General features: G+C 43.6%; 1 protein-coding gene and 1 non-coding gene across 2 annotated transcripts; both read right to left on the reverse strand.

The window, feature by feature from the left end:
* Positions 1-30,642: 30,642 nt before the first annotated feature.
* On the reverse strand, positions 30,643-30,716 carry TRNAI-AAU. Its single transcript has one exon. It is a non-coding gene; the product is annotated as a tRNA-Ile (tRNA).
* A 1,187-nt stretch (positions 30,717-31,903) lies between these two features.
* Positions 31,904-43,857, reverse strand: LOC125546368. Its single transcript, XM_048710616.1, has 18 exons — positions 43,440-43,857; positions 41,511-41,590; positions 41,135-41,185; positions 40,516-41,043; positions 40,059-40,310; positions 39,658-39,723; positions 38,870-39,046; positions 38,167-38,218; positions 37,807-38,094; positions 37,498-37,608; positions 36,278-36,466; positions 35,230-35,505; positions 34,074-34,682; positions 33,233-33,741; positions 33,082-33,142; positions 32,935-33,003; positions 32,484-32,681; positions 31,904-32,374 (listed from the first exon to the last, which is right to left on the reverse strand). The coding sequence occupies exons 1-17, from the start codon at positions 43,683-43,685 to the stop codon at positions 32,598-32,600; spliced, it is 3,648 nt and encodes a 1,215-aa protein (XP_048566573.1). The 5' UTR covers positions 43,686-43,857; the 3' UTR covers positions 31,904-32,374; positions 32,484-32,597.
* Between the last annotated feature and the right edge of the window lie 28,232 nt (positions 43,858-72,089).

A 72,089-nucleotide genomic window follows, 5' to 3' on the forward strand; every position in this document is an offset into this window, starting at 1 on the left:
CCGCAATTAACACAAATTGAGTTGATTTGTGATATGTGTTAAAAGCCTAGTGTGTGATCTATTTGTTAACATATTTTCTTATTTGGCCGCACATGGCATGAAAAAACATAAATTTCTACAAGCGTGCATAATACTCAATCAAGTATATTAGGATTTGTTTTGAGTCTTCCAAACCATGACAAATAAAGGAGAAAAAAATCCAGCGAGGCTAATGAGCCCGAGGTCAGCTAGAATCCTATATACCTAAATAGTTGATCTCTACTATCTCAATTGTCTTAACATGCACACATGCCACATCATCATCCCACTATTATTTATGTTAACATGCATGAGAAATGATATTTATATTCTCTATCAACATGCGCACATCTCAACTCTCCACACATGCTACCTCTCCTCAATCATAGTAATTATATTTCTCTCAACATGCATGGGAAATAGTACTTATCTCTGTATATATTCACAACTATATAATAATCAAATAAAACGTGTCATATCAATTTTAAATTTCATCAAAAAAGTATTGCAAGAATTCTCCGCAGAACCGCACGGGGAATCATCTAGTTTATCAGTACCAAAGGCTTAATCTATCTAGGAAAAACAATGTCCGGACTCCCAAACAATCATGACGTCTTTGGTTCAAAGGAATCGTACAGAACTCTTGTAGGGTTCTGTTTGCCAGAAATTTTCCTATGTGACTTGTTTGACCCTAGAAACAATCATGACTCAAAAGAAAATTTCCATTGAATTAAACATTGTCGTTCATTTGTTCAATGACAACTTGGTGCTTACACCTAATGCTTAAGAAAATTCTTGTATTTTTCTGTGGTGCAACAAAGCAACATCTATAGATTACATGTTCCTATATTTTTCGATTCTCATAGGATTAAACACACCATGACATCAAATTCCTACGCCAAGTTTTCCGGTTTCTTTGCCTTTGAAACCCCATAATCGAAAGAGGCCCAAATTATCCAAATATAGTGGAAGTGTGACAGATACTGAAATACCTATAGAATAGAGATGAAACTGTTTGTAAATTCAGCATGTAACACTTAAACAACAAAAGAGTTTCTAGACCTATTCTATACCAAGAGGTACCAAGACTTGCAGTGACCTCAGTGTGAGCGGAAGACACTTTTTTCCTCCCAAAAATCGAAAAGGCCAAGGGTTAACGGCCTATGTGCATAATAGAGTTATTTAATATTTGGTAAGGTTTAGGGACTGATGTCTACTATACAACCTTCTTCTTGTAGACGTTGTTGGGCCTCCAAGTGCAGAGGTTTGTAGGACAGTAGCAAATTTCCCTCAAGTGGATGACCTAAGGTTTATCAATCCGTGGGAGGTGTAGGATGAAGATGGTCTCTCTCAAGCAACCCTGCAACCAAATAACAAAGAGTCTCTTGTGTTCCCAACACACCCAATACAATGGTAAATTGTATAGGTGCACTAGTTCGGCGAAGAGATGGTGATACAAGTGCAATATGGAAGGTAGATAATGGTTTTTGTGATCTGAAAATATAAAAACAGCAAGGTAACTAATGGTAAGAGTGAGCACAAACGGTATTGCAATGTGTTGAAACAAGGCCCAGGGTTCATACTTTCACTAGTGCAAGTTCTCTTAACAATAATAACATAATTGGATCATATAACTATCCCTCAACATGAAACAAAGAGTCACTCCAAAGTCACTAATAGCGGAGAACAAACAAAGAGATTATGTGTAACGCCCTCGATGCGGCTATATCTCCCATGTGTCGAAGCACGACTTAGAGGCATAACCGCATTGAAGGCAATATCGCAAGTGAGGTAATCTTCACACAACCCATGTAATACATAAAGGAAAGAGATACATAGTTGGCTTACACTCGCCACTTCACACAATTACATGAATAAAGCATTACATCGTCCAGATACAATCAAGGTCCGACTACGGAACCAAAATAAAAGAAGACTACCCCAAAAGCTACACAGATCCCCGATCGACCCCAACTGGGCCCCACTACTGATCGACTAGAACGAAACAACATAAAGGACAAGATCTTCATCGAGCTCCTCCTTGAGCTCGGTTGCGTCACCTGGAATGGCATCATTAGCACCTGCAAGCTGGTTTTGGAAGTATCTGTGAGTCACGGGGACTCAGCAATCTCACACCCTCGCGATCAAGACTATTTAAGCTTATGGGTAAGGTAAAAGGTATAAGGTGGAGCTGTAGCAAGCGACTAGCATATATGGTGACTAACATACGCAAAAGAGAGCGAGAAGAGAAGGCAAAAGCACGATCGAGAAACTATGATCAAGAAGTGATCCTAGAACAACCTACGTCAAGCATAACTCCAACACCGTGTTCACTTCCCGGACTCCGCCGGAAAGAGACCATCACGGTTACACACGCGGTTGATGCATTTTAATTAAGGTCAACTTCAGGTTTTCTACAACCGGACATTAACAAATTCCCATCTGCCCATAACCGCGGGCACGGCTTTCGAAAGTTCAAATCCCTGCAGGGGTGTCCCAACTTAGCCCATGACAAGCTCTCACGGTCAACGAAGGATATTCCTTCTAGCGGGAAGACCCGATCAGACTCGGAATCCCGGTTACAAGACATTTCGACAGGGTAAAACAAATCCAGCAACACTGCCCGATACGCCGACAAATCCCGATAGGAGCTGCACATATCTCGTTCTCAGGGCACACCGGATAGGTCAAGCTACGAGTAAAACCAACCATCGAGTTACCCCGAGGTGGCCCCGCAGGATGCCCGTTTCGGACCAACACTCAGAGGAGCACTGGCCCGGGGGGGTTAAAATAAAGATGACCCTTGAGTCTGCAGAACCCGAGGGAAGGTGGTAGGTTGTTAGTGCAAATGGTAAAACCAAGGTTGGGCATTGCTGGAGGAGTTTTATTCAAGGTGAACTGTCAAGGGGTTCCCATTATTACCCAACCGCGTAAGGAACGCACAATCCAGGAACATAACACCGATATGACGGAAACTAGGGCGGCAAGAGTGGAACAAAACACCAGGCATAAGGCCGAGCCTTCCACCCTTTACCAAGTATATAGATGCATTAATTAAATAAGATATATTGTGATATCCCAACAAGTAAACATGTTCCAACAAGAAACAACATCTCCATGTTCCAACAAGGAACAAACTTCAATCTTCACCTGCAACTAACAACGCTATAAGAGGGGCTGAGCAAAGCGGTAACATAGCCAAACAATGGTTTGCTAGGACAAGGTGGGTTAGAGGCTTGGTTCAACAATATGGGAGGCATGATAAGCAAGTGGTAGGTATCGCAGCATAGGCATAGCAAAAGAGCGAGCATCTAACAAGCAAAGATAGAAGTGATTTCGAGGGTATGGTCATCTTGCCTGAGATCCCGCAAGGAAGAAGAACGAGTCCATGAAGAAGACAAACGAACGTAGACGAACGGGTCCTCACAAACGCGACGTTATCGGAACCAACCCGAAGAAGCAAACACCGGAAAGAAGCACACAACATAGTAAACAACCAACACATGAACATGGTATGATATGCGGGATGCGGTATGTGATGCATATGCATGATTTGACGAGGAATGATTGAACCTAGCCTCAACTTGGAAATCCAAGAGTGCCACTATAAAGATGAGGTGATTTTGGTTGAAATCGATATAAAGATCACCGGAATCGGATGGACAGTTTGGAAATGGCAAGCAAAACAAATATGGCACCGGTCTGCGATAAACAGCAAGTAGCCACCTAAATGCATCAAGATAATTATGCTACAACACTCAAACATGGCAACAAAATACATGGCAGGGATCCATTCATGAAGCTTAACAAAATATGAACACTGAGCTACGGCCAATTCATCCATTAACAGGTTCATACAAGCATGGCAAAAGTGCAAACGGTAAACAGATTTCAGACTTAGTGAAATTAACACTAGTCTGCAATTTCAGATCAGGTAGCACACTTTGGAGCACGAAAACTATATGCTACAGTGCCTGAACATGGCAAAGCAAAGCATGGCATGGGGATACTCAAAGAGCTTAACAAAAGTCCCTTAGTGACCTTGAGCCAAAAGGGATCAGAAAATACAATTACAAGCATGTGAACATGGCAAAAACATAATCAGATCACAGACTTAGTGAAAAACTGGAGCATGTGAATATGATAGCAAGTAGGCATATTTACGAGCTCAATGCACTCACTACAGAGCAAGGCATGACAATCTAAGCATACACCCATCAAGAATACACATTATGAAAGCTAGACATGGCAAGAACAACAATATAGCATACAGGGATCAACTACAACATCCTCGGCAAAATCGCTAACAAGTAGACAATCTGCCCAAATTCACGAAATAGCAAAAGTAGAGCTCGACTGACTCAAGCTAGGGTGCTCCATAATTGCAAACAAAGACATGGATGGATAGAGCACCACAAGATTAACAAATCACCCTTATTGATCATCCTCAAAAGAGGCACGGATCACTAGGAAACAACATGAACATATGGCATATTGATAAAAGCAGGTCAAGGACTTAGTGGAATTGCTAAGTCCGTGAAATCAGCATTAACGAATGCACCACTTTGCAAGCTTGTGCTAGTCACCACACATGTCACAAAAATACATGGATGGCACCTTTGGAAAGATGACAAAACATATAACAAAACTCATGAAAAGCTCAGGGGCATATCATGCACACAAAAATCATGGCAAAAATGACAAATAGCTAACTGGAGCAGCAGATCTGGCAATTATCTCAAATAGCACTCTTCCAACAGCATTTCGGGCATCAAGATGAGCTCAAATGAAAATGATGCAAAGAGATAAAATGATGTTCTCGCTGAGACGAACATTTTGATATGCTACACGCCCAAATCGGATCTACGGATGCAAAGTTCCGATGCGATGAACATGGCCATATGAGTCTGGTAATTTCGGAGACTTAGTAGAAATTCAGTGAGCGTCAAATAGTAAAAAATCGCGCGGGGCGGAAGATGGCTGGACTGCTCACCACTGGGCTCGGCCCACGGGAAGAGGAGAAGGCAGGCCGGTGGGCCGGCTGGAGCTGGGCCTGGGAGGCCAAGGCCCACGCGGCCACGCATGGTCAACGGGGAGGAGATCGGGCTCCTCCCGATCCAGTTTGGCCGACGAGCGGCGGCGCTCTCTGGCGAGGGCGGCGCGGCGCCGATGGTGGATGGAGCCGGGGCTGAAGGCGCGGGGCTGAGGCCGGCAGATCTGCAGCTGCGAGACCCATTCCCGGGGCCAGTGGGACTCGACGACGCCAGTGACGAGGAGATCGGGAGCTCGGGCTCCATGGCCGTCCATGGCGCGACGAAGGCGGAACCGAGGCGGCGGCGAGGTGCGGAAGCCGAGGTGGCGGCGAGGCTTGCCGGCGACGCGGGCAGAGGCGCGAGGAGGCGGGCGCAGAGGGCGGCGCACGCGGCGCGGTGCGGGATCTGGGATGGCCATGTGGTGGCGGGGCGCTCCGGCGACCCGGCCGGCGAAGTCCGATGAGTGGGCACGGTCGGCGGTGCGCACAGGCGGCGGCAGGCAGATCCGGGCTCGCGCGGGCCCAAACTGGGCTCCGCGGGCCGCCGCGGCGGAGGGAGCTGAGGTGGCGGCCTCTCATTGGTGCGGCCGGCGACGATGCTAACGTGGCAGCCCGCGATTGGCCGGGGCGACGTGGAGGAGAGCGACGGACATGTCCGGCGCGGCACAGATGCGTCCGGACGCGCGGAAGAGGAGTGGATCTAGGTTTAGACCCGGATTTCGGGGGAGATGCACATATTTATAGGTAGAGGGAGCTAGGAGAGTCCAAATGAGGTGCGGTTTTCGGCCATGCGATCGTGATCGAACGACCGAGATGATGGAGGAGGTTTTGGTGGGTTTGGGGCCAAATTGGAGGGGTGTTGGGCTGCAACACACACGAGGCCTTTTCGGTCCCTCGGTTAACCGTTGGAGTATCAAACGAAGTCCAAATGGCACGAAACTTGACAGGCGGTCTACCGGTAGTAAACCAAGGCCGCTTGGCAAGTCTCAGTCCAATCTGAAAATGTTTAATCCCCACACACAAAAGAAAGGTAGAAAGGACCACCGGAGGAGATAGGAGCGCCGGAATGCAAAACGGACAACGTGGAAAATGCTCGGATGCTTAAGACGAACATGTATGCAAATGAAATGCACATGATGACATGATATGCAATGCATGACACGCAAGAAATGACAAGGCAACAACAGCGAATAAACTGGAGGACACCTGGCACATCGGTCTCGGGGCGTTACAACACTCCACCACTACAAGAGGATCTCGTCCCGAGATTTAGAATGGCACCGGAGGGACAATGGAAGAGAAAGAGAAGAGGTAAAACTAAGTTGCTCCTTTGACAAACGAGTGAAACCACGAACCTTGAAGAGGTTAAGCCATTCCGAGAAAAGAATACAACGGAGATAAATGAAGTTGAAGACACTCCGTTAGCAAAGAGGAACAAGGAAGAACAACTTTGAGCAGCACTCCGATTGAAAGAGATGCAAGAAAAGATAAGTAGAAAGAACTTTAAAAGGGGCATGACACTCCGGTTAAACGGATAAGCAAGGAAAAGAACATAATCTTTGACAAAACAAGATGATGGGTTTAAAAGAGCAACATGACAATGCGTCCGGAAGAGAGAAATAGAAGATAGATCATTGAGAAAAAAGAATGGAGAAGAAAATGCCAAGTTCTGTCACAAAAGAGCTTGACAAGGCATCTTTAGGAGAAGGGTCAAATGGAGTTGTTGGAAAAGCCAACAACGAAAAGAATAAGCTTGATATGGTCTTATGGAATACATCTCAAATTATGAGGTGACAACCTGCCACTCACGGGAAAAGAATTGTATTGGTAAGAACAAGGAGGCGAGAAAGTTATTTCACCGAGAGGATAATGAAGAACTTGGGTCAATTATAAGCACCATAATTAGCAACAATCCTTAGGGAAAGTTTTAGGTGAAATATAACCCAAGATAACTCCAATGAAGAGATTGATGGATTTTTAAATAACTCATTCTTAACAACATGTGAATCATGAGACATGAACTCAAATTATCCAGAATGACATAACACCACCTCAAATGATACGGTAGAAGGAATTGCACTCCGGATTACAATATGAAGAAGGCTTGAGCTTCTTAGAAAAGAATGTCGATGAAAAACTTGGAGAAGGAATTAAATCCTTTATGAACCATCATGTAGAACCTCCATGAAGAACTCCGGTAACAAAAGGATAACGAGAAGAAAAGGGAAGTTGAAAACACAAGGTGAAACCTTGTAATGCTTTAGGTGTATCTCCATGAAGATACAATTGCGAGAGCTAGGAACTCCGGAAAAGAAATATAAACAAATGAGATCAAGAATTTTGATGAGCCTCTAGAATAGGGAATTAATCACTTGAGTGAGGCAAAAGTAAGAATTGTGTTATGCGTACCCTTCATCAATTAAATTGATGACAAACAATGGATTTGGCATACTACTTACTCTCTTAGAAAGGATTAAGATAGATATTGCGGAAACTTGAAGAGGCCTTCAATGATCCACCGATAGAATTGGAACATCGAATTAAATTGTTACGATAACAAAGGAAGAGAAAATCTTGAATGAACCACCGTAAGAATTAAAAATGAACAAAGAAAAGATAAGGAAGACACCGGGAAGAATTATAAAAAGAATGAAGATACTTGAGAGGATTTAGATACATGAGAACGAAGAGATCACGAGCCGATTAAAGATCACTTGAACGAAGCACCGGTAAAATTAGGAGAACGATAACTGAAAGCTGAGAATGAATAAACCTGAATTGATGGACTCTAGATAATCAAACTGAACAGAATCTTGAATTGCTCCGGATGGGTCAAAAGAATTCTCACAAACGAAAACAATTATGAGAGGATGGCATAACGCTAGAACCACGAATCTTGAAGAGAATGGAGCAAGATTGAGAGAAAAATCTTCTTTGGTCTTCCAAAATGCGAATGACAACGAGAAATACCATCATGACTTATTTAGGCACTCCAGAAGAATCAAAACGACGAGGTTGAGCCAATGATGAAAAGAATTTGAAAGATCTTGGAGAAAAACATTTGACTAATGACAATTCATTCTTACGCCAATCGTTGAAAAGAATATTTGAGGATAGCTCCGGGAGAATTAGAAGAGTCAGGTAAGATCCTGGGAAAAGACCTGTGGGTTAGGGCCCACTCAAAAGAAACACCGTTGAATGATTAAAAAGAGAGATTGCACCGGTTGAATTAAAAGGCTTGAATGAGATAACATCCTCAAAATAGCTTGAACGGATTAAAAATGGAAACACGAATCTCGAGATATCTTCAGCACTCCAAAACAATTGAATAGCGAGAGGTGAATGATTAAGAATTGCACCGGCATGAGAAAGCATTGAAATACAGAAAAGAATATGATCAACACCGAAAGCTTAAATTGGTTCCACCGGAGAAGAAAAAAAATGAAGGATGATGAACTTGAGGCCCGTTAGAATCTTCATGAGAATCACCAGATGCGAACATTGAAAGAAAATAATGGAGAGACTCCCATCGATAACATGGATACTTGATAAAGAAATCTGGTTCCTTAAAAAAAAAGGGGGGGGGGGGGGGGAAAAAACAAAGGCAACTTGGAGACAGATGAAACAAACACCGTTGAGAAGGACTGATACTAGATCTTGCGGATGTTGAAAATGGACGGATCCACTTGAAGAGAAAACACGCCGGTTGAAAAGGATTGACATGACAAACTCGATGATCGAGAAGGATTAGTATTCACATAGAAATATGAGAACACCGCTTAGGAAAAGTATGTAATCAACACTTGACTTCAAAGCAACTCGAATACCACAACTCAAAACAAAACAAGGATTGGCTTGCAGAATAAGCCGGAACAAACATATGATAGAGATTTCGTCCGAAGTTTTCGTGGTGGGGCCTACACGGGCTCGATCATACACCACCATCATGTACAAGGCAGTGCACATGACATACGAAGCGTCCCCGAGTCGGCATAGCCAAGGACTCTTTAAGACACAACGAGGCCACTATAAAACCAACCGTGAATAGGCGGACCACTAAACGTCGAACCCCAATTTCATATCATACATCCGTCGGAAAGATATCCTAAGAGCTACTTGAATTCCCACTTATAAACTCCCGAAATTTTCCGGTTATGCAATCAGGTGTTGGGGATACAGGGGAGGCATAATATCTCACCCAAACTAGCAAATCCTACATCCAGCTGTATCCATCCTTCAACACATAACCAAGAAAAACTTCGGAAATCATCTACCTCAACCTTCAAAAAGCATCCGTTATACAAGTTATGGCAATACTCCCGAACTCCCGCCCCAGTACTGGGTGGCGTCGAGGTTATCTCACCAACAACTGCATAAAAGAGATTTTCGATGTCGGCGAAACTAAACTCAGGTATTCCAGAACTGCAACGATAAAATTGTGACGACAACACCTCGGAGCTCAACTCCCCGGGACACTGCCACAACCCCTAAATGACAGGAGGCACCAAGAACAATGTTCTCGTCACAAAACCATTGGAACGATTCCAAGATACCCGCGTGATCCTAATTTTTTTAGTGAAATTTAAGAAGAGAAGAGTCAAAACTCTACGCCAGGATGCCTTACCAGAGCGATGAAGGGACTGGGGAGTAAAAAGAATTCCTAACTCTCCGATATATAATTCCTAATTGACTCAAAACATTTTTTCTAGACTCAACAACGGCTGCTAAAAAACGATCAAGCAGTGGGGGCTCCTAAGGTCGGGGAAGGCTTTGATACCAACTTGTAACGCCCTCGATGTGGCTATATCTCCCATGTCTCGAAGCATGACTTAGAGGCATAACCGCATTGAAAGCTCAATCCGATAAGATAACTTCAAAGGGAAAACTCAATCCATTACAAAAGAGTAGAGGGGGGAGAAACATCATAAGATCCAACTATAATAGCAAAGCTCGCGATACATCAAGATCTTACCACCTCAAGAACACGAGAGAGAGAGAGAGAGATCAAACACATAGCTACTGGTACATACCATCAACCCCGAGGGAGAACTACTCCCTCCTCGTCATGGAGAGCACTGGGATGATGAAGATGGCCACCGGAGAGGGACTCCCCCCCTCCGGCAGGGTGCCGGAACGGGCCTAGATTGGTTTTCGATGGCTATGGAGGCTTATGGCAGCGGAACTCCTGATCTATTCTGCTCCCCGAAGTTTTTAGGGTATATGGACATATATAGGTGAAATAAGTCGGTCAGGGGATCTCCGGGCTGTCCACAAGGCAGGGGGCGCGCCCAGGGGGGTGGGCGCGCCCCCACCCTCGTGGGCAGCCCGGGACTCTTCTGGTCCAACTCCGATGCTCCGTGGGCTTCTTCTGGTCCAAAAATAAGTTCCGTGAAGTTTCAGGTCAATTGGACTCCGTTTGATTTTCCTTTTCTGTGATACTCTAAAACAAGGAAAAAATAAAAACTGGCACTGGGCTCTAGGTTAATAGGTTAGTCCGAAAAATCATATAAAATAGCATATAAATGCATATAAAACATCCAAAGTTGATAATATAATAGCATGGAACAATCAAAAATTATAGATACGTTGGAGACGTATCAGCATCCCCAAGCTTAATTCCTGCTCGTCCTCGAGTAGGTAAATGATAAAAACATAATTTTTGATGTGGAATGCTACCTAACATATTTATCCATGTAATTCTCTTTATTGTGGCAAGAATATTTAGATCCATAAGATTCAAGACAAAAGTTTAATATTGACATAAAAATAATAATACTTCAAGCATACTAACAAAGCAATCATGTCTTCTCAAAATAACATGGCCAAAGAAAGCTATCCCTACAAAATCATATAGTCTGGCTATGCTCTATCTTCATCACACAAAATATTTAAATCATGCACAACCCCGATGACAAGCCAAGCAATTGTTTCATACTTTTGATGTTCTCAAACTTTTTCAAACTTCACGCAATACATGAGCGTGAGCCATGGACATAGCACTATAGGTGGAATAGAATGGTGGTTGTGGAGAAGACAAAAAGGAAAAGATAATCTCACATCAACTAGGCATATCAACGGGCTATGGAGATGCCCGTCAATAGATATCAATGTGAGTGAGTAGGGATTGCCATGCAACGGATGCACTAGAGCTATAAGTGTATGAAAGCTCAAACAGAAACTAAGTGGGTGTGCATCCAACTCGCTTGCTCACGAAGACCTAGGGCATTTTGAGGAAGCCCATCATTGGAATATACAAGCCAAGTTCTATAATGAAAATTTCCCACTAGTATATGAAAGTGACAACATAAGAGACTCTCTATCATGAAGATCTTGGTGCTACTTTGAAGCACAAGTGTGGTAAAAGGATAGTAACATTGTCCCTTCTCTCTTTTTCTCTCATATTTTTTTGGGCCTTCTCTTTTTTTTGGCCTTTTTTCGTCCGGAGTCTCATCCCGACTTGTGGGGGAATCATAGTCTCCATCATCCTTTCCTCACTGGGACAATGTTCTAATAATGATGATCATCACACTTTTATTTACTTACAACTCGATGCTTAGAACAAAATATGACTCTATATGAATGCCTCCGGCGGTGTACCGGGATGTGCAATGACTCATGAGTGACATGTATGAAAGAATTATGAATGATGGCTTTGCCACAAATACGATGTCAACTACATGATCATGCAAAGCAATATGACAATGATGAAGTGTGTCATAGCAAACTGAATGGTGGAAAGTTGCATGGCAATATATCTTGGAATGGCTATGAAAATGCCATAATAGGTAGATATGGTGGCTATTTTGAGGAAGGTAATGGTGGGTGATATGGTACCGGCGAAAATTGCACGGCACAAGAGAGGCTAGCAATGGTGGAAGGGTGAGAGTGCATATAATCCATGGACTCAGCATTAGTCATAAAGAACTCACATACTTATTGCAAAAATCTATTAGTTATCAAAACAAAGTACTACGCGCATGCTCCTAGGGGGATAGATTGGTAGGAAAAGACCATCGCTCATCCCCGACCGCCACTCATAAGGAAGACAATCAATAAATAAATCATGCTCCGACTTCATCACATAACGGTTCACCATACGTGCATGCTACGGGAATCACAAACTTTAACACAAGTATCTCTCAAATTCACAACTACTCAACTAGCATGACTCTAATATCACCATCTTCATATCTCAAAACAATCATCAAGTATCAAACTTCTCATAGTATTCAATGCACTTTATATGAAAGTTTTTATTATACCCATCTTGGATGCCCATCATATTAGGACTAGTTTCATAACTAAAGCAACTTACCATGCTGTTTAGGACTCTCAAAATAATATAAGTGAAGCATGAGAGTTCATCTATTTCTTCAAAATAAAACCACTGTCGTGCTCTAAAAGGGTATAAGTGAAGCACTAGAGCAAATGACAAACTACTCCGAAAGATATAAGTGAAGATCCATGAGTAGTCGTATAATTATGCAACTATATGAAGACTCTCTAACATTTAAGAATTTCATATCTTGGTATTTTATTCAAACAGCAAGCAAAACTAAAGAAAATAAAATGATGCTCCAAGCAAAACATATATCATGTGGTAAATAAAAATATAGCTCCAAGTAAAGTTACCGATGAACGAAGACGAAAGAGGGGATGCCTTCCGGGGCATCCCCAAGCTTAGGCTTTTGGTTGTCCTTGAATATTACCTTGGGGTGCCTTGGGAATCCCCAAGCTTAGGCTCTTTCCACTCCTTATTCCATAGTCCATCGAATCTTTACCCAAAACTTGAAAACTTCACAACACAAAACTTAACAGAAAACTCGTAAGCTCCGTTAGTATAAGAAAATAAATCACCACTTAGGTACTGTTGTGAACTCATTCTAAATTCATATTGGTGTAATATCTACTATATTCCAACTTCTCTATGGTTCATACCCTCTGATACTACTCATAGATTCATCAAAATAAGCAAACAACACATAGAAAACAGAATCTGTCAAAAACAGAATAGTCTGTAGTAATCTGTAGGATTCGAATACTTCTGTAACTCCAAAAATCCCGAGAAATTAGGAAGTACTAGGAAATTTTTTTATTAATCTACTTCAAGTGGAATTGGTATTTTATCGCTCTCTGGTAAGAAATGAAAATTATTCTCGTGAGCGCATACTTTCTGTTTTTTACAGCAAGATCAAATAACAATCACCCAAGAAGGTCCTAAAGGATTTACTTGGCACAAACACTAATTAAAACATAAAACCACATCTAAAAAGAGGCTAGTTGAATTATTTATTACTAAACAGGAACAAAAAATCAAGGAACAAGAATAAAATTGGGTTGCCTCCCAACAAGCGCTATCGTTTAACGCCCCTAGCTAGGCATGATGATTTCAATGATGCTCACATAAAAAATAAGAATTGTAACATAAAGAGAGCATCATGAAGAATATGACTAGCACATTTAAGTCTAACCCTCTTCCTATGCATAGGGATTTTGTGAGCAAACAACTTATGGGAACAATAATCAACTAGCATAGGAGGGCAAAACAAGCATAACTTCAAAAATTTAAGCACATAGAAAGGAAACTTGATATTATTGCAATTCCTACAAGCATATAGTCCTCCCTCATAATAAATTTCAGTAGCATCATGAATGAATTCAACAATATAACTATCACATAAAGCATTGTTTTCATGATCTACAAGCATAGAAAATTTATTACTCTCCACATAAGCAAATTTCTTCTCATTCGGGATAGTGGGAGTATCATAAGAGACTTGAATACTATAAATTGTTTCCACATTAAAAGAGTAAAGTTTAGAGAAAGGGTAATCATAATCATGACAAGTTTTATAAATATAATCATCACTACTTTTCATAGTATAAGTTTCATCACAATAATCATCATAAGTAGCAACTTTGTTCTCATTGTAATCGATTGAAACCTCTTCCTGTTGGAAATATGCCCTAGAGGCAATAATAAATTGGTTATTATTATATTTCCTTGTTCATGATAATTGTTTATTATCCATGCTAGAATTGTATTGATAGGAAACTCAGATACATGTGTGGATACATAGACAACACCATGTCCCTAGTAAGCCTCTAGTTGACTAGCTCGTTGATCAATAGATGGTTACGGTTTCCTGACCATGGACATTGGATGTCGTTGATAACAGGATCACATCATTAGGAGAATGATGTGATGGACGAGACCCAATCCTAAGCCTAGCACAACGATCATGTAGTTCGTATGCTAAAGCTTTTCTAATGTCAAGTATCATTTCCTTAGACCATGAGATTGTGCAACTCCCGGATACCGTAGGAGTGCTTTTAGTGTGCCAAACGTCACAACGTAACTGGGTGGCTATAAAGGTTCACTACAGGTATCTCCGAAAGTGTCTGTTGGGTTGGCACGAATCGAGACTGGGATTTGTCACTCCGTGTAACGGAGAGGTATCTCTGGGCCCACTCGGTAGGACATCATCATAATGTGCACAATGTGACCAAGGAGTTCATCACGGGATGATGTGTTACGGAACGAGTAAAGAGACTTGCCGGTAACGAGATTGAACAAGGTATCGGGATACCGACGATCGAATCTCGGGCAAGTATCGTACCGATAGACAAAGGGAATTGTATACGTGATTGATTGAGTCCTTGACATCGTGGTTCATCCGATGAGATCATCGTGGAGCATGTGGGAGCCAACATGGGTATCCAGATCCCGCTGTTGGTTATTGACCGGAGAGTTGTCTCGGCCATGTCTGCATGACTCCCGAGCCCGTAGGGTCTACACACTTAAGGTTCGATGACGCTAGGGTTATAGGGAAAGTATGTATGCGATTACCGAATATTGTTCGGAGTCCCGGATGAGATCCCGGACGTCACGAGGAGTTCCGGAATGGTCCGGAGGTAAATATTGATATATAGGAAGTATGGTTTTGGCCACCGGAAGTGTTCCGGGCATCACTGGTAGTGTACCGGGACCACCGGAGGGGTCCGGGGTCCACCAGGTGGGGCCACCAGCCCCGGAGGCCTACATGGGCCAATAGTGGGAAGGGACAAGCCCCTAGGTGGGCTAGGGAGCCTCCCACCAAGGCCCAAGGCGCAAGGGAGAGTGGGAGGGGACAAACCCTAGGTCCAGATGGGCCTTAAGGCCCACCCTAGGTGCGCCCCCTCTCTCCCCCCTTGGCCGCAACCCTAGATGGGTTTTGGGGCTGCCGCCACCCCTAGGGAGGGAACCCTAGATGGGGGCGCAGCCCCTCCCCTTCCCCTATATATACTTGAGGTATTGGGGGCTGCAAGATACACGAGATCATCTCCCTCTTGGCGCAGCCCTACCTCTCTCCCTCTTCGTCTCTCGTAGTGCTTGGCGAAGCCCTGCTGGAGTTCCGTGCTCCTCCACCACCACCACGCCGTCGTGCTGCTGCTGGACGGAGTCTTCCCCAACCTCTCCTTCTCCCCTTGCTGGATCAAGGCGTCGGAGACGTCACCGGGCTGCACGTGTGTTGAACGCGATCTGAATCGCTACGAGTACGACTCCTTCATCCGCATTCTTGCAACGCTTCCGCTTAGCGATCTACAAGGGTATGTAGATGCACTCTCCTTCCCCTCGTTGCTAGATTACTCCATAGATTGATCTTGGTGATGCGTAGAAAATTTTAAATTTTTGCTATGATCCCCAACAGTGGTATCAGAGCTAGGTCTATGCGTAGTTTCTATGCACGAGTAGAACACAAAGCAGTTGTGGGCGTCGATATTGTCAATTTACTTGCCGTTACTAGTCTTATCTTGATTCGGCGGCATCGTGGGATGAAGCGGCCCAGACCGACCTTACACGTACGCTTACGTGAGACTGGTTCCACCGACTGACATGCACTAGTTGCATAAGGTGGCTAGCGGGTGTCTGTCTCTCCCACTTTAGTCAGATCGGATTTGCTGAAAAGGGTCCTTATGAAGGGTAAATAGAAATTGGCATATCACGTTGTGGTTTTCGTGTAGGTAAGAAACGTTCTTGCTAGAAACCTATAGCAGCCACGTAAAAACTTGCAACAACAATTAGAGGACGTCTAACTTGTTTTTGCAGCATATGCCTTGTGATGTGATATGGCCAAAAGGATGTGATGAATGATATATGTGATGTATGAGATTGATCATGTTCTTGTAATAGGAATCACAACTTGCATGTCGATGAGTATGACAACCGGCAGGAGCCATAGGAGTTGTCTTAATTTATTTATGACCTGCGTGTCGACATAAACATCATGTAATTACTTTACTTTATTGCTAAAGCGTTAGCCATAGTAGTAGAAGTAATATATGACGAGACAACTTCAAGAAGACACGATGATGGAGATCATGGTGTCATGCCGGTGACAACGATGATCATGGAGCCCCGAAGATGGAGATCAAAAGGAGCAAAATGATATTGGCCATATCATGTCACTATTTGATTGCATGTGATGTTTATCATGTTTTACATCTTATTAGCTTAGAACGACGGTAGCCTAAATAAGATGATCCCTCACTAAAATTTCAAGAAAAGTGTTCCCCCTAACTGTGCACCGTTGCGAAGGTTCGTTGTTTCGAAGCACCACGTGATGATCAGGTGTGATAGATTCTAACGTTCGAATACAACGGGTGTTGACGAGCCTAGCATGTACAGACATGGCCTCGGGACACATGCGAAACACTTAGGTTGACTTGACGAGCCTAGCATGTACAGACATGGCCTCGGAACATGGAAGACCGAAAGGTCGAACATGAGTCGTATAGAAGATACGATCAACATGAGATGTTCACCGTTGATGACTAGTCCGTCTCACGTGATGATCGTACACGGCCTAGTCGATTCGGATCATGTTTCACTTAGATGACTAGAGGGATGTCTATCTGAGTGGGAGTTCATTAAATAATTTGAATAGATGAACTCAATTGTCATGAACATAGTCTTTGCAAATATGTTGTAGATAAATAGCTCACGTTGTAGCTCCCTGTTTCAATACGTTCCTAGAGAAAGATTAAGTTGAAAGATATTGTAAGCAATGATGCGGACTAGGTCCGTAGTCCAAGGAGTGTCCTCACTGCTACACAGAAGGCTTACGTCTTTGATGCACCGCTCGATGTGCAAACCCCTACAACGTCGTCTGTGGATGTTGTGAACACCTGACAGACACATCCTGATGACTACTTGATAGTTTAGTGCACCATACTTTACGGCTTAGAATCGGGATTCCAATGACGTTTTGAACGCCATAGAACATATGAGATGTTCCAAGAGCTGAAATTGGGATTTCAGGCTCATGCCCGTGTTGAGAGGACCTCTGACAAGTTCTTTTGCCAACAAGATGGAGGAGAATAGCTCAGCTAGTGAGCATGTGCTCAGAATGTCTGGGTGCTACAATCACTTAAATCAAGTGGGAGTTAAACTTCCAGATAAGATAGTGATTGATAGAGTTCTCTAGCCACTATCACTAAGCTACTAGATCTTCGTGATGAACTATGACATGCAAGGGATGGAGTTGATCCCGGAGCTGTTCACGATGCTTAAGACCGCAAAAGGTAGAAATCAAGAAGGAGCATCAAGTGTTGATGGTTTAACAAGACCACTGGTTTCAAGAAGGGCAAGGGCTAGAAGGGAAACTTCATGGATGGCAAACTAGTTGCCGCTCCAGTGAAGGAACCCAAGGTTGAAACCAAACCCGAGACTAAGTGTTTCTATTGTAAGGGGAATGGTCACTGGTAGCGGTATTACCCCAAATGCATGGTAGATAAGAAGGCTGGCAACTTCAAAGTATATACGTGTTATTAATGTGTACCTCACTAGTACTCCTGGTGGCACCTGGGTATTGGATACCGGTTCAGTTACTATTATTGGTGACTTGAAGCAAAAGCTACGGACTAAACGGAGACTGGCTAAGGGCGAGGTGACGATGTGTGTTGGAAGTGTTTCCAAAGTTGATGAGATCACCATCGCACGCTCCATCTGCCTTCGGGATTAGTATTGAACCTAGATAAATGTTATCATGTGTCTACGTTGAGCATGAATATGATTAGATCGTGTTCATTGCAATACGGTTATTCATTTAAGTTAGAGAATAATGGTTATTCTGTTTACATGAATAATACCTTTCATGGTCATGCACCCTATGTGAATGGTTCATTGAATCTCGGTCATGGTAATACGCATGTTCACGCCAAAAGATGTAGAGTTAATAATGATAGTACCACTTTCTTGTGGCACTTCCGCTTAGGTCATATTGGCGTAAGATGCATGAAGAAACTCCATGTCGATGGATGTTTGGAGTCACTTGATTTTGAATCACTTGACACATGCGAGCCATGCCTCATGGGCAGGATGACTAAGACCCCGTTTTCAAGTACAATGAAACGGGCAAGTGACTTGTTGGAAATCATGCATGCTGATACGTGTGATCCAATGAGAATTGAAGCGTGCGGTGGATATCGTTATTTTCTCATCTTCACTGACGATTTGGGTAGATATAGGTATATCTACTTAATGAAGCACAAGTCTGAAACGTTTGAAAAGTTCAAGCGATTTCAGAGTGAAGTTAAGAATCATCATAACAATAAGATCATGTTCCTATGATCTGATCAAAAGGGGATTTTCTGAGTTATGAGTTTGGCAATCACTTAAGACATTGTGGAATTGTTTCACAATTGAAGCCACCTGGAACACCACAAGGTAATGGTGTATCCGGACGCCGTAATCGAACCCTATGAGATATGGTGCGATCTATGATGTCTCTTACCAATCTACCGTTTTCATTTTGAGGTTATGCGTTAGAGACAGCTGCATTCACTTTAGATAGGACACCATCTAAGTCCGTTGAGACGATGTCGTATGAACATTGGTTTGGCAAGAAACCAAAGTTGTCGTTTCTTAATGTTTGGGGCTGCGATGCTTAAGGCTTCAGCCGGAGAAGCTCGAACCCAAAGCGGACAAACACATCTTCATAGGATACCCAAAGGTGACAGTAGGGTATACCTTCTATCTCAGATCCGAGGGCAAATTGTTTGTCACTAAGAACGGGTCCTTTCTCGAGAAGGATTTTCTCTCGAAAGAATTGAGTGGGAGGAAGATAGAACTTGATGAGGTTGTCGAACCTTTACTTCAACCAGAGAATGATGCAACACAGAAAGATGTTTTCTGTGGTGCCTATGTCTGTTGAAGAGGAAGTTAATGATAGTGATCATGAAGCTTCGGATCAAGTTGCTATCGAACCTCGTAGGTCGACAAGGATATGTACTACTCCTGAGTGGTACGATAATCCTGTCTTAGATATCATGTTGTTAGACAACAATGAACCTACGAGCTATGGAGAAGCGATGGTGGGCCCGTATTCCGACAAATGGTTAGAAGCCATGAAATCCGAGATAGGATCCATGTATCAGAACAAAGTATGGACTTTGGTGGACTTGCCCGATGATCGGCAAGCCATTGAGATAAATGGATCTTTAATAAGAAGACGGATGTGGGCGGTAATGTTACCGTCTATGAAGCTCGACTTGTGGGAAAGAGTCTTTTCACAAGTTCAAGGAGTTGACTACGATGAGAATTTCTCACCCGTAGCGATGCTTAAGTCCGTCGGAATCATGTTAGCATTAGCTGTATTTTTCGATTATGAAATATGACAGATGGATGTCAAAACAAGTTTTCTTACCAGTTTTCGTAAGAAAAAGTTGTATGTGATACAATAAAAGGTTTTGTCGATCCTAAGGATGCTAAAAGGTATGCTGGCTCCAGCGATCCTTCTATGGACTAGAGCAAGCATCTTGGAGTCAGAATACATGCTTTGATGGAGTGATCAAAGCTTTTAGGTTTATACAATGTTTGCTAGAAACTTGTATTTACAAGAAAGTGAGTGGGAGCACTACAACATTTCTGATAAGTATATGTGGATGACATATTGTTGATCCGAAATAATGTAGAATTTCTGGAAAGCATAAACGGTTGTTTGAAGAGTGATTTTCAAAGGAAGACCTGGATAAAGCTGCTTACATATTGGGCATCAAGATCTATAGAGATAGATCAAGACGCCTGATGATACTTTCAAAGAACGCACACCTTGACATGCTTTTGAAGGAGTTCAAAATAGATCAGTCAAAGAAGGGGTTCTTACCTGAGTTGTAAGGTGTGAAGTTGAGTAAGACTCAAAGATTGACCACGGCAGAAGAAAGAGGAAGGACGAAGGTCGTCCCCTATGCTCTTGTCATAGGCTCTATACGGTATGCCATGCTGAGTACCGCACCTGATGTGTGCCTTGCCACATGTCTGGCAAGAGGGTACAAAGGTGATCTAGGAGTAGATCACCAGATAGCGGTCAAAATTATCCATAGAGGAATAAGGAAATGTTTCTCGGTTATGGAGGTGATAAAGAGTTCGACGTAAAGAGTTACGTCGATGCAAGCTTAACACCTATCCGGATAGCTCTGGGTAGAGATACCGGATACGTATAATGGAGCAATAATTTGGAATAGCTCCAAGTGGAACGTGGTAGCAGCATCTATGATATGACATAAAGTTTTGCGAAATACATAGGGATCTGAATATGGCAAGACCCGTTGACTACAACCTCTCTCACAAGCATAACATGATCAAACCCAGAACTCATTGAGTGTTAATCACATAGTGATGTGAACTAGATTATTGAGTCTAGTAAACTCTTTGGATGTTGGTCACATGGCAATGTGACCTGTGAGTGTTAATCACATGGCGATGTGAACTAGATTATTGACTCTGGTGCAAGTGGGAGACTGTTGGAAATATGCCCTAGAGGCAATAATAAATTGGTTATTATTATATTTCTTTGTTCATGATAATCGTTTATTATCCATGCTAGAATTGTATTGATAGGAAACTCAGATACATGTGTGGATACATAGACAACACCATGTCCCTAGTAAGCCTCTAGTTGACTAGCTCGTTGATCAATAGATGGTTACGGTTTCCTGACCATGGACATTGGATGTCGTTGATAACGGGATCACATCATTAGGAGAATGATGTGATGCACGAGACCCAATCCTAAGCCTAGCACAAAGATCGTGTAGTTCGTATGCTAAAGCTTTTCTAATGTCAAGTATCATTTCCTTAGACCATGAGATTGTGCAACTCCTGGATACCGTAGGAGTGCTTTGGGTGTGCCAAACATCACAACGTAACTGGGTGGCTATAAAGGTTCACTACAGGTATCTCCGAAAGTGTCTGTTGGGTTGGCACGAATCGAGACTGGGATTTGTCACTCCATGTAACGGAGAGGTATCTCTGGGCCCACTCGATAGGACATCATCATAATGTGCACAATGTGACCAAGGAGTTCATCACGGGATGATGTGTTACGGAACGAGTAAAGAGACTTGCCAGTAACGAGATTGAACAAGGTATCGGGATACCGACGATCGAATCTCGGGCAAGTATCGTACCGATAGACAAAGGGAATTGTATACGGGATTGATTGAATCCTTGACATCGTGGTTCATCCGATGAGATCATCGTGGAGCATGTGGGATCCAACATGGGTATCCAGATCCCGCTGTTGGTTATTGACCGGAGAGTTGTCTCGGCCATGTCTGCATGACTCCCGAGCCCGTAGGGTCTAGACACTTAAGGTTCGATGATGCTAGGGTTATAGGGAAAGTATGTACGCGGTTACCGAATGTTGTTCGGAGTCCCGGATGAGATTCCGGACGTCACGAGGAGTTCCGGAATGGTCCGGAGGTAAATATTGATATATAGGAAGTATGGTTTTGGCCACCGGAAGTGTTCCGAGCATCACCGATAGTGTACCGGGACCACCGGAGGGGTCCGGGGTCCACCAGGTGGGGCCACCAGCCCCGGAGGCCTACATGGGCCAATAGTGGGAAGGGACCAGCCCCTAGGTGGGCTGGGGCGCCTCCCACCAAGGCCCAAGGCGCAAGGGAGAGTGGGAGGGGGCAAACCCTAGGTCCAGATGGGCCTTAAGGCCCACCCTAGGTGCGCCCCCCTCTCTCCCCCCTTGGCCGCAACCCTAGATGGGTTTTGGGGCTGCCGCCACCCCTAGGGAGGGAACCCTAGATGGGGGCGCAGCCCCTCCCCTTACCCTATATATACTTGAGGTATTGGGGGCTGCAAGATACACGAGATCATCTCCCTCTTGGCACAGCCCTACCTCTCTCCCTCTTCGTCTCTCGTAGTGCTTGGCGAAGCCCTGCTGGAGTTCCGCGCTCCTCCACCACCACCACGCCGTCATGTTGTTGCTGGACGGAGTCTTCCCCAACCTCTCCTTCTCCCCTTGCTGGATCAAGGCGTCGGAGACGTCATCGGGCTGCACGTGTGTTGAACGCGGAGGCGCCGTTGTTCGGCGCTTAGATCGGAATCAATCGCGATCTGAATCGCTACGAGTACGACTCCTTCATCCGCGTTCTTGCAATGCTTCCGCTTAGCGATCTACAAGGGTATGTAGATGCACTCTCCTTCCCCTCGTTGCTAGATTACTCCATAGATTGATCTTGGTGATGCGTAGAAAATTTTAAATTTCTGCTACGATCCCCAACACTTCCAAGATAGTGGAATCATCACTAAATAAAGTCATGACCTTCCAAATCCACTTTCATAATTATCATAATAAGATTCAACATCCTCCAAAATAGTGGGATCATTACTTCCTAAAGTTGACACTCTTCCAAACCCACTTTCATCAATATAATCATCATAAGTAAGAGGCATGCTATCATTATTATAAATTTGCATATCGAATTTGAGAGGCTAAAAATATCATCTTCATTAGGCATAGCATCCCCAAGCTTGGGACAAACATTAATTGCAGCAAATATATTCTCAAAAACATCATCTTCTTCAAACATAGCATCCCCAAGCTTGGGCCTTTTCATATCATAAGCATAATCACTCTCATCATTAATAGTATGGATAGCACCAATAGTATAGTAATTATCATATTCTTCCAAGAAAGTGCCAAAAAGATTTTCAAGATCATAAGAAGTATCATTATCTTCCCAATCATAATCATCACAACAAGCAATAGGCATAACGGGATCATCATCAATTGCATCATCTTCCACAATTATTTTTGATTCATTTTCATGAGGCACAACAATAATAGGAGCAACATTATTTGGGAGAGATATCTTTTTACCTCTCTTAATTTTTCTTTTCTTCTTATTAACCACATCATGTGTGGGTTCAATCCTCTTTTTGGAGCTCCTTATTAATGAGATTGGTTGAATAGAAGGCTCTTCCTCGTTACCTGATTCATCACAAGAAATAATAGGAGGATATTGGGAAGTCTCTACCCTTTCATTAGTATTCTCTTAATCTTCTATTTGTTTTCTTGTCTTTATGTAATTGGCAATATAAGGATTTTCAATGCAATTCACCGCATAATACATATAAATTTCTTCTAGATCAAAATTAAGAAGTTTATCACGGGCAAATACTGGAAGATAGTTAGTTATACGTTTCATTTCTTCATAACCCATAAGCAAACTAAGTTCATTATGATGTGCAAGGGAAATCAAGTCATCACAATTTTTGGAAACGATTAGATCATGAAACAATTTGCATCGGATAGTTAAATGACCACATTCATTGCAAAGTTCACAAGTACGGCTAAGAAAATTTAAATTTTCAGCACAAACATCTAGCCTTTCTTTCAACCATTTAGTTTCTAAATACTTATGCCTCTTACAAAATCTATCTTCTCTATTTGGTATGTATAAGAGATATTTTCATCATGACTAGTGCAATCATCATTAGTACCATGGATATTCAAGGAGTTCATACTAACAACATTGCAAGCATGCTCATCGTTCAAAGATTTAGTGCCAAACATTTTAATGCATTCTTCTTCTAGCACTTGAGCACAATTATCGGAATCCTTATTTTCATGATAGATATTAAAAAGAAGAAGCATATGAGGTACCTTAATTCCATATTTTTTGTAATTTTCTTTTATAAACTAACCTAGTGATAAAACAAGAAACTAAAAGATTCGATTGCAAGATCTAAAGATATACCTTCAAGCGCTAACCTCCCCGGCGACGGCGCCAGAAAAGAGCTTGATGTCTACTACACAACCTTCTTCTTGTAGACGTTGTTGGGCCTCCAAGTGCAGAGGTTTGTAGGACAGTAGCAAATTTCCCTCAAGTGGATGACCTAAGGTTTATCAATCCGTGGGAGGCGTAGGATGAAGATGGTCTCTCTCAAGCAACCCTACAACCAAATAACAAAGAGTCTCTTGTGTCCCCAACACACCCAATACAATGGTAAATTGTATAGGTGCACTAGTTCGGCGAAGAGATGGTGATACAAGTGCAATATGGAAGGTAGATAATGGTTTTTGTGATCTGAAAATATAAAAACAGCAAGGTAACTAATGATAAGAGTGAGCACAAACGGTATTGCAATGTGTTGAAACAAGGCCTAGGGTTCATACTTTCACTAGTGCAAGTTCTCTCAACAATAATAACATAATTGGATCATATAACTATCCCTCAACATGCAACAAAGAGTCACTCCAAAGTCACTAATAGCGGAGAACAAACAAAGAGATTATGGTAGGGTACGAAACCACCTCAAAGTTATTATTTCTGATCGATCTATTCAAGAGTCCGTATTAGAATAACATGAAGCTATTCTTTCCGTTCGATCTATCATAGAGTTCGTACTAGAATAACACCTTAAGACACAAATCAACCAAAACCCTAATGTCACCTAGATACTCCAATGTCACCTCAAGTATCCGTGGGTATGATTATACGATATGCATCACACAATCTCATATTCATCTATTCAAACCAACACAAAGTACTTCAAGGAGTGCCCCAAAGTTTCTACCGGAGAGTCAAGACAAAAACGTGTGCCAACCCCTATGCATAGGTTCATGGGCGGAACCCGCAAGTTGATCACCAAAACATACATCAAGTGAATCAATAGAATACCCCATTGTCACCACGGGTATCCCACGCAAGACATACATAAAGTGTTCTCAAATCCTTAAAGACTCAATCCGATAAGATAACTTCAAAGGGAAAACTCAATCCATTACAAAAGAGTAGAGGGGGGAGAAACATCATAAGATCCAACTATAATAGCAAAGCTCGTGATACATCAAGATCGTACCACCTCAAGAACACGAGAGAGAGAGAGAGAGATCAAACACATAGCTACTGGTACATACCCTCAGCCCCGAGGGAGAACTACTCCCTCCTCGTCATGGAGAGCACCGGGATGATGAAGATGGCCACCGGAGAGGGATTCCCCCCCTCCGGCAGGGTGCCAGAACGGGTCTAGATTGGTTTTCGATGGCTACAGAGGCTTATGGCGGCGGAACTCCCGATCTATTCTGCTCCCTGAAGTTTTTAGGGTATATGGACATATATAGGTGAAAGAAGTCGGTCAAGGGATCTCCGGGCTGTCCATGAGGCAGGGGGGCACGCCCAGGGGGGGTGCCCCCCCCCCCCTCGTGGGCAGCCCGGGACTCTTCTGGTCCAACTCCGATGCTCCGTGGGCTTCTTCTGGTCCAAAAATAAGATCCGTGAATTTCAGGTCAATTGGACTCCGTTTGATTTTCCTTTTCTGCGATACTCTAAAACAAGGAAAAAACAGAAACTGGCACTGGGCTCTAGGTTAATAGGTTAGTCGCAAAAATCATATAAAATAGCATATAAATGCATATAAAACATCCAAAGTTGATAATATAATAGCATGGAACAATAAAAAATTATAGATACGTTGGAGACGTATCAGGGACTTATTATTTCAGAATTAACTTTATGCATATTCAAAATTTTACCAATTAATACCATTATTATAACAAGCCCACAAATCTTTAAGCATAACAAATCGCAAAGATCCTTACATGTATTGTAATTACAGTGTATAAACCAACTCTAACAACAAATGAATATTGGCTCTAGCTCCTTATTGTAAGAAAGAAGCTAGCTAGAGACAAAGGGAATCAAATGATGGGAAGAGGTGGCTCTATCCTTATTCCTCTTCCCTAAAGGCGATCCCTAGGTGGGTCACATCTATCCTTTTGCCCAAGTGTTTGTGTGTGCACGTGCAACATCTCTCATCTCATCTCTCCTTCCTCCTCCCCGCTCACCTAAAAATATGGTATGATGTGATCAGTACAGCTGACATGGACCCCCAGATGCCCTACACGAAATATCGGTGATATTTAAAATATCGCCACATAAGAAAGAAGTCTAAAGGTGCATATCCACAGATGGAGCTTTCCAAAAGCAGGGTGACAAGAATATATTGGCACCACTCACTCGGTCCCCTCTTGCCTTTATGGGATTTTCTTATTTATGTAAATAAACCGCTGATGAATAAGTTATATATATCTAGCGAATGAGACTTGCATGCATGGATATGTTCACTTTTTATATAATTTTTTTAAAGATTCAAAAATGGTATTCTCTAGCTTCAAGAAAAGGAACACAAAAAACCTTCTCTTCCAAGAGCAGCACCTAGTCCGAACCAGCACCCAGAGCGGCAACCGGTTTAGGGAGCTGCCCCTGGATCCAAAATCACGCACCGAGCATTAGACGTCTTGTCCATCACAGAGTCGGAGGTGTGTTAGTGCGTGGAGGCTGTGTATGTATGGGAGAGGATGAGGATTGTGTGGAGGAGCTCGGACGGCTTTAAAGCCAGAGTAGGCTTCTCGGTCGCCGCACTGCTATGAATGCGAGTAGGCAGGATGTTGGCTTAGCGGAGTGAATGCGGTCAAGTCGGAGCAGACACGGCAGGAGAAGGTTATGGGTGGGTCCGGGGCGTCGGAGTCCGACGTGGCGAACATCCATACTTCCCCAAAACTCTAGTTTGGCGCCGGTTTGAAGGATTTTGGACGTCCGGGCCGGTCCGGACAAGTTTCGTGACAGTCATTTGATGGTCAAAAGTGTCCAGACATTTACGGTCGATTTGGTGATCCGCATAGGAGTTGCCCTTGGCGGTGGGCTATAGTGTCGATCAACTATTTTTAGTCGCATACTAGATTTTTAGGAATTCCTAAAGCATCATGTATTCATGTTAGACATGTGTGTTTAGGTGTCTTTTCCATGTGCTTTCATCGGCACTGATCTATTATTTATTGTGGGTTTATCTCCATAAATCTTGGAATACAATGGCGTGACCTATTGCCTTGTAAAAATTGTGAATCAACGGCACATGATGGTGTGTAGTATGTCTTGGGAGATTGCTGACATAAATCTCTTATAATTTAGAGGCATAGAGGTTTCGTGGTGTAGTTGGTTATCACGTCAGTCTAACACACTGAAGGTCTCCGGTTTTTTTTTCAAAATGAAGGCAAAGATTGCCTCATTTATTAAATAAGCAAAAAAGAATTGCCCAGTTAATTACGGAAAACTGGGCAAAAACCGGAACAACAAGGGTGAAGCCTACTCCCATAGACTGAAACACACAAGGCAAAGCCCACCCTAATCGACGACAAGTCGACCTGCAGCCAGACCACGTAGCTTCAACTCTGGCGGAGAACTCAGAAGAACAAAACCAGGCACGGCTGGCGCCACGGACGATCGCCGAACGGGCCACCTGCAGCCAGTCATCGTACACCACAGGGCCCCGCCGCCGCAACTTCGACTCCACAGCAGCAAGCAAACCGAGGCAAAACCACGGACACGCCGGAGAAGAGCCGGCTACCGCAACCATTGTCGCGTCGCCGACGTCGCTCCCACCATCATCGTTGCCACAAAAGTCTCGTCGCTACAGTGATTCTCTCGGGGCCGCCGCCCCGACATCCACCGCTCCGTCGCACCCAGCGCAATCAACCGGCACCACCTTCCGGGGCCGCCGCCCCGACATACCACCGCTCCGCTCGAGCAGCAACGCCGCACAACCTGGCTGCCCGCAGCCCACGCTGCTCAGGGCAACCACTCGCAGACCACGAACGTCGCACCATATCCGGGGCCGCCGCCCCGACGTAAAGTCAGACCGCCCCCTCTGAGAGGCATCGACCGAGCCGACACCCCTACCGCCCAAGCGGGACAAGGATGCCACCCAACCAATGCCGAGATAGAGCCCCACCTCATAGAGTTGCACTCACATTGTTCCCGAGATCTCCATCTCGGCGCACAATCAGAAACTACCCGGAGTCGCCGCCCCGACGTCCACTGTCCCTGACGATGAAGAGATCCATGCAAACCGCAACATGCTGACTCTCCAAGGCGATGCCTCAAAGAAGAAAACGACGTAGCTGCCGACATCGCCCGCTTCGACCATCCGAAGCTAGGGATTTCTCCCGGAGAGTCGTGTAATGGAGCTCGACGGCAACACCTTCAAGAAGGAAACGACACCATGGCCATGACGCCGCTGTTGCCGGCACCGACCCAAGGTCAGTGCTGGACTTTCGCCCGGAGCTCCTCCACACCTCCGAACCCGAGCAGATCCGAAGCACTGCGCAGCACACAATCCCCATGGTCGACGTCCACCTGCTCCACCTTCCCGCTGCGCCAAGCTACCTCCGCCAACGACCACCGCCTCCCCGGGCCTCCGAGCAGCCCACCCGTGCCCCACCTCATAGAGTTGCACTCACATTGTTCCCGAGATCGCCATCTCGGCGCACAATCAGAAACTACCCGGAGTCGCCGCCCCGACGTCCACTGTCCCCGACGACGAAGAGATCCATGCAAACCGCAACATGCTGACTCTCCAAGGCGATGCCTCAAAGAAGGAAACGACGTAGCTGCCGACATCGCCCGCTTCGACCATCCGAAGCTAGGGATTTCTCCCGGAGAGTCGTGTAATGGAGCTCGACGGCAACACCTTCAAGAAGGAAACGACACCATGGCCATGACGCCGCTGTTGCCGGCACCGACCCAAGGTCAGTGCTGGACTTTCGCCCGGAGCTCCTCCACACCTCCGAACCCGAGCAGATCTGAAGCACTGCGCAGCACACAATCCCCATGGTCGACGTCTACCTGCTCCACCTTCCCGCTGCGCCAAGCTACCTCCGCCAACGACCACCGCCTCCCCGGGCCTCCGAGCAGCCCACCCGTGCCCACGACGCACCCAGTGCACGCCCGTCGCGCCACCCTGCGCGGCCTCGCTTGCCGCCTCGCGCCTGCACAACCACGACCGAGCTGCAGCTGCAGCTCACCCCCACCGTGCGCCAGAACCACGTCGGCCTCGCCAGATCCGGAGCCGGAGCCGCGCCCGCGCGCCCTCCCTAGCCCGCCGCGCCTTCGCGCCAGAAGCGCCGCCCGAGCTCCAACCTCAGCCTCAACCCCCGCCGCCCACCCGGCAGATCCGAAGCACTGCGCAGCACACAATCCCCATGGTCGACGTCCACCTGCTCCACCTTCCCGCTGCGCCAAGCTACCTCCGCCAACGACCACCGCCTCCCCGGGCCTCCGAGCAGCCCACCCACGCCCACGACGCACCCAGTGCACGCCCGTCGCGCCACCCTGCGCGGCCTCGCTTGCCGCCTCGCGCCTGCACAACCACGACTGAGCTGCAGCTGCAGCTCACCCCACCGTGCGCCAGAACCACGTCGGCCTCGCCAGATCCGGAGCCGGAGCCGCGCCCGCGCGCCCTCCCTAGCCCGCCGCGCCTTCGCGCCAGAAGCGCCGCCCGAGCTCCAACCTCAGCCTCAACCCGCGCCGCCCACCCGGCAGATCGGACGAGCGCCGCCACCAGCCCGCAGCCGGCCGCCCCCGCCACCACTGCCATGCACCACCACCAGCAGCCGGTCCCGCGGGCCAACACGCAGCCACGAGCTCACGCCGCTGCCACCCGTCGCCGCGCCCCGCCGTCAGCGCGCTACCACCAGCTTGGACGGGCCGCCCGCGCGAGCCGCCACTAGCCGAGGGGAGAGGAAGCCCCGCCGCCGCCTACGCAGGCCAGGCTTCGCCTGGCGGCGCCTAGTGGCGGCGGCGAGGAGGAGGGAGGAGGTAGGGGAGCGGGGCGGCCGGGGATGGGAGCTCGCCAGCCGCCGCTCGCGGGAGCAACGGGGGCAAGAAGATGATATGAGAATTTTCGTTCCGTGAGATTGAAGGTCTCCAGTTCGAACCCGGGCGAAGCCAGAAGCGCCGCCCGAGCTCCAACCTCAGCCTCAACCCGCGCCGCCCACCCGGCAGATCGGACGAGCGCCGCCACCAGCCCGCAGCCGGCCGCCCCCGCCACCACTGCCATGCACCACCACCAGCAGCCGGTCCCGCGGGCCAACACGCAGCCACGAGCTCACGCCGCTGCCACCCGTCGCCGCGCCCCGCCGTCAGCGCGCTACCACCAGCTTGGACGGGCCGCCCGCGCGAGCCGCCACTAGCCGAGGGGAGAGCAAGCCCCGCCGCCGCCTACGCAGGCCAGGCTTCGCCTGGCGGCGCCTAGTGGCGGCGGCGAGGAGGAGGGAGGAGGTAGGGGAGCGGGGCGGCCGGGGATGGGAGCTCGCCAGCCGCCGCTCGCGGGAGCAACGGGGGCAAGAAGATGATATGAGAATTTTCGTTCCGTGAGATTGAAGGTCTCCAGTTCGAACCCGGGCGAAGCCATCTAATTATGTTTTCTTTTTGCTCGCATTTTCTATTGAGTAAAAAAAAGAAGAAAGAAATAATGGCCCATACAGGTCTCGAACCTGTGACCTTCGCGTTATTAGCACGACGCTCTGACCAGCTGAGCTAATAGGCCTCTTGGTAGTGAATTGTTCTTATCACTATATATTATCAACGATGGTGAGGTTCAAAAAACATCACGATGCGCAAGGACTGGCTCGTCTCCTAGGTGTCAGGGATGAACCATTTCGTAACGATTTTGTCCCAAACCACAAAATTGTTCTATCATTCCAGTCTCCAGGGATGATATGATATCTGTCCCAAGTGCAAATGCACCGCACGAACAATAAAATGAGAAACATCAAAAAGAAAATCAAAACAATCTAGAGTAGTTTTTTTTTCTTTTTGCAACAAACATTTTTTTTCGAGGGATGCAACAAACAATTTTGATTGTTTGACATACGTGCAAAATGTCATGAAGAAAAAAATTTCATGATGCTCTAGGCAAAACAAAATCAAAGCTTCAAAAAGGCTTCTTTTTCAAAGCATTTTTTGAGCCCTGGTTTTTTTTATTTCGTCCAGGCCAACACCAATGCCATTAAATTTGCGTGTAGGTAGACCATTAAGCAATATTTGTTGACAAAAAATATATCAGATTTTATTGACTTTATTTTGGTTATATTTTTTTAGATTTTACTGTTCATAGCAAGAGCATATGAGCTCGGGTGTAGGCTGATAATTTCTCTCCTGAGGGCCCTCCGTTCCAAAACATTTTAAGTTATATGTTTGTTGTAAGCAAACTTCATTAGGTTTGACCAAGTCTATAGAATAATGTATATTTTGATAATAGAGAGTAGGATTTTCTATCATAACTTACCACATAACTAGTTAAGGTTTCTGACAATGTAAAAGTTCCAAAAATCCTGAAAAATAAATACTGAAGCAACACACTTCTAATATAACATGATCCAACAAGGCGATTGAAAAAATACAATTGTATGTGTCCTAGACAAAAGAAATACTGCAATATATATTTTTACCACAGTGAGCTGAAATGATTGTTTCTTCGCCGAGGACACATAAATGCATATTTTCACAATCGCTCAGTTGGATCATCTCATGATATTAAAGTGATGCTCCACTATTTATTTCATACTTTTTGATAACTTTTAAACCGTTGAAAGCTTAGCATGCCTTAACATATATATATATGTACTTTTTTTACATAAACTTGGTCAAACTTAAGTTTGCCTTACAATAAACCAAGAACTTCAAATATTTTGAAACAGAGGAAATATAAAATAAGTTAAAAGTTCAGGAATATGTTGCAGAAAGGTATATTTGAATAAGGTCAAACAAAACTGTTTTTGTTCACCCTACACATGTACACTTAGCCCAGGGTACAAAGATCTAAGGATCAGAAGAGCTGTCAGTCAAGAAGTTCACCGCCAAGTTTACTTCAAGATGGCAATTACACTAGCAACACAAACATCTATCCCTCTGTTACTTACGACGGGAAAGGCGAGCATGAATCAAAACACACATACAAACTACCATTATTGAACCGAGCATTCTCGCAAAAAAAGTTGCGCCGGTCGGCTCAATCTCAACGCTGCATTAGAAAATTGCAGCTGTCATGCTTATCAATACCATCTCATCCTAACTCAGCTCCATCTCGTCTTGCGAATGACAGTGACCGAACCCCCAGATGGAATATTGATTCAGATCTAATAAAGAATAAAGAAATTCAGAAGCACGGCAGAAGCGGGTAATTTACATGGTCCACTCAAACATCTGCAAAATTGACAAAATCTGTTAAGGACCCCGAAGTAGAGAAAGAGAGAACGGGGTGCAGAGCAGGCGAGTGAAGATTGGGGATACGATGAAATTCAACAGCACACACCTTTTCATAGTTTGGAGCAGAGGAATTCAGATACGGATTCTTCTGCAACAAAAATGATCGATGGCACCATTTCTCACTGAAAGCTTTGTACATTGAAATGTCAAACCAGGGTGATCATTGAACTCCTAGATCATTTGACAACTGCAATATTCCGCACATTTGAAGGTATGGGTTTTCCAGAAGTTTTTCATTGTTACACTGGAGTCAACGCAAATAAATGTCAGTGCCAACTTAATCTAGAGACCATATGCATGTGCGGAACAAAATTTATTGTGAGAAATATACCGCCTGAATGTGTTAGCAGGAACTAATCTGATAACAGGTACTCCCTCTGTCCCATAATATAAGACGTTTTTTGACTATTATGGGACAGAGGGAGTACATGCGAACGATAATCCTGTGATATTTCAAATTTCAGCCCAACAAGATGAGATAGGAAAAGTGCATCAACCTGTTGAGCTTTTGAAATGAGACTTTGAAGCATCCGTTGGTAGACATCTGGTTCCTCTGTCATCATCCGCTGCACAACCAAAAACTTTATTAGGGCCAAGTGCAACAAGAATGTCAGTGAGCAGTCAACAACTGCTGACAAGCATACCTTCAAGAGAAAGGCAGCAGAATAATACGCCACCCTTGAGTCTGTATCATCTAGAAGCCCCCTGTTGGTGTCGAGTGGAGAAGGGACAAACATCAAGTATTAGCTATATACACCAACTTCAAACAAAGATATGCAGCTTACAAAAGATTACCTGAAGAACTCATTGCCTTCTACTTCCGAAAGTGCTTCTGGATCAGCTGTGCATTTACCAATCAAAAGCAAAAGAAGCGCTGCTCTAATATCTGATGTAGCACCAGGGATATTGCCTCTTCCTGTGCTACCAACAGCAATACCCAATGCAATATCATCACTGGCAGCGCCTTCAAGTTCCATCAATGGCCCATAAAATAATGAAGTTGGCACAAGGGCTACGAGCTGCATCGGAGCTATCGCAAGACCTTTCAGAAGTAGTGCTGCCATTGATGTTTCGCAGAGCAGAGCGGATTGAGTAGATTGATTCATCCCTGTATCTTGCAATGTCTCATTCCTGGAAAGGCTCTTCGTTCCTATGGTTTTGTGTGATGCAAGGGTTTCCAAAGTGCACTCGATGTTCTTAGTTGTGCAACCAAAAACTTGACCAAGGGATTGAAGGCCGCCAAGTTGCATCACATTTGTGGACGGAAGCCTCAAACATAATTGTGAAAACAACATGTCACACATCTATATGAGGAAACTTCAAATTAGAGGATAGATCATATAACTTAAGAATACTAATGGTTGATTTAGACCAGTATTAAACAGGAGATCTAAGAGGTAAACAACTATGTATAGAAATTAGATTGGCTACAGATCAACTAACTATTAGCAGTTAACTGGATGTAGAGGGCACTATAATCTGCATTTAGAAATTACCTATTACCTTTGAGAAATTACATTTTGTAAATAGTTCATTGTCGGTATTAACTTTTAAGAAAGTAACTTTAATATTCAAAGATAGTGCTAGCTTGCAGTGCAAAGGCGAACTGCCTGCATTTTGGGTAAAAGAAAGTCACCTTTAAGATGTTGATATGGTCTGTCTCATTATTTTGAACCACAAGTAGCAAAGCAGTACTCATAACATCTATAAGCGCAAAAGCTTTGTCCAGACGGTTTTTGCTATGATAAGCAACTGAATGCTCCTGCATGTCACTGTCATCCAATAATAATTTGCAGCGCATCAGAAATTTCTCTAAAACATATAGAAATCCCCATCTGATGTAGTTGTGTTTTGATTTCAGAAGCCCACACAGCAGACAAACGGGCAGCGAAACTTCTGGACACGAGGTGTCGTGGCTTCCAGCATCTTTAATTTCCTCCTGGAGGTTTTGGATTTTAGACCAAACAGAGCCATCTGTTTCTTCACTTACTTCCGAGAGGAGCAATTCAACTAACCAAATATATCCATGGTGCCTGTATGATGAAATTTGTGAGTGAAGAAGTGAGTGCAAAGTAGCCCAGCAAAGCCTCGCCCTAGATGCAACGTCACCATCTTCAGATCCATCTTTAATGCTGCTGAAACACTTGAAGGATTTTGTTACTTGGATCATATAAGCAAACTCATTGTCAATCCTTGAAAATGTGCTCACAGTTCCATCAAGTTTCCTGATAACCTTGTCCAGAAGCTACAAATATTGAAATTTTGATCATGACCAATACAGTAAATGGTATTTCAAAAATAAAATTCCGAATTATGTACTCCCTCCGATCCAAATTAATTGACGCACTTAATTTGGATGGAGGGAGCACTTCCTTATAAGGGAGAATCTTGACATATATTCATATTGTTTTACCATGAAACAAAGTCAGACAAATAAACGTGAATAAGACCATGTTGCAGGACCTAACGGTTAATTAAGACAAGAATGTGGATTCGTGGTCATGACTACTGCCTATTTATGTGAACGTGCGCAAACCATCACATACCATACACACTAGAGTTGATTGTAGGGACTCTCAATGTTGTGGATACAACTTACTTTGCGCAACTTCAAACATGACGTTTTACGTATGTAGAGCAATTTAACAAAGGCTCAACAGCTGTACTAAGTACTAACTACTAGTTTAGTCTCTAACACTGTCTACTCTCATGTAAAAAACACCGTCGACTCTTAGCATTGTAATAAAAGATAGCAGTCCTTGTTGGGGAAGACTAGGGGAAAAAGACCTTACCGCGTTTAATTGCTCGTATTCTGCTGACTGTGATAATGCCGCAGATATAGCTTTTGTCAGCATATCCCCAACACCTTCAACACCATGCTTCACAGATATATAGAAGGCCTCCGGAGCATCAGCGGATGCAAGAAGGGAAGCGAGGGGTTGAGCATCATCGTAAGTATATGTTGAAAGACCAGCAGCCAAGCATGTTTCGTTTATTTGATGCACTACATAGTCAAAAAGAACAAAAAACAAAACCCGCTTCTCTTCCTTTGAGTTGGCTCGTGAATACTGTAAATGAAAAGGTAACTTAGATTAAGACGAAGAAAAATTACAATCATGAATAGTAGAAACAGATACTGAAATGGATTAGCATTGCATGATAATAATTCTGATTTTAAGGACCATCAGTTATCTCATGGAATTTGTTGGTTTGAGATAGTATAGTAGTGACCATTGGCGCAGATTTTATGGATCTATGATTGACCGAACTTTTCTCTCAAGTAAATAATACAGCACATCACCAGTTTTTCTGGGATACCCATCTTGCCAACCACACGTGGGACACTAGGTGCAGTAAAAATTGTTTTAAGCATAAGAAGTCCTATTTATGTTCAGATATATTCCTGGGGTTCAGTGCGAACCTACAAGGAAAGAAAATTCCGCATATGATTGCAGTTGCCATTCGCCACTCAGTACCAACTAGCCGATCCCCTTCATTCCAGACGATATTGACCAGTATTTTGAGACAAAATGAATTGGGGACTTTGATATCCAAAGTTATTGAATGGAATGGGATATTCCAGCTAGTACCATAATGGAATAGCTAAGATTAACTGCAGATGGAAAGAACCAACATAACTACATGGCAGTGAAGCGCTGGTGGGTTTACTTGCCTACGGAGCAGGTGTGGATTATCTTCTGGCCTATTATTGTTTGCTTGTACTTTGTGCAGTACTGAGATACTAAGATAATAATATATTGCAGTCAAATAGACATACAGCTCAGTTGTAAACAGACATGAAACAGCATAGTATTATCTAAACATAAGAGCAACACTAACCTCAAGACAGATATAGTCAACTCCACCAAGAAGATCTATCCGCTCGGGAACAAAATGTGTATCAAGTGCACCACTCTGAGTCCCATCTGGTACTTGGTACAGCATATTTGTCAGCATGCAAATGAGCTTGCTGTGCACTACTTTTGCCCATGAATGTTCCACACTAATCTCAAGAAGAGTCTTAACAACCTGTTCAGGATTTAAAAAATGCACATGTGGTTCTCAAACCCTTCTTTGACAGCAAGAAATAGCACAATTTACAGAAATTGCTGTAAACTACTGCCTCCGTTTCAAAATATAAGACGTTTTGGCAGTTTGAATTGAACTGCCAAAACGTCTTATATTTAGGAACAGAGGATGTAGTAAACAGACACATTTTTAGAAACCTATGCCAGATGAAGGTCAAACAGGCTCATACGCCAAATATATGAGAAAAATGCATGACCACATATATAAAAGAAGATGTCCAAGTGCATTTCACAGCCTGCTATCAAAGAAAAATCTTGTGCTGGAATAGCATTCTACACCCAACCCATACATTCGGAAGACATCAACACCAGTAATAATATACACAAACCTGTAGATTCAATTATTTTCAGTACCGCTGCTATTGGTTATTTTTATTTTCCATCTTTCATTTGTGAGTATAAAATAACAATAAAAATATGCACATCTTGCCATGTACGCAGAAATCCATACTACATGCTCAACTGAAATATGTTTAGCATTAACGAGACATAAAGGTTTATAGTTTCAACTACAACTCCAATTTTCTATATATAAATGGCTAGCCCTCAATTACCTATTTCTCTCAGCATGCAAGCATGCCACCTCAAAATGCACCATGCATTGTAAAAGACCCGCCACAAGATGCAATCATGCATAGAAAAAAACCCACCTCAACATGCAAATATGCATGCGAATGTTCATTCTATTATGCTATTTATATTTTACAAATATACAACAATCAAACACAATAAGTCATATGTATTTACAGTTTTAGTTCTCATATTATTACTCCAAATATTCATGTTCCATATAATCAAATACCACTGATGCAACACATTGCCGCAACAAAGTGCCGGGTATCATCTAGAAGTGAAGTATTGAACACTGTTAGTCCAAAGGCATGCGAATAACAAGACTGACAAAATGTTACAAATAGGGTCCAAGCACACGACTCAAAGAATGAATACATGAAAAAACCTGTGTTTCCTTACCCTTATGTCCAAACCTCCAAGTCTGCTCCTGATGATTTTCCCTCCATCACAAACAAAGTAAATTAGACAACTTAAAGCTGATGCCCACACGATCTCCTGGCGCTCCTCCATCTACAAAACCAGAAGTAACAAATAAAGGTATTGTATGTACCAGCCTAGCATAAAATGGAGCAATCTATATGTTGTGGTGTAAACATGCTTGCACGTGCACGTAGATGAATATAGTACACATTCCCTTGTGCTTAAGAGGAGGGGTCAATATGACTACCAAAATGCATACAAGTTCAATATTCTAAAAGTAACAATCACCTGAACCAAGAGAAGGAGAACTTCAAATAGTATTTTGAGAAGCCATGACTCAAACTGATCAATAGCAGGACTAATCCTTTGCTCTTCTTCAGGTTCCGCTTCCCTCTGTTCATCCATATTGGGTCCGTACTCATTGTTCAGATAAGAGTTGCTTGTAGTATCACCTTTTTCAATAAGTGGTGCATCTTCAACTATCATAGGCTCCAGCAGGTGTGCATGAATCCCAAGGTTCAGAATCAGATCGAAAGCCTTTGTTCTGGCAGGTGATTTCTGAGAGCTTAACATGCCCTGAAACATTAAAAAATGTTAGAAATATTTCACATGATCTGTTTTGGGATACAGCTGTGCAGAGTATAACACCTCAAGCATATAAAGTGTCAGAGGAGCAGCAGCCTCAGAGTCCATCATATACCTGAACCAAAGAAGAGAAACAAATATTATCAAAACCTTTAATAAGTGTACTTCTATGGTTGCAAAGGTTGCTTTAACACCAAGCCTAAATAAGTGCAGTTCTATGACATTTTGAGATAAATATTTGCTCACATCTTGCAACGGTTGTTTTTTGATGCATGCATTCATTACTCAAACTACTAATTTGATAACAGAAATATGGCAAACATGGAAATCTTTAGTATGCGTGCAGCGTGCATCAGCCTAGAAGTACATTTCATAGAAGCAAAGCACACAGCCTGCTGACAACCCAAGTAAAACAGAGACATGCTTATACCAGAAAAAAGTAGCAGAACAATAGGCAGTTCAGATCAATGATGACAATGTGGCAGGTCATATCACATAGATATTCATGTCATAAAAAAACTTTGCATTAGATTAGAGCATATGTTTTACAATTGAAATGCATCCATAGTAAAGAAAATATACTGTCTATTAACAGTAAGTTGTTCAGGTCTGATATCAGCAGTAATATTAGGTATAAAAGTAGAAGAATCATGCTGTCACTATAATACCAATAATGGAGACAGAAGTAGAAAAAACTAGATATGCAAACACGATGTGTGAACTGGAGGTAAAAAGAATGAAAAGATAAGCGTGTAAGGTCATATACATGTCAATAACAAGTTTAATGAGGACACTAAATGCCACATCTGCTGAAGGTTGCCGACTCTGGGTGGTCAATCTTGATGGAGCATTAAACTGATTTGCATTTGAAGTTGTTTCTGAACAAACTTCAGCTATGACTTCAGAAATTTCAGTAGGATTCAATCGCAAGGGTTGCTGCTCACTGTTGAAACAAGGTACCACAAAGAGCAACAGATGCATGTGAGCACATTGTTAGGCATGATGCAACACAATCAAAAGACAAGTAAAGTTCAAACTGAAACACAGTATTATTTAGCTATATGGTTTATACAGGAGTATTACTCCCTCCATTCCTAAATATTTGTCTTTTTAGAGATTTCAAATGGACTACCACATACGGATGTATATAGACATATTTTAGAGTGCAGATTCACTCATTTTGCTCCATATGTAGTCACTTGTTGAAATCTCTAGAAAGACAAATATTTAGGAACGGAGGAAGTACTATAAACAAGAAAATATTTAACATAGAGGCAAATGAGAGTTATCTGACAAAATACAACTTGGAATCTCTCCATGGCTTTGTTAATTAAGTAAAGATTTTACTCAGAATCCCAAAATTGCATGTCTCACTATTTCCATCTTGTTTTTCTACAGCATGCATGTGCATATGGTGGCAGAAAAATTTCAGACGCAATCAACTTAGGGTATTTCAATTACATTGATGCAATACTGACCTTATAAAAGTACGCAGACTTCAACATATACATTCCTATACAAAATGCTATGCTAAATAAAAGCAGAAGGGAATACCTGTAGTGCCTATACTGAAAAAGGGGACGTGCTCGAGGCTGGAATGTATTTGCAGGTACGTTCACCCTGCAGAAAAAGTAAGTGTTGCCACACTTAATACCACTTAGACTAATTATTGATATCAATAATTTAAACAAAAAAATCTACAAGTTAATATGCTCCAATTACTGGCTTAGCGACAAGGAGTTGGTTCTTAATGAAGTATGAAATGTCAGCACAGATACAGAAAGCTGTTTCTCAAAATACCCATCTCAGCGAAACTGGAAAGGGAATAGGGCAGGGGAGAGAAGGAGAATCTGTTCTATGTGAAATACCAAAATGATGCATGAAAGGAAATATATGGTTTCGCCACAATGTGGCACTGATATACATGATAACCTAAAGAAGAAGAAAAAACCTACCAAACTTGGCTCGGGCCCGATTTCATGCGTTTTGAGGCAGTTATTGCTTTCAGATGACCCTGCGATGACGCAAAAGTGCTAGCTGTCGAAGTTGAAGGTTGCAATAAATCAATATCAGGAAATTCCTGGATAACAGAATATTTCCATTGTTGATCATTAATCTTTGCCTCCATATCCCCTACTAGAAGAGCCGCAGCACCAACTTCAAGAAAACCATGTGTATGAAAATCTTGAAGGCCTGCAAGATCATTGCTGGTGATAAATGAAACAAACAATGCAGTTAGTGTTTGCACGACTATCAGCATTATACTTTTAAATTCCATTCATTACGGCTAGAATGACTGGAATGCTCCAGTGTGACAAAGAACAGGTAGAGAACACATTGCGTCTTGTACTGACATGACAGTCTGGTCTACCAAAGCAAACTGACAGTAAAAAATAAGCACAAGAGAAATACCTTTCCTTGGCAGATCTTGATGTTTGACGTTCACCATATACATGCCATCGCCAATTTAGAATGTCGAAGGATATATACTTGGTATCATATCCATGCTCTCCACCATCGACCTTTTCACTTGCTGATGATGTTAAATCGGGTGCAGTTTGCAATTCCTTTGATTCAAGATGTTCTCTGTTGGTAACAGCTTCTGGATTCAACTGTAAGGACCTATTCAAAAATGATGAAAGTGAAGGAAGCGACTGTTTTGTAGAGGCTGATGCCAGAGACTGAGGAATTGGTTGGAATGATAACTTTGGAATATGCCTGGCAACTAGTGAGCGGACATAGTTTAAAGATTTCACAAGAGATGCTGAAGCAAAGTTCGATATTGGTGGGGCAACAAGAGAGGAATTTGGCAAAGCTGCAGATGATCCAATGTTCTGGCCAAATGATGATGCTCTGTGACCTGCCACTGGGTCATACTTTGCCATGGTATTTGCACAAAAGATGTCGATTTGACGTAGCGTTTGCACCCTTGGAATATACCTTACCACGCAAAGTTGTACAGTGTATTAGTGTAAGTGCAAGCAAGTTTCAAGAATAAGCATGAGACGCTGACAATTGACACTCAGCTTACCGGATAAGATATCTCTTTAACAATGCCACGCATCTTGGGACAACTGCTGGGCTGGTTGAAAAGATTGTCCACGTTAGGAAATATAATATTCAATTTTGAGGGGCATTATATTCTTATAGATACGGCAGCTCAAAAAATCAAAATGCGGCAAGGAAATTGTGAATAATTTCAAGTATTACAGATCCTTATCGTTACTTGATTAATTATTGTATGCCGTACAGAAACAAGCTAAGGAGTTGTAGCTTATGATACAGGAGCTAGATAAGTTTGTCAAGAAAAACACGAGATACATGAGCACATTATGCTGAATCTTTACCACTTGTAATGTGAAATGGGGAAAGAGCTTGAAAAGGCGAAATGAAAGGGAAAAGCATACCTCCGATCTCTTTCTGCAAGAGCATGGTCAATCAGGACATTATAAGCCATATCAATGGTTGATAGGTTAGCTATATAATCCTGCCAGCATAAGATCACTCATCAGGAAATGGCATACATGTGCAGAAGTTGAGTTAAAAGAATCTTGCTGCATTACAAAACTTTGTTTGCCATCAATAGCCCAAATACCAACAGCGGTAACAAGAAAGCAGATAACCAAAATATGCTAGCCAGTGATGAACCATGATGGATATACCAAATAATTTAACAAATAAAGCAATTAACCAAACAATCAAAAGGATTCAACAATTTCTATATTTTTAACCAGTCAAAAACTTCACATTAGATGATGTGCATGCAGTTATATATAGCAACTGACAGATAACATGTCCGAATATAACATTCATCTATCTTGCAAGTCCTAATGAGCAAAAGAACAGTAGTCAGGTTTTGTTTCTTTGGCAAACACCTTGAATGTATGTCATATAGGGAGCTTGTAAACAGACCAAGCCAGTGTGTCCATGTTTCATGTGCAAAAGGCAACACCGGCGCGCTTTCCTTTCAAACGGTGGTCGGTGATCTTAGGCGACACATGTTCCATTCATTAATCATGAAACAATACAAAACCAGAGTATGGTCAAATAAATTACAAACTACGCGGTTATGTCATTCATGGGCATGAATCGTTTCTCGGCGTCATTGGAAATAAGTGGGCGGCACATTCCGATTCCAATCAACACTACAGGCACCAATTTTGTATGTCATTCAGTGCATTGCGCCGTGCAGTATTATCATGACATACAAGGCGACAAGCAAACCAAATATAAGCTGCTGGTTTCTCTCCAACTGCGTCTTAGAACAGCAGGTAGTGCCAAATGCGTCATTACCGAATCCCATTCGCAAGAGAGAAAGCAGAGAAGCTAAATATGCTGGGCAGTGATGAATCATGACGGATATATGAAACAATTAACAAATCGAGCAACCAAACAGAAAATGCAACAAATGGTCAAAAGGAGAAAGAACTTCACATTAGATTGCAAGTCATAATTTGCCAAAACAGTAATTAGGTATTGCTTCTTTGGCAAACACCTTGAATGTGTGTCATAGAGGGGTGCCTGTAAACAGACATAGTCAACGTGTTTTGTGCTTATGTGCAAAAGGCAAGGCGGAAGCGCCCTTTGATTCCAAACGGTGGTCGGTGGTCTTAAGTGACACGTGTTGTATTCATTAATCGTGAAAGGGTAGATACCAAAATATGATGAAATAATGGCATGACAAACTACCCAGTGACATCGCTCGTGGACATGAACCGTTTTTCAGCGTCACTGGAAATAAGTGGGTGGCGCGTTCCAGTTAATACTATAAGCACCAATTTTATGCATCATTCAATGCATTGCGCAATGCCACTGGTGCGTCACATACAAGACGACAATCAAAAAGCTGCTGGCAACTCCACAACCTGGGGTTCAGAAAAGCAGCCAGCGCCGAGTGAGCGTGCCATTGCCAAATCTATCCGTTCGCAAGTCGCTTAGTGCGAGGGGCATATCGCCGTGGTTCCCGGCTAGACTCATATCATTCATGTACATGGAGTCGTTCCTCGGCGTCTGGCATGTTCCAATAAGGAACTGTAGGCACCAATTATGTGCATCATTCCCTAGTCGTATCGTGAGATACAAGATGACAACTGAACCAAATGCAAGCTGCTGCTTCCTCTGCAACAGGACTGGGGTTCAGAGCAGCAGCTAGAGCCGAGCGTGTGCGCGCGCCGTTACCAAACCTAACCTAGCCACCGGCGAGTCGCTTGGCGCGTGGGTGGCAAATCGACGTGATTCCTAGCTATAGGCAAGCACGCGAAGGAGTAGTGCACATGTAGGGCAACCAACCAAGGAGGAGCCGAGATTTATGAAAGGGAGATGGGTGGAGAACTGACCCGGAGGGTGCGGGAGGCCTCGGCGGCGGCGGCGGCGGGGCCGTGGGTGTGCGGGGCCGGCGGGGAGAGGCAGTCGGCGACGGCGCGGCGGAGCGGCTCGGGCGGCTTCCGCGCGGACGCGGACGACGCGGCGGCGGCCCCGGAGAAGGAGGGCGCGGCGGACATGGCCCGCGGCGGGGGCATCCCCACGGCGGCCACGCGCCCGCTCCCGCCCGCCCGCTTGGACGGCGCGTCGTGGAGCCGCATCCCGGCGGGCGCGAGATCTCCCCGATGCGGGGAGGGCTGGAGCGGCGGGCTAACCCTAGGCGCTCGTCGTGGTCGTCGGCGGCAGCATCCGGGCTTGGCTGGTCGCTCCGAGGCGAGGGGATTCGAATCGCGGGGGAGGTCTGGTTGGGGGGGTTGGGGTTCGGGTTGGTTCAGTCTCGACTCGAGTCTGGAGTCTGGCCCGCCGTCTGGTCTGAGGAGGAGAGGAGGAAGGACAAGGCGACGACCCCTGGCTAGGCTAGGCTACAGTACTGTATATTTTCCCATTTTGGTTGCCCCGCTAATTCATTTTTCCTATTTCCGTCGTCCCCCGAATTCATTCATTCATTTTCTAATTCAAAATGGATACCATCTTCTACTCCCTCTGTCTCAAGATGTAACATGTTTTTTAACCTTACCTAAGGAGTATTTCTTCCTCTTTTGCGGGGTAAAGCATGGATTTTATTTCTTAGAAAGAGATAGTGTTACAGTATGCTAATAAAACTCTGAAGGAGCACTTGAAACTCGGCGCAACCTTCAGAACGATCAATATTAGCTAGACTATGAACAACTCTAAAGGAGTATTTCTTATTCGTGTTCGTGCGTGTTTCGAGCTGATTTTTTGCTCGGAGCTTTTGGAGGAAGAAAAAACCTTGTTGTTGTGCGGCGACGGATCCACGTCCTAACCCTCCACACCGCCCAGGCTTGGTCGAGAAACCCCTGTTGGATCTTCTTAACGAGACTCGACAATTTTATCTGTAGCTCTCACGAGCAAGAAACTCACAGAGGTCGATGCGTTTTGTGCCTTGGCGGGGCACAAGACATGGCCCGCTTCACCACCGTTTTTTTGCCCCCGGTCAACAATGTTATCCGCTATAGTTTTCTTATGTGGTCGGCTTCATTCCACATTTGGTAAAACATTGTCTTTTAGTATGGGACACTGGTATATGGGACGCGGCTCGTGGTTAAGTTTTGGGGTTTTGTGCAGCCTACTTTTGTTTCTTCTATGTTGATCTGGTCTAGAATGCCAACATACCATTCATCTCAAAACTAGAAACGACCTAATTTAGCTTCTCTTAATCTACCAAATAGGGCGAGGTTTGTGAAAAGATCGAAGTAACATATGAGTTGATAAATCATCGTCAAAGATTAGAGGAAACTAGTTGTGGTTATTTTTTATCGTTAATAAGCAAAATCCCTATATCACTCCATTGATAGAAGGAGTTTGAACAAGTACAAAAGTGTGATACAACACGTGATACGTGCACTAGAAGGCGTAAACATGGTGACCAGTGCAGAAGGCTAGAGGGAGAGGGGGGGTCAGCTCCAACAGGCAGAGGTTTACATCTCAAGTAATACATAGATAATTCATTTGCCGCTGCTTTGGCCCACAATGGCACGAGATGGACCATGTCGTGAGCATAAATGATGGAGGAGAGGGGGACCGACGATGGATGTTGGGGGCATTAGAGCATGAATCTGCCCACTAATCGGAGAAGCGCAATGTCGAGCCTGGTAACGATGTCGTGGATCGACACCAAGATAGCACCTCGTATCAAACTTGCTGAGAGAAAGATGGGTCGGCAAGTAAGTTGTAGATCTTCGGGAACTTGGTCAAACTGGATGCACTGGTCGTAAAAAACTTGTTCTAAACACCAAACTAGTTGTGGTTATATGTCTTTGGCCAAAGGGAATATCTTCCCCTCACCCCGACTGATCCACCAAGAGACATTAAGGCAAAATAAAAAAAATACTCCCTCCATCCTTTTTAGTAAGACGTTTTAGACAACAGTCATTGAACTGTTTTGGATGTTGTCTGAATTATCTAAAACATCTTACAAAAATGAACAAAGGGAGTACAAGAAACATCCATATGCTCGCATAATGAAAAGGAAGCATGGAAAACGGCACATGTTTTGTGATGCAAAATCATGGTGACTCCTCTCATGCAACTATACCTGGTCATAACTCAGGCCGACGCGCCCGCAGTAGAAAACCAAGGCCCGAACTCGGCCTGGATTTCAGGCCCAAGCCCGGCCCATCAGTGCAAAAAGCCCGCTAGGCCTCTTCCCTAAAATGCAAATATGTCAAGCCCAAGCCCGGCCCATCAGTGCAAAAAGCCCGCCAGGCCTTTTCCCTAAAATGCAAATATGTCAAGCCCAAGCCCGGCCCGACCTAATAGTTCGGCTCAAAATCTAGACCCAGGCCTGGCCCATGGGCAAAGCCTGGCCGGCCGGGTTTCCATAGCCAGGTATATATGCACCAGATGCATTCGCGTACACATATGGTAAGCAATTTGAAAACAAGCTTCAATGAGGGCTCCCTTCCCCCATTTCTCGATGTTTATATTGTACTTTCTTTATAAAGAAACATAAAAACATTTAGATCACTATGTAAAAGACATCATTTGCAATTCAAAAACATCTCCTTCCTGTATTTTTTTTCAAAAAAAAGGTGAAGGAGAAATATTTTTTAGAAGAAACCATCGAAATCACTAATTAAGGAGTACTCGTTGCAAAGAACACTCCACTTTTCCAGGTCACGACAAGTGACGCACATGCAGCGCGCCACTTGTCGCAACCTGTGAGTTTTCCCTTTTTTCGTAGATCCGTTTATTCAAAACGTTGTATCTCTTAAACCGTGCGTCCAAATCTCGAACCGTTTTCACCATTGGATTCCTCGCGTCGAGATCTTCAAAACTAAATCCCATGTTGATAGGTTTTGACGAACTTTTTTGTTTCATGAAAAAAACCGGATGAAAAAACCGGGCGAAAAAACCAAACCGGGAGCACGGTTTTTTTCCCTTTCCGAAAGAGGCACGCCCGTGCCTCTCGCGAAATCACAACCGTGCCTCTCGTGGAAGCAAAACCGTGACTCTCGTGAAAGGAAAAAAACAGAAAACACGTTTTTTTCCCGTTTCCGAGAGGCACGGCCGTGACTCTGGCGAAAGCACAACCGTGCCTCTCGCGAAAGCAAAACCGTGACTCTCACGAAAGAAAAAAAAATAGAAAACACATATTTTTTTCCTTTTCCGAGAGGCACGGCCGTGACTTTCGCGTAACACAACCGTGCCTCTCGCGGAAGCAAATCCGTGACTCTCACGAAAGAAAAAAAAACAGAAAACACGTTTTGTTTTTCTCTTTCCGAGAGGCACGACCGTGACTCTCGCCAAAGCACAATAGTGCCTCTTGCGGAAGCAAAACCGTGACTCTCGCGAAAGAAGAAAAACAAAAATCGCATTTTTTTTTCATTTCCGAAAGTCACGGCCGTGACTCTCGATAAAGCACAACCGTGCCTCTCGCGAAAGAAAAACCGTGACTTTCGCGAAAGGAAAAAAAAAACATATTTTTTCGTGCAAAAAAATATTTTTTTTCAAAAATGTTTTTTTGATCGAAAAGCTAAGAAAGACCAGGGGAAAACCAAAACATCAAAAAAAACCGTTTAAAAAGCCAAAAACATGTGCGGAAAAATAAAAAAACAAAATCCGAAGGGAGCGTCCAGAGCGCGCTGATCGTAGCGCTCGTTAACTAGTTGCTCCGAGAAACCATCCGTTTTTCCGCGAGAGAACCGGGCCACTGGCTGAGAGGGACGGCCCAGCCCGGAACAGCCCTGTTGCGCCCGTTTCTTCGTTGCACGCAAACGGGCGCATACCCCCCGCGCCAGGCTGGGCCGGCCCATTTCTTCTTTTTTCTGTTAAAACTGCATCAATCAAAAAAGTGTCCGTGCGGTGGTTTGGTGGAGGGGGGCACCGCACACGGCTAAGAGATTAAGAGATCAATTGTTGTGTCTATGGGGTGCCCCCTGGCCACGTATATAAAGGAGTGGAGGAGGGGAGGGGTCGGCCCTCTCTATGGCGCGCCCTAGGGGAGTCCTACTCCCACCGGGAGTAGGATTCCCCCTTTCCTAGTAGAACTAGGATCCCTTCCAAGTAGTAGGAATAGGAGAGAAGGAAAGGGAAGGGAAAAGGAGAAGGAAGGAAGGGGGCGCCCCCCTTCCTAGTCCAATTCGGACCAGCCCATGGGGAGGGGTGCGGCCACCCTTTGAGGCCTTTCTCTCTTTTCCCGTATGGCCCATTAAGGCCCAATACGAATTCCCGTAACTCCCCGGTACTCCCAAAAATACCCGAATCACTCAGAACCTTTCCGATGTCCGAATATAGTCGTCCAATATATCGATATTTACGTCTCGGCCATTTCGAGACTCCTCGTCATGTCCCCGATCTCATACGGGACTCCAAACTCCTTCGGTACATCAAAACACATAAACTCATAATATAACCGTCATCGAACTTTAAGCGTGCGGACCCTACGGGTTCGAGAACTATGTAGACATGACCGAGACACGTCTCCGGTCAATAACCAATAGCGGAACCTGGATGCTCATATTGGCTCCTACATATTCTACGAAGATCTTTATCGGTCAAACCGCATAACAACATACGGTGTTCCCTTTGTCATCGGTATGTTACTTGCCCGAGATTGGATCGTCGGTATCTCAATACCTAGTTCAATCTCGTTACCAGCAAGTCTCTTTACTCATTCCGTAATACATCATCCGGCAACTAACTCATTAGTTTCAATGCTTGCAAGGCTTATAGTGATGTGCATTACCGAGTGGGCCCAGAGATACCTCTCCGACAATCGGAGTGACAAATCCTAATCTCGAAATACGCCAACCCAACAAGTACCTTTGGAGACACCTGTAGAGCACCTTTATAATCACCCAATTATGTTTTGACGTTTGGTAGCACACAAAGTGTTCCTTCGGTAAACGGGAGTTGCATAATCTCATAGTCATAGGAACATGTATAAGTTATGAAGAAAGCAATAGCAACAAACTAAATGATCAAGTGCTATGCTAACGGAATGGGTCAAGTCAATCACATCATTCTTTAATGATGTGACCCCGTTAATCAAATGACAACTCATGTTTATGGCTAGGAAACTTAACCATCTTTGATTCAACGAGCTAGTCAAGTAGAGGCATACTAGTGACACTATGTTTGTCTATGTATTCACACATGTATTATGTTTCCGGTTAATACAATTCTAGCATGAATAATAAACATTTATCATGAAATAAGGAAATAAATAATAACTTTATTATTGCCTCTATGGCATATTTCCTTCAGACAATTCATCACATTTCTTACGGACGAATAAAGTGACATAGTTTAAATTTGCATTAACACAATATGGTATTGTTCAGGTCAAGACATGACAGGAAATGACATTGTGAAGGAGTTGGCAGCTTCACGACACCACTGGATTACAAATAAAGAACTCATAAGTATCAATGGTTAGTGTGCTGTCAATTTATACCATTTCAGATTGGCAAATAAAGAGACGGTTTAAATAATAGTAGAATGATATGACATTGTTCATAGTTAAGACATTGCAGAATATGACATTGTGCTGTAGTGGGTAGGTTCACCACACCACTGGATTACAGAATAAGAACAGAAGCATACATGCAGTGCAAAAGAAGATCACTTGCTCTGTATAGTTTAATTTACATGGTATGAAGAAGGAACTTGGTTGTACAACTGAAAACTTAAATTGAGAAAGGACGAACTTTTGTTTATGAACTACATATAATAAACTTTAAACAAGCAATTTGATGCAAACACCAAAAATAAATAGCTGTTGTAGTCATGCCTAACCAAATATATACAACAAAGTTTGAAGGCTTGAGATGGACAAACTTACATTATTGGTGAAGACAGGCTCTATAAAGGCCTTGTCCATGCTGATGGGGGGCAATTCAAGAAGTTTACCACATAATCTTCTTCAAAAGCATTGCCTTTATTCTACATTTTGTTAAGAGTAAATATAGATGTGATAATATATGAAAAAATAGAGAATATTTAAGATAAGATGAAGAGTGATGCTACATAACCAAGTAGCTATAAATGTAAGTGCAGCGATACAGGCAAAAGGTACAGCCAAGAGCAATGCACAGCTAAACTTCTTCTGTGCCAACCTTATGGTAAGAGTAAATATAGATCTGATGTGTAGAAAATGGAGGGCAAAGGAAAATAAGCTACAGAGTGATGGTACATGAACTACCTGTCATTATAAGTACACTGATAAAGGACAGCATGTATTTACAAGAACAATGCAGAGCTAAAAAAACATTAGCATTGGATATATTCTACACTAATGTAACCATTCATACAGATCAGATAATTTGGAGCGAACAATTGATAAGCAAGCTATCATGCATACTGCTGTCACATAATGAACCAGGTATGTATGCAAGTACAGTGATACAAGACAACAGGTACTAATAAGAGCAAAGCAGCGGGCAGCATATTTGCGATATCCTGTCGTTCTTGTCAAACCGGAATTCTTCTTCGAGCAGATTTCCTACAAAAAAGATCCGTAAGGCACATGCGGAAAAGTACAAGTTCAAATTGTCATGTGATTTCATAGGCAGTACCTCATCCTGGGAACGAGACCAGTGCATAACAAGGGTTTTCCATTCAATGTCTTCTAAATTTAGCACAGGAGACTTCAGCGGAAATTCGTTTATAGACTTGCCATCAAAGTGTGATTTCTTCAGGTAACACCGATACTGCTGCAATGCTTCCTTAAAAAGCACAAGCAAGCTTTGCTCGTCATTTTGAGGAGCCCTCAGCAAAAACCTCAGCAAAAAAAACAAAATCACTCCTGAAAACTGAACACAACTTTGAACACAGATTTTGTTACTTTTGCTGAGGACTCCTCAAATGTTATTTGGTCACGAAATTTTGCAAGAAGCGAAAACTTTTGATCTAGTTTGATGTCCCAAAATTTCAGTTTTTTTCAATTTTGTTTTGTATTTTTTTCAAGTGTACTGTTCATGCGGGTGTAGGTGCACCCGGGAGTAGAAAATCCAGTCTCTTTCTGTAATTCATGAACTTTTTCTCAAATGTTTTCAAATAATTTAAAATCAAAGCGCTACAGTGAACGTTTACATGTGTATTAAATTTCGCGGCTACAAATGTAGATTTCTTTTCGCCCTGGATTTGGTCAGTGATGTGTCGTAGTCCAGTTGGTTATCACTAGTTGCTTGCTGTCGGAGGTCGTGAGTTCGATCCTCTAGGAGAACTTCATCTTTTTCGCGCAAATGAGGTCTATCCACTGAATTTTTGCTGGGCCGGCCCAGCCCCATCTTCTTCGAGCGCCAGGACGAGGAACGGGCGCTGAGAGCGCCGGTTAGGAGCTCCCTAGGTAAGCAGCCCCACCCTCGCCGCGACGACAGAACACACTCTCATTCTCTCCATCTCGCCGCAGCCACCGGAGCAGCGACCTCGAACAAAATCGTCATGGACGGCCGGATCATTCCATTTTACTTCATCGTAGTCACATGCTACATGCCATTTCGCCTTCCCCTCTGTGCATGTGTGCTCGGGTTACATCGGTTGTTTTGTTCGATATGGAACAGTACGTAGCTCAACTCAAACCCATGGCGATGGCTATGTCGCAAAACGGCTCTCCCTTTTTGCCGGGTAATATGTGTCGAATGTTTTGCGTTCATGTTACCTGCATTTGCCGGTCTGGCCGTGCATAGAGTTCCCGTCACCTATTGGCTTAGCTTCCTTCGGATAAAAAGCCAGCAACCCATTTTGCTGCTATCAACACCTGTAATGGTGTTGAGCTTTTTTAACACCATCAATATGCTTCAGGGATCTATTTTGTTTTCGTCAGCTATCTTGTGGTGATATTGCCATGAATAAGATATCTTTCGCATAGCTATTTGTTTTGGCTTTTTCTAACTGGTCATGGCCAGGGCTTACTTTTCTGATTAGCCTAGCTGTTCTCCTTCAGAAATCTGTTTTGTTGTCGTCACTGTTCCTGTGTGATATTGCTATTAACACTACATCTTTTGATAGATCTTTGTTTTGGCTGGTTGCTGAGCTAACTATGAGGAGTTTATGCCAACACAATATATAATATAGTCCATATGCTGTAATCAAGCCCTGATGTGTTGATTATTTCGTTTCCTCCAGGCTGGGATGAAGGAATGGCTCCTGCAATTCTCACTGAATTAGTCCCATCAACGTGGTTGGCAGATTTTTCTTGATATGTTATTAGTCGAATGAACTCGCCGAGTGCAAGCCATAGTATACCCAAGTTTCTATTGTATTTTTTTTGTAATAATAGGTTTCTAAAATCCTAAACCAAGAAATTAAATTCCAGCATCTCAAGATGAGGTGTCTTCTTTCTTATGTGGTTATATTGGTGGTGGGGATAACATTCATAAGGCGGCGTGACTGGTGATATATCTATACAACCAGTTTTGTTTTGCTGATTGCCCGATTCACACTCTGTACCGCATCCTGTTCTATTATCTGCTGCGCGGTCTGTAAATCTCAACGAAAGCTTTTCACTGTTGTTTTCATGCTTATTACTTCTGGATTGGATCCCGTGTGTCGCTGGAAATGGCGCGTGCATCTGGTATATGATTTCTTGTCTTATGTATCTAGAGCAGGGGCTGGGTGCATTTGTTTATTTTTTCGCAACGGGATAAATGGAACTGTTGGTACCGCATCATCCACTCGACTGCCATGCTGTTTGCTGCAGCTTGAATCTTGTTTGGCTGCTGGCGTTCCTACACTGGCGTCCCGTTTTGTTTTCCTTGCGCAGCCGATAAAGCCTTGTACTGTTGTTTCCGTGTTGTACTTCTTGTTGTTGGGCACTGGTTACTGGCTACTGGATCAGCAATGTTGTGTGCATGCTGCATCTGGTGTGTGCTGTCTTTCATGAAGGAGCCATGTACATAAACAGCAGGAGTTTGTGGTTTCAGACTGTTCATCCAGGAGCAAACTGTGTACCGCTAGTCGGCAACCGTCTCTAAAAAGTTTCAAGACATCAGGTAGGCAATTCAACCGTCTCTAAAGAGTTTCAAGACATCTGGTTGACACGCGTTCAACAAGGTCTTCAAGACCAAGAAAATACTGCATGTATGTCTTTTTTTTTGCGGGTAGAATACTTGTATTACTCATAAACCAAAGAGTTACAATCAGCGAGAGCTAGCTCTACAGCTATTGAAGGTCCAGAACCAATCCAGGTCATAATCCTACCTTCAGTCCTTGCAAAGGAAGCTAGACTGTCGCTAACCTTATTCTGCGAACGACTAGCAAAAGTAATACAAGATCTACGAAGACTCAAAAGGTACCGAATCTCTCTTACGATGGCTGAGTATAAGGATCTATCCACTCCTTGTGCCTGGATCATCTTCATGGCAACCATAGGATCCATTTCCGCCATAATTGGTAGTTCGGTGTGTTGGATCGCCAAAGAAATCCCTTCCATGCACGCACAAAGCTCAGCTTCCAACACATCTCTGCAAGAGAAAAGCGCTCGACATGAAGAAAAAATAATAGCACCCTTGTCATCCCTAAGGACCATACCGGCACCAGCCCTGCCATTTTCATCAACCGATCCATCTGTGTTTAACTTGACCCAACCTGCATCCGGCAATTTCCACCGACCACTATGCGAGGAGTCTCTGGATCTCACCACTGGTGCAGCAATAGGAGTCTTCCCCTTTCCCTGATAGTTGCATATATCAGATTTAAGTCCTAGCAAGGAATCAAGATAGCTCACCAGGAACCTCTTCGAAGAATCAGTTAGAGGTGGGGCCGGGTTTATGGTGGACCACCTCACTCCGGACAAACCAAGCACGCCACAAGGTCATCAATAGCATGGAACGATCAACATCAGATAAAGGATCCAGTGCATGCAACAGCCTTCTCTCCCTGTATGCTCAATCGTATCGATATCTGGCAGTGACCAAACCTCCATCATCGTATGCCATAAATCCCGGCCAAGAGGGCAACGTACAAATGGGTGAAAATTATCCTCAGCTTCTGTAGCACAAAGTGGACAGAGCTCCGATGTTTCGAGCCCGCGTTTATGCTTGTTTTGCCAGGTTGGCATGGAATCAACTGCCACCCTCCAAGCGAAGTTGCGGGCCGAAGGTGGAATGTCACATTTCCATATTAGCTGCCATACTTTTCTTCTGCCATCAGGTGCCGAGCTGGAGGCCGATTCTCCAAGTCGATAAGCCTCTTCAAACGCAAAGTTGTAAGCACTTTTGACAGAAAAATACCTTGTTTTCCTGGCCCCCAAGCAATGATATCTTCCTCCTGTCTCTGGGATGCTCGAATTTTTGATATTTCTACAACATCAACTGGGAGGAAGTATTGTTGTAGTACGACCATGTTCCGCCATAAACCTAATTCTGCATGTGCCCTGCAAGGTAATCGGTTTGAAACTGAATGGTCTGGGGATCCAGTTGTCGCGCCAAATTCTGATGCTTCGGCCATCTCCAACTCTCCAAAGGATCCCCTTCTTTAACAGGTCCAAGCCATGGCTGATGGCTTGCCAAGATGACGATGCATTCCCACTAAACACTGTATCCTCGAGTTTACCATCCGGGTAATATCTGGCCTTCAGCACCTGTGCACAAAGAGTGTGGTCTGGTGATGAGACGCCTGGCCTGTTAAGCTAACAGGGCCTGGTTAAACAATCGGAAACCCCTAAAGCCAACTCCTCCTTTATTCTTCGGTTGCATCAAACTATCCCACGAGCGCAAGTGAACCTTTCTCTTCCCTTGCACCGATCCCCAATAGTAGCTCCTAACCATTCTTGTGAGCTCGTCACAAACCGAGAACGGAAGTTTAAAAACTCCCATGATATACGTGGGTAGAGCTTGTGCTACTAATTTAATGAGGACCTCCCTTCCTGGCTGCGCCAAAAGTCCATCTCCCCACTGCAACAAGCGTTTTGTTAAGCTCATTTGAAGGTTTTGAAACCTTCCTTTTCGACATCCGTGCATCTGGTGTGTGGGAGCCCCAAGTACTTTTCCTCAAAGACCGCGCTGGACACTTGTAACACACCCCTGATCTCCTCTTGGATAGATGTTGGACATGCTTTTCCAAAGAGGATTGAGCATTTGTCATAGTTCAAGCTTTGGCCAGTTGCTTTACTATATACTTCTAGCACAACCTTCACCTCCTCTGCTTGAATCTTTGAAGCTTCAAAGAACAATAATGTATCATCCGCAAACAATAAGTGTGAGACACCAGGAGCCCGTCTGCATACTTTAACCGGGGTAATTACGCCAGCTGCAACCTTATGCTTAAGGATAGAAGATAAACCATCAGCCACAAATAAGAATAAAAATGGTGAGAGAGGATCGCCTTGCCGAAGACCTCGCGACGGTGCGAATGAATCCAAGAGGGTTCCATTTAATCTGACAGAGTAACTCACAGACGTGACACATGACATTATCCAGTCCACCCGTCTATGAGAGAATCTCAGCTTTTGCATCACTCGCTTCAAGAACGACCAATCAACACGATCATACGCTTTTGAGAGACCAAGTTTGTACGCACGAAAACTCTTAGTAGGGTCCTTTTCTTGCTTAATGTGGTGTATACACTCGAAAGCCACTAGTGCATTATCTGTAATTAGCCGACCCGGTATAAAAGCACTTTGCTCATGGGAAATGACATTATCCAACAAGGGCCTCATACGGTTGACCAAGCACTTCGAAATGACTTTATATATAATGTTACAAAGACTTATCGGCCTATAGTGCGTAAGCATTGTTGGATTAGGAATTTTGGGCACAAGCACAATGGTTGTTGAGTTTGCCCCTTCCAGGAGAATTCCGGTCTCGAAGAATTCCTTAACCGCAGACACCACACCGCTCTTAAGCGTACTCCAGTTCTGCTGATAAAATCTCACTACTAGGGAAAACCTTACCAATAGCGCTGGTTTTTGAGCTACCAGTAGCGCGGACGCCAGCGCTACTGCTATGGCACTACAGCTATTTTGTAGCAGTAGCGCTTGTTTAGGCCAGCGCTACTGGTAAGTTTAGATACTAGTAGCGCGGGACTAGAAAGCACTACTGGTAAATGAGCGCTGCTGGTAATATTTTGGCCCGCACCATTGCTAAAATTTATGTTTTTTTCGCATTTTGACGCTGTACATGTTTAAACAGATATATCTTTTATACAATAACGACTCATCATGAACTAGTCTGTTTAAATAGCATATTCATTACCACTTGTCATCACCACCAAACAATGTTTGTCAATGAGACATCATATAACAAGTTGGTTGATGTCTACTACACAACCTTCTTCTTGTAGATGTTGTTGGGCCTCCATGTGCAGAGGTTTGTAGGAGAATAGCAAATTTCCCTCAAGTGGATGACCTAAGGTTTATCAATCCGTGGGAGGTGTAGGATGAAGATGGTCTCTCTCAAACAACCCTGCAACCAAATAACAAAGAGTCTCTTGTGTCCCCAACACACCCAATACAATGGTAAATTGTATAGGTGCACTAGTTCGGCGAAGAGATGGTGATATAAGTGCAATATGGATAGTAGATAATGGTTTTTGTAATCTGAAAATATAAAAACAGAAAGGTAGCAAGTGGTAAAAGTGAGCACAAATGGTATTGCAATGCTAGGAAACAAGGCCTAGAGTTCATAATTTCACTAGTGCAAATTCTCTCAACAACAATAACATAATTGGATCATATAACTATCCCTCAACATGCAACAAAGAGTCACTCCAAAGTTACTAATAGCGGAGAACAAACGAAGAGATTATTGTAGGATACGAAACCACCGTAAAGTTATTCTTTCCGATCAATCCGTTGGGCTATTCCTATAAGTGTCACAAACAGCCCTAGAGATCGTAGTAAAATAACACCTTAAGACGCAAATCAACCAAAAACCTAATGTCACCTAGATACTCCAATGTCACCTCAAGTATCCGTGGATATGATTATACGATACGCATCACACAATCTCAGATTCATCTATTCAACCAACACAAAGAACTTCAAAGAGTGTCCCAAAGTTTCTACTGGAGAGTCAAGACGAAAACGTGTGCCAACCCCTATATATAAGTTCACGAGGTCACGGAACTCGCAAGTTGATCACCAAAACATACATCAAATGGATCACGTGATATCCCATTGTCACCACAGATAAGCACATGCAAGACATACATCAAGTGTTCTCAAATCCTTAAAGACTTAATCTGATAACATAACTTGAAAGGAAAAACTCAATTCATCAGAAGAGAGTAGAGAGGGAGAAACATCATAAGATCCAACTATAATAGCAAAGCTCGCGATACATCAAGATCGTGCCGAAGGAAGAACACGAGAGAGAAAGAGAGAGAGAGAGAGATCAAACACATAACTACTGGTACATGAGACAATATCACGTGGAAACCACATATTCAGTGGAATCCTAGAAACCTGAGCTCAGCCCGTTGGATGCTATTTGTATGGACCAGATAGAATCATAACTGCTATGCCCTATTTGCAAAAAAAACACCCGCAACTAGGGATGCTATTTTACGTGTACCCCCTCAGGTCTAACAAGTAATCACAGCATACCCCTTGCCCCTTATTTTCACCTTTTTGTCGGCCAAGTAGGATTTGTAAGCCATCCGCTGTGCCTATACTTCACCAAACATGCGTGACATGTACGTTTCGATTTAAAATGGAAAACTAGCTGCCGGAAGCTAGTACAGTAATTGCTACCAGTCTCCTAACAGAAATGTGCCAACACAATCACATCTGGGAAACCAAAAGAACAGACGGTCAATGCCCAGACCAGACAACAGAAAACTGAAGGAAGCTAATTTTAATATAGTCTACTAACAGAATTCACTTGCAGTAATGCGTCACTTCAACAACACATACATTAGGAAAATGTTCCAACCGCATTATGCTAGGGAATTTTATTACAAGATAGACCTATCACTAGCTGAACAGCCATAGTAAAATTCTCACACTTATACATCAGACACTGAGCAGACAACTCGAATACACAAGCAGAAGAACGTATCAGTGCACTACTACGACTCCAAACAACAGTTTTTTTTGTTGGAACATGCATAAGTCTTTACTGCCACCAGCAAACCTGAAAAATAAGAGTTGAACTTTTTATAAATAATACATTAAAACGAATTTAACAACAATCAATGAAAATAGATACAACAGTGCATGTCATCTTTATTAGCAAGATTTTTTTTAGAATTGTTTTCCAAACCAGTTCCTTTCTTATTTCCCGTCGCACTACACAAATAAATATGCATACAACCACCATCATAATGTACAACATTATGAAATCGGCATGATAGGAGCTCCCTGCTGCTGCATTAAGGGTGTGTTTTTGGGGTTGCGATTTTCACGGTTGTAGCTACTGTAACTCTAAATGACTCGATTAAGAGCTGTTTTCGCTGCATATGAGTAGTGTTCACAGAATTTTAACTGAAATTACAAACTTATGAGAGTTTAGGCAATGTATTTAAACGAGTTTCACATATAATTTGCTGACTAAAAAATAAATCATCTATTGTTGATGCTGATTTAAATGAAACATCTGAATTGTTAGTTAATCATCTATGACTACCACTGAATTTTTTTAGCAACCCAAGAATAGTCATAGATGTGTATAACAGTAGCACACAAAAATTAGGAGCAAATGAATTATACCTCGCAATTTTTTCAAGACCAAAATCTGGACAGTACGACTCAAGGGAAATCAGCAGCTGCAGACAAGATGTCACTACCTCATTACCTCTCCTAGTTCCTTGAAATGATGTGCTGATCTTGGAGGAGACAGACAAATGAGACACATCCTTGTCCCCTCCTCTGTTTGCTTGGCAAACCCAGCCCAATCTAGAGAAGAGGGAACTACTCGATGAGCCACGGGACAAAGAAGCACGGGGCCAAAGCACAGAAGACGAACACTTCAAATGCTCATACCTTGGAATTAGATCTAGTATGACGTTGATGGGGAATGCTCGGAGGGCTGACATTGTTGGCCGGAGACCAATCAGAAGCGCCGCTCGCTAGCCCTGCCCGGAACGCCACTCACCGGCCCTTCCCGAAATGTTCGGAGGAGGACTCGCCGGAGGGGGTCCTGCCGGAGTGAAGCATCGTCTCCCAACAGGTCTCCTAACCCAGCGAAAGAATTTTGAATCAAGATTTATTTTTTCTTTCAAATCGGGATGATAGCTCCGTAGGGAAAGGCACAGGACGGCTCAGCCGCCATGGGATGTTTCTGTACCTAAGGAAGGTACAGGATTCTTGCGGGGTTCAATTTGCAAATTGTACTTCTTTCCATCTCACATCGTACACATCCAATCCAACGGCTTTCCATGTTTCCTTTGAATGTATGGTTTCCACTAGATATGTTGCCACTGGTAGATACCTTCAGCCCCGAGGGTGAAATACTCCCTCCTCGTCATGGAGAGCGCCAGGATGATGAAGATGGCCACCGGAGCGGGATTCCCCCCTCCGGCAGGGTGCCGGAACGGGTCTAGATTGGTTTTCGGTGGCTACGGAGGCTTCTGGTGGCGGAACTCCCGATCTCTTTTGTTCTCTGATGTTTTTAGGGTATATATATATAGGCAAAAGAAGTCCGTCAGGGGAGCCACGAGGGGCCCACGAGGGTGGGGGCGCGCCCGGGGGGGGGGGGGGGCGGGGGGGGGGGGGGGGGGGCAGGCACGCCTCCCTGCCTCGTGGCCACCTCGAAGATTTCCTGGCGTCTACTCCAAGTCTCCTGGATTGCTTCCGTTCCAAAAATAACTCCCCCCGAAGGTTTCATTCCGTTTGGACTCTGTTTGATATTCCTTTTCTTTGGAACACTGAAATAGGCAAGAAAACAACAATTTGGGCTGGGCCTTCGGTTAATAGGTTAGTCCCCAAAATAATATAAAAGTGTATAATAAAGCCCATAAACATCCAAAACGGGTAATATAATAGCATGGAACAATCAAAAATTATAGATACGTTTGAGACGTATCATTGGTCACTAGTCATAATCACAACTCCTCCTCCTCATCATCAACTCTAACACATTGTAGCACATAATAACACATTCTAGCTAGGACCTACTCTTCTCATAGGTGTTGGGCCGGGGAACGCAGTAATTTCAAAAAAATTCCTACGCACACGCAAGATCATGGTGATGCATAGCAACGAGAGGGGAGAGTGCCGTCCACGTACCCTCATAGACCGTAAGCGGAAGCGTTATGACAACGCGGTTGATGTAGTCGTACGTATTCACGATCGACCGATCCTAGTACCGAACGTACGACACCTCCGCGATCTTCGCACGTTCAGCTTGGTGACATCCCACGAACTCACGATCCAATAGAACTTCGAGGGAGAGTTCCGTCAGCACGACGGCGTGTTTACGGTGATGATGATGCTACCGGAACAGGGCTTCGCCTAAGCACCGCTATGATATAACCGAGGTGGATTATGGTGGAGGAGGGGCACCGCACACGGCTAAAAGATCAATGATCAACCTGTGTGTCTAGGGGTGCCCCCTGGCCACGTATATAAATGAGTGGAGGAGGGAGGAGGGCCGGCCTTCCTATGGCGTGCCCTGGAGGAGTCCTAATCCCACCGGGAGTAGGATTCCCCCTCTTCCCTAGTTGGACTAGGAGAGAAGGAAGGGGGAGATAGGGAGGAAGGAAAGGGGGGGGGGCGCTGCCCCCCTCCTAGTCCATTTCGGACCAAAGGGAGAGGGGGCGCGCGGCCTGCCCTGGTCTCCTCTCTCTCTCTCCACTATGGCCCAATAAGGCACATACATTTACCGGGGGGTTCCGGTAACCTCCCGGTACTCCGGTAAAAGCCCGATTTCACCCGGAACTATTCTGATGTCCAAATATAGGCTTCCAATATATCGATCTTTATGTCTCGACCATTTCAAGACTCCTCGTCATGTCCGTGATCATATCCGGGACTCCGAACTACCTTTGGTACATCAAAACACATAAACTCATAATACCGATCGTCACCGAACGTTAAGCGTGCGGACCCTACGGGTTCGAGAACTATGTAGACATGATCGAGACACGTTCCGGTCAATAACCAATAGCGGAACCTGGATGCTCATATTGTTTCCTACATATTCCACGAAGATCTTTATCGGTCAAAGCGCATAACGGTATATGTTGTTCCCTTTATCATCGGTATGTTACTTGCCCGAGATTCGATCGTCGGTATCTCAATACCTAGTTCAATCTCGTTATCGGCAAGTCTCTTTACTCGTTCTGTAATGCATCATCCCACAACTAACTCATTATTTACATTGCTTGCAAGGCTTATAGTGATGTGCATTACCGAGAGGGTCCAGAGATACCTCTCCGACAATCGGAGTGACCAATCCTAATCTCGATCTATGCCAACTCAACAAGTACCATCGGAGACACCTGTAGAGCACCTTTATAATCATCCAGTTACATTGTGACGTTTGGTAGCACACAAAGTGTTCCTCCGGTACTCGGGAGTTGCATAATCTCATAGTCATAGGAACATGTATAAGTCATGAAGAAAGCAATAACAACAAACCAAACGATCATCGTGCTAAGCTAACGGATGGGTCAAGTCAATCACATCATTCTCTAATGATGTGATCCCGTTAATCAAATGACAACTCATGTCTATGGTTAGGAAACATAATCATCATTGATTCAACGAGCTAGTCAAGTAGAGGCAAACTAGTGACACTCTTTTTGTCTATGTATTCACACATGTACTAAATTTCCGGTTAATACAATTCTAGCATGAATAATAAACATTTATCGTGATATAAGGAAATATAAATAACAACTTTATTATGGCCTCTAGGGCATATTTACTTCAGTCTCCCACTTGCACTAGAGTCAATAATCTAGATTACATTGTAATGATTCTAACACCCATGGAGTCTTGGTGCTGATCATGTTTTGCTCGTGAGAGAGGCTTAGTCAACGGGTCTGCAACATTCAGATCCGTATGTATCTTGCAAATCTCTATGTCTCCCTCCTTGACTTGACCGCGGATGGAATTGAAGCGTCTCTTGATGTGCTTGGTTCTTTTGTGAAATAGGGATTCCTTTGCCAAGGCAATTGCTCCAGTATTGTCACAAAAGATTTTCATTGGACCCGATGTACTAGGTATGACACCTAGATCAATATGAGCTCCTTCATCCAGACTCCTTCATTTGATGCTTCCGAAGAAGCTATGTATTCCGCTTCACACATAGATCCCGCCACGACGCTCTGCTTGGAACTGCACCAACTAACAGCTCCACCGTTCAATAAAAACATGTATCCGGTTTGTGACTTAGAGTCATCCGGATCAGTGTCAAAGCTTGCATTGACGTAACCATTTACGACGAGCTCTTTGTCACCTCCATAAACAAGAAACATATCCTTAGTTCTTTTCAGGTATTTCAGGATGTTCTTAACCGCTGTCCAGTGATCCACTCCTGGATTACTTTGGTACCTCCCTGCTAAACTTATAGCAAGGCACACATCAGGTATGGTACACAACATTGCATACATGATAGAGCCTATGGCTGAAGCATAGGGAACACCTTTCATTTTCTCTCTATCTTTTGCAGTGGTCGGGCATTGAGTCTGACTTAACTTCACACCTTGTAACACAGGCAAGAACCCTTTCTTTGCTTGATCCATTTTGAACTTTTTCAAAACTTTATCAAGGTATGTGCTTTGTGAAAGTCCAATTAAGCGTCTTGATCTATCTCTATAGATCTTGATGCCCAATATATAAGCAGCTTCACCGAGGTCTTTCATTGAAAAACTCTTATTCAAGTATCCTTTTATACTATCCAGAAATTCTATATCATTTCCAATCAACAATATGTCATCCATATATAATATTAGAAATGCTACAGAGCTCCCACTCACTTTCTTGTAAATACAGGCTTCTCCAAAAGTCTGTATAAAACCATATGCTTTGATCACACTATCAAAACATTTATTCCAACTCCGAGATGCTTGCACCAGTCCATAGATGGATCGCTGGAGCTTGCACACTTTGTTAGCACCCTTTGGATCGATAAAACCTTCAGGTTGCATCATATACAACCCTTCTTCAGAAATCCATTCAGGAATGCAGTCTTTACATCCATTTGCCAAATTTCATAATCATAAAATGCAGCAATTGCTAACATGATTCAGACGGACTGAAGCATCGCTACGGGTGAGAAGGTCTCATCGTAGTCAACTCCTTGAACTTGTCGAAAACCTTTTGCAACAAGTCGAGCTTTGTAGATAGTAACATTACCGTCAGTGTCAGTCTTCTTCTTGTAGATCCATTTATTCTCGATGGCTTGCCGATCATCGGGCAAGTCAACCAAAGTCCATACTTTGTTCTCATACATGGATCCCATCTCAGATTTCATGGCCTCAAGCCATTTTGCGGAATCTGGGCTCATCATCGCTTGCTCATAGTTTTTAGGTTCGTCGTGGTCAAGTAACATGACCTCCAGAACAGGATTACCGTACCACTCTAGTGTAGATCTTATTCTGGTTGACCTACGAGGTTCGGTAGTAACTCGATCAGAAGTTTCATGATCATCATCATTAGCTTCCTTACTGGTGTAGGAATCACCGGAACTGATTTCAGTAATGAACTACTTTCCAATAAGGAGAAAGGTACAATTACCTCGTCAAGTTCTACTTTCCTCCCACTCACTTCTTTCGAGAGAGACTCCTTCTCTAGAAAGGATTCATTCTTAGCAACGAATGTCTTGCCTTCAGATCTGTGATAGAAGGTTCACCCGACAGTCTCTTTTGGGTATCCTATGAAGACACATTTCTCGATTTGGGTTCGAGCTTATCAGGTTGAAGCTTTTTCACATAAGTATCGCAGCCCCAAACTTTAAGAAACGACAACTTTTGTTTCTTGCCAAACCATAGTTCATAAGGTGTCGTCTTAATGGATTTAGATGGTGCCCTATTTAATGTGAATGCAGCTGTCTCTAATGTGAATGTAGAAACTTTATTTTCTTGTTACGATGATTTTCCACCTCACTTTGAAATTCTTTGAACTTTTCAAATGTTCCAGACTTATGTTTCATCAAGTAGATATACCCATATCTGCTCAAATCACTACAAAAAAATACACTTCCGTGATGATACATGTTTGTCACAGTAGGTCGCTTTTTTTGTCATGCATGTACATCCATGACAAATTTATGACAGAATCAAGATAGTCATACCTGTGCTGTCGTAGAAGTGTTCCATGACATTACCAAAATTATCATCACGGAAGTGTCCACTTCCATGACGATAAATTGCGCGTCACAGAAGTGCTTTCGTCAAGGGTAACCGACACGTGGCATCCACCGTAATGGAACGCCGTTAAGCTATCGGGTTGGGTTTTGGATCTGATAACCCGTTAACAGCCCCGACCAATGGGGATTTTCCACGTGTAAAATCATCATTGGCTAGAGGAAACACGTGTCGGCTCATCGTCGGGACAAATGTCATCCACTCACTGGACAAAAGGCGCCTATGATACGTCAACACGTGGCACGACCCAACAAGTTTAAATGGGCCGGCCCAACTAAAGGCCCACAAGATTTTGCGGACCATAATGGGCCGGCCCAGCTAAAGGCCCACGAGATTTTGCATGGGCTGGCCCAGCTAAAGGCCCACAAGATTTAGCGGGCCATAATAGGCCGGCCCAGGTAAAGGCCCACAAGATTTTCGTGTGCCATAATAGGCCGGCCCAGGTAAAGGCCCATAAAATTCTTACGGATCATAATGGGCCGGCCCAACTAAAGGCCCACAAGATTTCGCCGACATTAATGGGCCGACCCAGCTGTAGGCCCACAAGATTTTGAGGACCCTAGTAGGCCGGCCCGTTAACTGGCTGCCATGTTTTGGGCCAAATGCCGGTCCATATTTGATCCGGTCTATTAATGGCCTGCCACGCTCCGGGCCTAATAGTGGCCCATATGAGATCCGGCCCGTTAAAAGCCTACCACGTTCTAGGCCAAATTACGGCCCAGATCAGGTCCGGTCCTTTAAGAGATTTTGGGCCTAATTATGGCCCATATCAGATTCGGCCCGTCAACTGGACACTATGCTTTTGGGCCCACTTGCTAAAGGCCCACTTAGTAATTCGGCCTGATATTAGTTTTGGCCTGTTAAGGGCCCATTTAACATTTCGGCCCTATATTAATTTCAGCCTGTTAAAAGTCCGTCATATAGTTGGGCCTAACTACGACCCGGTTTGCATCCGGCCTGCTCGCAGCCGATATCTGATTGGGCCAAACAAGGACCGAGACAATTTTTCGGCCTGTTAAAAGCCCATGATTTGATTCGCACAATCATGGGCCGGGGTTCATTTCGGGCTGCTGCCGGCCTGTGAGCTGATCGACACGTTTCAGGCCCAACCTACATCGTGATTGCATGACGGCCCGATTATGTACCGTAATTTTACGGTTTGGCCGGTTTACTGCGAAGACAGGATATATATACAGTAAAATAACTGCAGCATCGTGAATAAGAAAAAACCTATACTATAAAATAAAGAAATTACGGCATATTACATCCACTGGGCATCAAAGTTCGCCACTATGATAATAAAGCACAAGCAGACAACAGATTACATACACTGGGCATCAAAGATCGCCACGAGTGCAAATAAACACGCCGACAAAATAATATACAAAACCGACAGCACTTCAATAGAGTTCAAGAAAGGTTAGCCCTGCTGGGAGCTGCAGCGCAAGTAGCTGAGCAAGATGATGAGACTGCGCTTGTTCAACACTTATATCTTCCTCACTCTGAAAGATAAACAAGCAGACAGATGACAGGTTTTGCACATAAAAGTATCAGTGCTGACAATGTTGGGGAACGTAGTAATTTCAAAAAAATTTCTACGCACACGCAAGATCATGGTGATGCATAGCAACGAGAGAGGAGAGTGTTGTCCACGTACCCTCGTAGACCGAAAGCGGAAGCGTTAGCACAACGCGGTTGATGTAGTCGTACGTCTTCAGGATCCGACCGATCAAGTACCGAACGCACGACACCTCCGAGTTCTGCACACGTTCAGCTCGATGATGTCCCTCGAACTCCGATCCAGCCGAGTGTTGAGGGAGAGTTTTGTTAGCACGGCGGCGTGGTGATGATGATGATGTTCTACCGACGCAGGGCTTTGCCTAAGCACCGCTACGATATGATCGAGGTGGATTATGGTGGAGGGGGGCACCGCACACGGCTAAGAGATCAAGAGATCAATTGTTGTGTCTATGGGGTGCCCCCTGGCCACGTATATAAAGGAGTGGAGGAGGGGAGGGGTCGGCCCTCTCTATGGCGCGCCCTAGGGGAGTCCTACTCCCACCGGGAGTAGGATTCCCCCTTTCCTAGTAGAACTAGGATCCCTTCCAAGTAGTAGGAGTAGGAGAGAAGGAAAGGGAAGGGAAAAGGAGAAGGAAGGAAGGGGGCACCCCCCCTCCCTAGTCCAATTCGGACCAGCCCATGGGGAGGGGTGCGGCCACCCTTTGAGGCCTTTCTCTCCTTTCCCGTATGGCCCATTAAGGCCCAATACGAATTCCCGTAACTCCTCGGTACTTCCGAAAATACCCGAATCACTCGTAACCTTTCCGATGTCCGAATATAGTCGCCCAATATATCGATCTTTACGTCTCGACCATTTCGAGACTCCTCGTCATGTCCCCGATCTCATCCGGGACTCCGAACTCCTTCGGTACATCAAAACACATAAACTCATAATATAACCGTCATCGAACTTTAAGCGTGCGGACCCTACGGGTTCGAGAACTATGTAGACATGACCGAGACACGGCTCCGGTCAATAACCAATAGCGGAACCTGGATGCTCATATTGGCTCCTACATATTCTAAGAAGATCTTTATCGTCAAACCGCATAACAACATACGGTGTTCCCTTTGTCATCGGTATGTTACTTGCCCGAGATTGGATCGTCGGTATCTCAATACCTAGTTCAATCTCGTTACCAGCAAGTCTCTTTACTCGTTCTGTAATACATCATCCCGCAACTAACTCATTAGTTGCAATGCTTGCAAGGCTTATAGTGATGTGCATTACTGAGTGGGCCTAGAGATACCTCTCCGACAATCGGAGTGACAAATCCTAATCTTGAAATACGCCAACCCAACAAGTACCTTTGGAGACACCTGTAGAGCACCTTTATAATCACCCAGTTACGTTGTGACGTTTGGTAGCACACAAAGTGTTCCTACGATAAACGGGAGTTGCATAATCTCATAGTCATAGGAACATGTATAAGTTATGAAGAAAGCAATAGCAACAAACTAAACGATCAAGTGCTATGCTAACGGAATGGGTCAAGTCAATCACATCATTCTTTAATGATGTGACCCCATTAATCAAATGACAACTCATGTTTATGGCTAGGAAACTTAACCATCTTTGATTCAACGAGCTAGTCAAGTAGAGGCATACTAGTGACACTCTGTTTGTCTATGTATTGAGACATGTATTATGTTTCCGGTTAATACAATTCTAGCATGAATAATAAACATTTATCATGAAATAAGGAAATAAATAATAACTTTATTATTGCCTCTAGGGCATATTTCCTTCAGTCTCCCACTTGCACTAGAGTCAATAATCTAGTTCACATCGCCATGTGATTTAACATCAATAGTTCACATCACCATGTGATTAACACCCATAGTTCACATCGTCATGTGACCAACACCCAAAGGGTTTACTAGATTCAATAATCTAGTTCACATCGCTATGTGATTAACACCCAAAGAGTACTAAGGTGTGATCATGTTTTGCTTGTGAGAGAAGTTTAGTCAATGGGTCTGCCACATTCAGATCCATAAGTATTTTGCAAATTTCTATGTCAACAATGCTCTGCACGGAGCTACTCTAGCTAATTGCTCCCACTTTCAATATGTATCCAGATTGAGATTTAGAGTCATCTGGATCACTGTCAAAATTTGCATCGACGTAACCCTTTACGACGAACCTTTTTGTCACCTCCATAATCGAGAAACATATCCTTATTCCACTAAGGATAATTTTTGACCAATGTCCAGTGATCTACTCCTAGATCATTATTGTACTCCCTTGCTAAACTCAGGGCAGGGTATACAATAGGTCTGGTACACATCATGGCATACTTTATAGAACCTATGGGTGAGGCATAGGGAATGACTTTCATTCTCTCTCTATGTTCTGCCGTGGTCGGGTTTTGAGTTTTACTCAACTTCACACCTTGTAACACAGGCAAGAACTCCTTCTTTAACTGTTCCATTTTGAACTACTTCAAAATCTTGTCAAGGTATGTACTCATTGAAAAACTTATCAAGCGTCTTTATCTATCTCTATAGATCTTGATGCTCAATATGTAAGCAGCTTCACTGAGGCCTTTCTTTGAAAAACTCCTTTCAAACATTCCTTTATGCTTTGTAGAATAATTCTACATTATCTCCGATCAACAATATGTCATTCACATATACTTATCAGAAATGTTGTAGTGCTCCCACTCACTTTCTTGTAAATACAGGCTTCACCGCAAGTCTGTATAAAACTATATGCTTTGATCAACTTATCAAAGCGTATATTCCAACTCCGAGATGCTTGCACCAGTCCATAGATGGATCGCTGGAGCTTGCATATTTTGTTAGTACCTTTAGGATTGACAAAACCTTCTGGTTGCATCATATACAACTCTTCTTTAATAAATCCATTAAGGAATGCAGTTTTGTTTATCCATTTGCCAGATATCATAAAATGCGGCAATTGCTAACATGATTCGGACAGACTTAAGCATAGATACGAGTGAGAAACTCTCATCATAGTCAACACCTTGAACTTGTCGAAAACCTTTTTGCGACAATTCTAGCTTTGTAGATAGTAACACTACTATCAGCGTCCGTCTTCCTCTTGAAGATCCATTTAATCTCAATGGCTCGCCGATCAATGGGCAAGTCAATCAAAGTCCATACTTTGTTCTCATACATGGATCTCATCTCAGATTTCATGGCCTCAAGCCATTTCGCGGAATCTGGGCTCATCATCGCTTCCCCATAGTTCGCAGGCTCGTCGTGGTCAAGTAACATGACCTCCAGAACAGGATTACCATACCACTCTGGTGCGTATCTCACTCTGGTTTACCTACGAGGTTCGGTAGTAAATTGATCTGAAGTTACATGATCATCATCATTAGCTTCCTCACTAATTGGTGTAGTAGTCACAGGAACAGATTTATGTGATGAACTACTTTCTAATAAGGGAGTAGGTACAGTTACCTCATCAAGTTCTACTTTCCTCCCACTCACTTCTTTCGAGAGAAACTCCTTCTCTAGAAAGGATCCATTCTCAGCAATGAACAACTTGCATTTGGATCTGTGATAGAAGGTGTACCCAACATTTTATTTTGGGTATCCTATGCAGACGCACTTCTCCGATTTGGGTTTGAGCTTATCAGGTTGAAACTTTTCCACATAAGCATTGCAACCTCAAACTTTAAGAAATGACAACTTTGGTTTCTTGCCAAACCACAGTTCATACGGTGTCGCCTCAACGGATTTAGATGGTGCCCTTTTTAACGTGAATGCAGCTGTCTCTAATGCATAACCCCAAAACTGTAGTGATTAATCGGTAAGAAACATCATAGTTTGCACTATATCCAATAATAGCACGGTTATGACGTTCGGACACACCATTATGTTGTGGTGTTCCAGGTGGCATGATTTTGTGAAACTATTCCATATTGTTTTAATTGTAGACCAAACTCGTAACTCAAATATTTGTCTCTGCGATCAGATCGTAGAAACTTTATTTTCTTGTCACGATGATTTTCCACTTCACTCTGAAGTTCTTTGAACTTTTCAAATGTTTGAGACTTATGTTTCATCAAGTAGATATACCCATATCAGCTCAAATCATCTGTGAAGGTCAGAAAATAACGATACCCGCCGCAAGCCTCAACATTCATCGGACTGCATACATCAGTATGTATTATTTCCAATAAGTCAGTTGCTTGCTCCATTGTTCCGGAGAACGGAGTTTTAGTCATCTTGCCCAAGAGGCATGGTTCGCAAGCATCAAGTGATTCATAATCAAGTGATTCATAATCAAGTGATTCCAAAAGCCCATCAGCATGGAGTTTCATGCACTTTACACCAATATGACCTAAACGGCAGTGCCATAAATAAGTTGCACTATCATTATTAACTTTGCATATTTTGGCTTCAATATTATGAATATGTGTATCACTATGATCGAGATCCAATGATCCATTTTCATTGGGTGTGTAACCATATAAGGTTTCATTCATGTAAACAGAACAACAATTATTCTCTAACTTAAATGAATAGTCGTATTGCAATAAACATGATCAAATCATATTAATGCTCAACGCAAACACCAAATAACACTTATTTAGGTTCAACACTAATCCCGAAAGTATAGGGAGTGTGCAATGATGATCATATCAATCTTGGAACTGCTTCCAACACACATCATCACCTCGCCCTTTACTAGTTTCTGTTTATTCTGCAACTCCCGTTTCGAGTTACTACTCTTAGCAACTGAACCAGTATCAAATGCCGAGGGGTTGCTATGAACACTAGTAAAGTACACATCAATAACATGTATATCCAATATACCTTTGTTCACTTTGCCATCCTTCTTATCCGCCAAATACTTGGGGCAGTTCCGCTTCCAGTGACCAATCCCTTTGCAGTAGAAGCACTTAGTTTCAGGCTTAGGACCAGACTTGGGCTTCTTCACTTGAGCAGCAACTTGCTTGCCGTTCTTTTTGAAGTTCCCCTTCTTCCCTTTGCCCTTTTTCTTGAAACTAGTGGTCTTGTCAACCATCAACACTTGATGTTTTTCTTGATTTCTACCTTCGTCGATTTCAGCATCACGAAGAGCTTGGGAATAGTTTCCGTTATCCCTTGCATATTATAGTTCATCACGAAGTTCTACTAACTTGGTGATGGTGACTAGAGAATTCAGTCAATCACTATTTTATCTGGAAGATTAACTCCCACTTGATTCAAGCGATTGTAGTACCCAGACAATCTGAGCACATGCTCACTGCTTGAGCTATTCTCTTCCATCTTTTAGCAATAGAACTTGTTGGAGACTTCATATCTCTCAACTCGGGTATTTGCTTGAAATACTAACTTCAACTCCTGGAACATCTCATATGGTCCATGACGTTCAAAACATCTTTGAAGTCCCGATTCTAAGCCGTTAAGCATGGTGCACTAAACTATCAAGTAGTCCTCATATTGAGCTAGCCAAACGTTTATGACATCTGCATCTGCTCCTGCAATAGGTCAGTCACCTAGCGGTGCATCAAGGCCATAATTCTTCTGTGCAGCAATGAGGATAAACCTCAGATCACGGACCCAGTCCACATCATTGCTACTATCATCTTTCAACTTAGTTTTCTCTAGGAACATATCTAAAATTAAACAGTGGAGCTAAACGCGAGCTATTGATCTACAACATAGATATGCTAATACTACCAGGACTAAGTTCATGATAAATTTAAGTTCAATTAATCATATTACTTAAGAACTCCCACTTAGAAAGACATCCCTCTAATCTTCTAAGTGATCACGTGATCCAAATCAACTAAACCATAACCGATCATCACGTGAAATGGAGTAGTTTTCAATGGTGAACATCACTATGTTGATCATATCTACTATATGATTCACGCTCGACCTTTCGGTCTCAGTGTTCCGAGGCCATATCTGCATATGCTAGGCTCGAGTTTAACCTGAGTATTCTGCGTGTGCAAAACTGGCTTGCACCCATTGTAGATGGACGTAGAGCTTATCACACCCGATCATCACGTGGTGTCTGGGCACGACGAACTTTGGCAACGGTGCATACTCAGGTAGAACACTTTTTATCTTGAAATTTAGTGAGAGATCATCTTATAAAGCTACCGTCGAACTAAGCAAAATAAGATGCATTAAAAGATAAACATCACATGCAATCAATATAAGTGATATGATATGGCCATCATCATCTTGTGCTTGTGATCTCCATCTCCGAAGCACCGTCATGATCACCATCGTCACCGGTGCGACACCTTGATCACCATCGTAGCATCGTTGTCGTCTCGCCAATCTTATGCTTCCACGACTATCGCTACCGCTTAGTGATAAAGTAAAGCATTATAGCGCAATTGCATTGCATACAATAAAGCGACAACCATATGGCTCCTGCCAGTTGCCGATAACTCGGTTACAGAAACATGATCATCTCATACAATAAAATTTAGCATCATGTCTTGACCATATAACATCACAACATGCCCTGCAAAAACAAGTTAGACGTCTACTTTGTTATTGCAAGTTTTACGTGACTGCTACGGGCTTAAGCAAGAACCGTTCTTACCTACGCATCAAAACCACAACGATAGTTTGTCAAGTTGGTGCTGTTTTAACCTTCGCAAGGACCGGGCGTAGCCACACTTGGTTCAACTAAAGTTGGAGAAACTGACACCCGCCAGCCACCTGTGTGCAAAGCACGTCGGTAGAACCAGTCTCGCGTAAGCGTACGCGTAATGTCGGTCCGG

This window comes from Triticum urartu, chromosome 3, assembly GCF_003073215.2.
Source record: "Triticum urartu cultivar G1812 chromosome 3, Tu2.1, whole genome shotgun sequence".
Classification (NCBI taxonomy): domain Eukaryota; kingdom Viridiplantae; phylum Streptophyta; class Magnoliopsida; order Poales; family Poaceae; genus Triticum; species Triticum urartu.

Bases quoted from the DNA above. Each gene is read 5' to 3' on its own strand.
- LOC125546368 (XM_048710616.1), bottom strand. From the start codon at position 43,685: ATGCGGCTCCACGACGCGCCGTCCAAGCGGGCGGGCGGGAGCGGGCGC. The intron at 33,742-34,073 runs GTGACTTTCTTT...TTCCTCATATAG, and splicing joins ACCATATCAACATCTTAAAG to ATGTGTGACATGTTGTTTTC. The intron at 32,682-32,934 runs GTTGATGCACTT...CGTTGACTCCAG, and splicing joins TCATTTCAAAAGCTCAACAG to TGTAACAATGAAAAACTTCT.